The sequence below is a fragment of the Oreochromis aureus genome, linkage group 3, assembly GCF_013358895.1.
Source record: "Oreochromis aureus strain Israel breed Guangdong linkage group 3, ZZ_aureus, whole genome shotgun sequence".
Classification (NCBI taxonomy): Eukaryota; Metazoa; Chordata; class Actinopteri; order Cichliformes; family Cichlidae; genus Oreochromis; species Oreochromis aureus.
In genome coordinates, this window is record NC_052944.1 from 115,750,177 (window position 1) to 115,822,265 (window position 72,089).

Genomic DNA, 72,089 nt, shown 5'->3' on the forward strand with positions numbered 1-72,089 from the left:
GAATTTACAAATGCAGATTTTATTCTACAATTCATTAATTAAGCACAGAGTTTTTTATTTCGATGCGGCTCTTGTGGTCCTCCATACAAATCACCATCAATAAAGACTTCAAGGAGATTGAGTGACATCAGAGTGACATCAGAGCTGTACGTATTGATCTGATCATTGTGAATGTTCATGTTTCTATGATTGGATCAGTTTTAAAATCAGCTATTTTTATAGAATGACAGAAACATGAGAGATGCTGAATGTCTTTAATATTTGATACACTGAGTACTATTGGATGTCCACTTATTCAGCCATGAAGGAAACATACCATTAAGAAAGAGAAATCAAACATTTGGATTCATTTTAATGAGCTCAGACTTCTTGAAAATGCAGAAGAGCTGGTTGTGAACTGAGCTTCAGAGAAACGCAACATACTAATATTCACTGTGAAGCTTTGAGTGGAAAAGGACAGAAAAACAACATGTGGATCCTGGAATAAAGGGTGCTTCCATCTTTGAAGGACTGAAGAGGAAGAAGTTTACAAGGAATCATTTAGAAGAGTTTCAAACATCAACTGATTGAATCCATGAATCTGAAAACGTGTTTGTGAGTGAAAGAGACAGACATGTACAGACTGAACTATCTGTTCAACAGTCAGAGTGTTTCTCTAACAGGAGGACACTCTTTACACTCCACTCAGCACAGGGACACTGAGGAACCATAGTGGATTTTGAATCCCTTTATAGTATCACAGAGTCTAAACCCAGGATAAAGAGTTTCAGTGAATGTGGTGTTGAAGGTGTGGAGGTGGATCAGAGTGTCAGAGGAGACTCTGTAGAAGGACAGAGTGCCAGCAGGACAGTCCACATACACTGCTACTCTGTTAGAGACAGAGGAGGAGGTGGAGGAGGAGGAGGAGGGGGAGGAAGAGGAGGAGATGGATATTTCTGTCATATTGTGTCTGACAGAACGAGGAGCACCATTATAGCACCACAAACTCCAGGAGTGAGCATTGTGTCCAAACCAGCAGTCTTCACTGTCTCCTTTCCTTCTGATTCTTCTGTAACTCACTGATACAAAAACTCTTCCTCTCCACTCGACCTCCCAGTAACAGCGACCAGTCAGACCATTTCTACACAGCAGCTGTTCCCAGTGATCAAATCTGTCTGGATGATCAGGATATGTCTGAACCTCCTCCACATGTGTCACCTTCCTGTTGTTATCAGACAGTTGGAGGTTTGTGTGTACTGTGTTTGTGTCGATTGTGAGTTGACAGGAATCTGATGGAGAGAACAAACACAATCCAGCTGCAGTTATTGATCCATCATCTGTTCATTGATTGACACTTTGATGACTCCTTTTATTTTTTTGCCTGTCCCATTTGGCTCTTTTGCCATTAGAATTATTGTCTAAAGGCGAAGAAAAAGAAAAACAGTGGGAAAGAGGGACAGTGATAAAGGGCAAGAATATAAAAAACAACAAAATAAGCAGACAAAAATACATATATCAATCACCTGGATCACATGTTGAGAAAGAAAAAAGAGAAAACAAGCAGATAAAAAGAGCAATATAATAAACAACATCATTACGACGATCTATAGGAATGTAACAGTAAATACTAAATGTTAAACATTATTGTGCAGCACGTATGATCGACAGCGCACAGTGTGCTTTGAGGTAGGAGCCAAAAAGGGTGTAGTTTGTGTGTGTGAGCACGCTTGTATTTAAAAGGTTCCTTCATGTAATGATCTGCTAGAGGGTGTGGGGGAGCCACAGCCCCGTCCTCCAGGGCATGAAGCAGGTATGGAGGAGATCAAGACTCCAGACATCCAGAGGCCCTCAGAACACAAGAGACCAAGGAAGACCAACAGAGGGGCAGCCGCGCCACTATCCCAGAAAGAGCTGAGGAGAGTCCCAGATGAGGGGTCACTCAGCAGCCGCGGAGCAGCCAGGGGGGGTTGCAGTGACGTGCCCATGAGCTCCGCCGGCAGCCAGCTGTGCCAGAGTGACCGAGCCCCAGGCGAAGAGGCCAAGGGCACCCCACCCCCAAAGTGGCCTGAGCGAGCCCCAGGCTCCATGCCCCGACAAGTTGCTACCAGCCAGTGTGTACCTGGACGCCCATCCCCAAACCCCAAGGCACCACCAACGCACTGATGTCTGAGGGCGTCTGCCACCGGCAGGGGAAGTGGAGGGGGGAGATATGCCTCCATACACTGGAGGGCCTGAGATGTCCCCAGAGAGGTGGCGTCTGATACCCAACCTGACATATGGACACAGACATACAAGCACACACAGATACAGACATCCATTCCCACCCTCATGCTCTCATATGCAATTACTCAACACTCCCCCAACATGGAGACAGACATAAATAAAGACACTGTACACACAATCACACTCCCCAAGCGTACCCTAAGCCCCTGGTCTACGTACCCTTGCCCCTGGAGGGGGAAAGTGCACCAAGACCCAGGTAGTGTTACCCTTTTCTCTGGGGTGGAGAGAAGTAGACTGCCCCGGCTCGGCAGCAGCAGGGAGGCCCCACATTCCAGACCCCAATCGAACAGCCAACTCCTCCTCCTAGCCCCCCCCCCCAACAGGGAACAGGGGTGTGTGAAGATGCCAAACCTCCCTCCGCCCACTCATATGTAGTGTTGGTGCATGTGTGTAGCCCAGAGACGGAGCACCCCCAGAACCCGGCTGCCCCTGGGTGGGTCCAGGACTGGCGTGGGCCCCTCCCCTAGCCCCACTGCACGCAGCCACAAGGAAACCGTCACCTAAGAGCCAACAGAGCCCTTAATAGGCCATTGATGATGACTCCTGACATCAGAGATGTGAATGAGTGATGTGACAGTTTGAAGATGGTTGAATGTGTGCTGCTTTGTTTTCATGAATCACATTAAAAACACACTTACACTTCTTCAGACCTGGTCTCAACCATCGGACTCCAGCAGGCTCCACCCTGAAAGGAGGAGGGGGGTCAGACCAGCACAATCAGCATGCACACATGGACATTACATGACTTTCATACACATACTGTTAGACAGTGATAAAGGAACAATCCAACATTTTCACAAATACATGTCAGTCCATACGTGGATCAAACTGATGATGATTTGGACTGAGCCTGGATCTCTCAGTACACAGTTGTTTTGAAAGAAATATGAGTGATTCAACAGTGACCTTCAATATCTTTATATTTCTCTTCTACTTAGCTGGAAAGGACACCTCTTTGCCTTTGCTGCCAACTGTTTTTCTCATCTTGGTGTCAATGTCGTTACTGTACAAGACCTCTTAGTGAGTGCAGTGTTATTTTCATGTGCCACCGGAAACCTGTTTATGTTCTGATTTAAAAGTGTGTTGGTTTTTGACAGCACATTGTGAAATTTGTCTATGAAAGCACTGAAATATGTAAATGCAATTGTGCAGGGCTGTTTGCCTTTAAATCTACACAAAACATCTCCATGGAGTTGTCAGCTGCTACCACAGCTCTGATTAAGATAAGATAAGATAAGATAAGATATCTCCAAAAGTTGATTCTGTTCATCTGGACGTAGCGTTTTGTGGGAGAAACGTTTCGTCACTCATCCAAGTGACTTCTTCGGTCTCAGCTGACTGCAGGTTTCCCCAACCCTTATAAACAGTACATTTGCATAATGACTGAAACCAGCCCACTGAAGGAACAATGGGCTGTGAGGTCAGTTTCTTAATCATAATTATGCAAATTCCCATGACCATTGATCAACAATCACTGACCAAAACCCACTGATCAAAGGACCACTGATCAATGGCCATGAGTACCATTCACAGAGAGTTGGGGAATGGCTGCAATCACAACATTGTAAGATGGCGAAAGATGTACCCTTAGGCCCCCTCCTCGATTCAAAGATGGTCTTTCCCTCTTCACGTAAATGGCCTCCTTGACTCCGCGCTCAAACCAGCGTTCCTCCCTGTCCAGGATATGAACATCCTCATTCTTGAAAGAGTGTCCACTGGCCTGTAGGTGTAAATAGACTGCAGAGTCCTGGCCTGACGAGGTAGCTCTTCTGTGCTGTGCCATCTGCTTCACCAGAGGTTGTTTGGAACTGTGTCTTCATTCCACCTACCTACTTCACATACAAGGGTCAGTTCTATCATAATAATAATGGATTGCATTTATACTGTATAGCACTTTTCGAGACCCTCAAAGCGCTTTACAATTCCACTATTCATTCACACACTGGTGGAGGCAAACTACAGTTGTAGCCACAGCTGCCCTGGGGCGCACTGACAGAAGTGAGGCTGCCATATCGCGCCATCGGCCCCTCTGGCCAACACCAGTAGGCTGTAGGGTGAAGTATCTTGCCCAAGGACACAACAACCGAGACTGTCCGAGCCGGGGCTCGAACCAGCAACATTCCGATTACAAGACGAACTGCCAACTCCAGCCACGATCGCCCCAGGCAGAAACACGGGTGTGCCATGGGCTCCCCAGTTTCACCCATCGTGGCCAATTTGTACATGGAAGAAGTGGAAAAGAGGGCTTTGCTATCCTACCCTGGAACACCACCAAGCCATTGGTTCAGATATGTCGATGACACCTGGGTGAAAATCAAATCTCAGGATGTACAACACTTCACGGATCACATTAACTCGGTCGACCGACATCAAATTCACCAGGGAGGATATGAAAAGTGGCAGGTTAGCCTTCTTAGACTGTGAAATTTCCATCAGTAATGGGGGACATCTAAAAGCTGACGTGTACCGTAAACCTACATATACGGATCAGTATCTAAGGTTTGACTCTCATCATCCACTGGAGCACAAACTGGGTGTCATCAGGACGCTAGCGAACACCATCCCCACTGACACAACGGCCAGGGAGGCAGAAGAACAGCACATCAAGAAGGCCCTGAGTAAATGTGGTTATCCCAGCTGGACTTTTGTCAAAGCTGGAAGGGCGCTGATAGGTTTGTAGCTTGAACCTATTCGCTGGAACGTTGAAGGCAATGTGATTACACAGCAAGCAAGACGCGAGTAGGCAACATTCTTAATGTTTCACGTGCACGGGAGAGAACTGGACAGGCGCCGTTCCTTCGCTTGACCCCAGTTGCTCTCGTCCGCTCCCCCGTAACACTGCTCTTTTATTGTGGTTACATGAATATGCATAGGTTCATTAACATATGACATACATGTGAACAAAGAATACCTTGTGTGTGTGTGTGTGTGTGTGTGTGTGTGTGTGTGTGTGTGTGCTGCTGACCAAAAGGGTCATAAAGCAGGAACAACATCCTAGGTCATAAAGGGTAACCTCCCACACCCAATCTATGGTTCACCCTAGATAACACAGTGAAGCCATACAAAGGGCAGGAAGTTTTACCACATCAAAAGAAGCAGATCTTCCAGATAGGATGTATCTGCAATAAAACACTATAGCCCCTCACCCAGAACCTCGAGAATCCGAGGAGGGGAGAACAAAAGAATTCCTTTCAACACACAGTTAAAGTACAAATGGTAAGAATAAAAATGACAAACATTTAACAATTCACTCTAACAGCGCCTAAACAAAGCTCCAGCCGATCCAGGAGAGAAGGACAACCGCTGCCCAGGTGAAAACCTGTAGTGATCCCATATGTGTCAGGAGTATCGGAACAGTTGAGACGCATTTTTTCTAAACACCGGGTCTCTGTGGCTTTTAAACCCCAAAATACGCTGCGCCAAAATCTGGTCCACCCCAAGGATCAGATCCCCCGACACAAACAGAGTAACATAGTGTACGCTGTTAAGTGCCAGGAGGATTGCCAGGATTTATACATTGGGGAAACCAAACAACCTCTGGCTAAGAGGATGGCACAGCACAGAAGAGCTACCTCGTCAGGCCAGGACTCTGCAGTCTATTTACACCTACAGGCCAGTGGACACTCTTTCAAGGATGAGGATGTTCACATCCTGGACAGGGAGGAATGCTGGTTTGAGCGCGGAGTCAAGGAGGCCATTTACGTGAAGAGGGAAAGACCATCTCTGAATCGAGGAGGGGGCCTAAGGGTACATCTTTCGCCATCTTACAATGTTGTGATTGCAGCCATTCCCCAACTCTCTGTGAATGGTACTCATGGCCATTGATCAGTGGTCTTTGATCAGTGGGTTTTGGTCAGTGATTGTTGATCAATGGTCATGGTAATTTGCATAATTATGATTAAGGAACTGACCTCACAGCCCATTGTTCCTTCAGTGGGCTGGTTTCAGTCATTATGCAAATGTACTGTTTATAAGATTTGGGGAAACCTGCAGTCAGCTGAGACTGAAGAAGTCACTTGGATGAGTGACGAAATGTTTCTCCCACAAAACGCTATGTCCAGATGAACAGAATCAACTTTTGGAGATTTACTTTCCTGGATGATTGGGAATGCATCAAGATAAGATAAGATAAGATAAGATTGTTCTACAGTCTGACAGCATTGGGAGGAAAGACCTGCAAAATCTCGCCATCCCACACTGTGGGTGCCGCAGCCTGCCACTGAAGGAGCTGCTCAGTGCACTTACAGCAGCAGTTCTGCTCATTATAACACAATGATTTGTTGACTTTTGATAAAGCTAAGGTAATAGTTTTACCTGGTTCCAGTGTTTGTTTTAATCTGGGATAAATATGTTTATGGTCTTCCTATACAAAGATTAATTTATCTACACTGTTAAATACACTGGGATAACTGCAAACTATTCCTGGAGAATTTCTCCTGAAGACCTCATACATTTCCCTGATTGGTCAGTTCACGTCTCATCTGCATGAAACAAACAGAAAGTGAGTATGTCACGGACCCTGGAGCATTCGGGGTCAACGAATGACGAATTTCATCTAACTGTGGAAGACGGCTGAAGGAGACACTGTCTAGTTTCCCCTGGGATTTGGATGCGCTTTACCCGATCTTCGTGGACTTTCTCATTAAAACACTCCACCTCCACTCTCCATCCTGGCCAGCTGGTGGATCCTAAGCCTGACACGCCGGCCCCGGCCTGTACACAGAAACAACGTTTGCGTTGCTGGCGCTCCTTACCGCAGCCGAATTCCTGGACATCTCAAGAGCCAGCTGTGGTGAGTAATAAGGACAATTTTTCATTTCCCTCACCATCCGCTTTTGTGTGTGCAGTGGCCGATGATGCCGCTGATGCTGCTGTGAGCCAACCGTTAGAGCAGGTTGCATCACCTCAGTCGGAGGTCTAGCCACTCACTGCTTCATCATCTGCAGCTGTTGTGCCACCATCGTCTCATCTGTCTGCAGCCACCACTCTGCCATCCTCTCCACCACCTGCTGCTACGACGCCGCCCGGACCTGCTCAGCTCCAGCCGGTGAAGCTCACGCCGCCCAAGCAGAAACTTGCGAGCCGGAGGAGTTCAGCAAGCCGAAAAACTTTAGCGAGCCTGCAGCGGTGAGCAACATGGACCTCATCTGTGTATGCTACCCCAGACGGTGTAAATCCTAACACCGTAGCCATAGCACAGCCCATAGCCGTAGCACACCCCGTAGCCTTAACACAGCCCATAGACGTAGCACAGCCAAGTCTGCTGCCCAGCTTGTAACTCAGTCAGCTGTCCAGCATGTAACTCTGTCAGCTGGTCAGCATGTAACTCTGTCAGCTGCCCCGCATGTAACTCTGTCAGCTGCCCCGCATTTAACTCAGTCACCTGCCCCACATGTAACTCACTACCACTACCTATAGCTCAGTCTTTAGTCCAGTCAGCCACTCATTTACACCCTCAGCCAGAGGCCGATACTCCTGCTGGTCCCACATTAGTCACTGCTGGAGGGTCAGAGGGGCTGCTTTAGTCGTCATCTGTTCCACCTCCGCTACTCGGCCACTACATCCACCTCCTACAGCTGCCGTATCACTTTCATCACCTTCGGCTCGACAATCGGTAGCTGCAGCGCCGCCGGCAAAGGAGCTCGGCGAGCCCGTGCCAGAGCTCAGTGAGCTCGAGCAGGAGCTCAGCAAGCCGGGGGAGGAGACCGCACGGCCTGCTGAGGAGCCAGAGCTGGAGGTCAGTGTGCCGGAGGGACCCGCTCAGCCAGAGCTGGAAGTCAGTGTTCCGGAGGTACCTCTACGTCCAGTGCGCCCTCCACATCCTCCACGCCGTCCATGTCAAGTATGACCAGCACATCATAGATCACGTGCCACACCTCGCTGTTGCTCACCAGAGTAGCGCCACTGCCATCAGACCCGTGGCCGCCCGCCGGAGCTGCCGTTCTACTGCCATTCTACTGCCATTCTACTGCCGCCGGACCAGTGGCAGGCCGCCGGAGCTGCAGCGTCATTGCCGTCGGTCCCGGGGCAGGCTGCCAGAGGAGCAACGTCACCACCACTGGGCGCGTGGCAGGCCGCTGGAGCTGCAGCACATCCACCAAGAGGTTAGAGGTAGGCCACCTAAACTGTTTTGCTGCCACTGCCTATTCCACAGCAGGCCTCTCCTATTTTGCCATCCACTGGGTCGGCCGCTGGAACTGTGTTTGTTGCCACTGGAGCAGGGGCTGGACTTTTGAACTGTTTTTTTTTCTTGTTGTTTTGATGTTTTTCTATTTTTTACTGCAAAAAGAGCATGGAAAGCCAGAGCAGTGATCACGGAGAGTGCAGACACACGGGAGCGGAGAGCAAAAGACGCCGACTAATCTGGGAGAAAGGCATGAAACGGGAGTTAGGGAAATGCACAGGGATTATTTCTGTGAATATTTACTGCACTGTTAATAAACGCACTGTTTACTGCTGTTTAGTCCAGCTTTTGGGTACTCCTTTCCCCATGTCCCCATGGTCTGCCAAGCAGACCGTGACAGAGTGAAGGACACAGGAAATATTTCCAACTCTTCCTCCTCTATCAGACATTCTCTCCATACCTGAGAGTGTCCAGTCTCCAGCCTGGATCATTCAGTCCAGCCAACAGCAGCTTCATTCCTGAGTCTCCTGGATGATTGTAGCTCAGGTCCAGCTCTCTCAGATGGGAGGGGTTGGAGCTCAGAGCTGAGGCCAGAGAAGTACAGCCTTCCTCTGTGATCAGACAGCCAGACAGACTGCAGACACACAAAAGAACAATCTATCTGTCAACAATCATTTTCTGTTTGTCACAATAACATCTATCGCATCTGGACTTCTTTAAGTTGCTTGAAGACGTTTCACCTCTTATCCAAGAAGTTTCTTTAGTTCTAAGGTCAAATGGCTTTTTTTAAAATAACCATTTCAAACTAATTACAGAACAATCAGCTATTCTGCATTGAATAAGATGTCACACAAATTATTTGTGCCTCTCCCAAAAAATAATTTCTGTCCACTATAAAGGAGAACATCACAGCCTGATACCTGCAGGTCTGACAGCAGCAGGCGTATCACTCCTGTTTCTACCTGGAGACAGCAGTCACCTCATTGTTCTGACAACACAAAAATATCCACAACACTACACACTAGCTACACAAGACAACACATTACCTACACAGATTACCAAACATTACCAAACATGCTAAACGTCACAAATCTCTCACATCTCAAAACTCGCTCTCTCTTTTTTTCTGTTCTCTCTCTCTCTCTCTCTCTCTCTCTCTCTCGCTTACACTCCGAAAACATTCTGTTTTTTTGCGGGGTTTTTGGTCATGAGCAGAGAGTGCTTGCTAGCGCTGTCCTTAGACAGTAAATGTGACGAAACTATTGAGGAAAAAGCGCAGCGTATATATTGTTTATCATGACTCTGGTTTTACGTGGCCTATCAACACAATTTATAAACTGGTATATATCACCTTGTTGCTTTGTCTTTAAGTGGTCGTGTGATTGGCTTACCATGACTACTTTATTCTTCTTCAGTCAAACAGCAGCACTGCAATTGTTTTGCCTCCTTAGCTCCAGGTGTTGTGCTAGACAGTGATCGTGATTACCGTCCACGGGAGCACGCGCGTAGTCAGCTACTTCGGTGCAACTGATTTAAGATGCGGTAAGCTGAACACAGCTTCGACCGTCTGTTTAATGAAAAATAGTAACAGACCGCATTTTCTTGTTAGTAACTGTAACGGCGTTGTAACGATAGGAATAGTGATTAATTAGATTACTCGTTACTGAAAAAAGTAACGTCGTTAGTTACTTGTAAAGCCGTTATTCCCATCAGTGCTTATTAGTGGAGCTAACGTGGCTGTAATTAAGGAATTTAATTGAAGATGGCACTACGAGACAAAACGTCAGGCTAAGCTGAAAAGCCTAATTGCAGAGAAGAAACTACAGAAGGTTGAAGAGCTAAAGAAATGCAGATTTTGGCAAATGTGAGCCTGAGCAGAAATAGGAATGCTGATGGGGTTTGTGAGATGGCCACTGAAGAACACAGTGTAGTGAAAGAAGCAAAAACTTTATTCCATACTGTCTTGGAAATATTGGACATTATATCGTTGCAACGACAGGAAAACACATTTTTCAAAACGTTTTTCAAAGTGTAACCGACATGAAACTGCCCTGGGACAAACTTGTTGGTCTTACAACAGATGGAGCCCCAGTGTTGTACGGTGAAAAAAGTGCACAAATGAGCAGGAAGAGAGTAAAGATGCAAGAAGAGCACTTTACCAGTCAGTTAACAACATATCACTCACTGCATCATACACCAGGAAACGCTGTGTGTCAAAGTCCTAAAATTCATCACCGTAACCCAAACCCTATATTTTATCCAAGCAAAAGGTTTAAGTAACCATCAATTTCAGTCTTTTATGTGGGAATTCAGAGTTTGCTATTCATATTTCTAACTTGCATAATTTTCACAGTATATATTTTTATGGAGAGCAAAATAATTAAAGTTAAGGGTTGTTTTTTAAGTTTATTTAATAAACTTTAATTTATAATGGAATAATATTCCTTTCCGTTTTTATTCATATTTATGTTTAAAAAAAACCATTGTTTTAGTGTTTTCAATAAATGTTTATCTTGTTTGGCCCGCAAGGTAAAGTGTGGCTTGAGATTAGGGCCCCTGTGCAATTGAGTTTGACACTCCTACTCTCCAAGCTCAAACAGGCAAAACAATACCATTTTACAATTTGGATCCCCCACCATACAAGTTGATTTTTACAGTGGGAGAAAATAATGGATTGGATTGCATTTGTATATCGCTTTTCAAGGCACCCAAAGCACTTTACATTTCCACTATTCATTCACTCTCACATTCACACACTGGTGGAGGCAAGCTACAGTTGTAGCCACAGACTGAAAGAAGCAAGGCTGCCATATTGCACCATGGGCTCCTCTGGCCATCACCAGTAGGTGGTAGGTGAAGTGTCTCGGCCAAGGACACAATGACCAAGACTTTCTGAGCCAGGGCTCGAACCGGCAACATTCCGGTTACAAGACGAAGTATATTTGTATCATTTAAAAAGAAAATAACTAAATAACTGCAAGTCCAGAGTCCTCTAAAGAGCCTTCCCAGGGCTCTAGACTAACTTTGTGCCATGGTTGCACTGGTGTGCCTAACTGTTTTTTCTTAGGTGAACGAGCACAAAAGTTAGGTGCACCTAAAGATTTTAACCGCATCGCTTAACCACATGTTCACTTTTTTGAGGGAAAATTGCTGTCCATACAAATAATATTGATTTGGAAATGATTAACTACCAATCTTGTGAATAAGATGTCTGTTTGTAAGTTAAAGGAAAGGTTGAAAAGTGAATATAACTATGACTTTTCTGAAAAAGTTTCAGATGAAAAGGGTTTGTCAAGAGGGGACCTCAAGTTCAAGAAGATCATGGAAAAATCAGCAACAATGGATCTGCATCTTGGGTCCTCCTTTATTACACCACACGACTGCTGCTGCAGCTGTGAAACATTCCTCATCAAGCTTTCTACCATCTCATGAAAGGTTCCATAAGAGTTGTATTTCACTGTGGGGCATCGTTCCAGAGCTCTTACAAGGTCCCAGTCTCACAAGAAAACTGCTAGAGGGTTTGCTTTGATTTCGACAGCATCCAGTAGCATTTATGGGTGATATAAAAACTTTATTTTTTTTTATCAAGTTAAAGTTGCCAATGAGTCTTTTGTGGCAACCATGCAGAGATCTACGCAAAGATATTGTTTAATGCTGCATGACAGTTCATCTGTGTGGTGTCGTCTCTTCTCCGAGCTACCCCAGCTTTGTTTTGAGAAAAACATCTGAGGACCACCAAACGGAATTTCTAGACAAGGTATGTGAAACAGTAAAAGGTAACTTCTATGTGGTTGATTGTTTGAAGAGTGTGGCTTCCGCAGCAGATGCTATCCGTTTGGGGATGTTAATAGAAAATTGTACTTAGTAGTCAGTATAATCTTTTAATAATATAAGTCTGCGAATGAAAGAATACTGCATCATCTTTTGATGACTGTTGTTCACTACAAGACCTGTTCTGTTCTGTTCCCTCTTATTACTCTCTTTGGCTCTTTACTCTCTTTGGCTCTCAGCGAAGGCGGTCGCATTTTTCTCCTCTCCTCTCCTTTCCCTTATCTTCCCTGCTTAGCTTCTTATGTCCTTGTCTAGTCTTGTGTTTTTTGTATTACTTTCCCTGGAACACTCTCTCACAGTCTGTGTCTAAAACCTAAAAGAGAATTATGGATTTGATCAACTGGTCTCTGAATGCTATTGACACCCTTTTCTCAACGAGAAGTCTGGGCTCGGGAGAGGCCGAGTGCCCTGGAGGGACTTTCCCTGCCGGATACACGATGGATGGGTGGCAGAAATGGAGGATCGTGTGCCTGGCGGGACTGTTGATCGAGGACGCTGAAGATATCTACCTATTCAGAACCATGATAACAGGGTTCTTGCTGATCGGAGCTGGCCTGGCCCTGGCTTATCGAAGAATTAAGAAAGCGGAACCGGCTGTTCAAACCCCCCACAAGGCTGCCCGCTGGGATTGAATCGATGGGACGAGGTGCAGCTTCTCAGAATGGGCTCACTGAGAGCAGCACAGTTAAGATCCTGGAGGTGCTTGCGGCTGCAGTGAATACTCAGAATAACATCTCTGAGCGGATATTGGGATACATCAGGGAAGAATCTGCTCAGAACAACACCTATGGGCGGAAGCTGGAATACATCACGAATCAGTAGGCTGTGGTTGTGAGGTCTCAGAATCTGCTCTGTGAGCAAAAGAGTGACAAGACCACAGAATTGAAGGTAAATAACATCATGGAGAAACTGGCAGCTATCCAACGGGAGATTGAGAGACCAGTGTCGGAGTGTTAAAAACGGCTCGAAATTCTCATGAGTGGTTTGTAAAAGAAAAATCACCATCGTAATGTGGCTACCCCTTCGGCGCCAGCTGTGGTCTCAAGGCTGGAGCTGAACAAAAACACCCTGATAACGACTGCGTTGAGTCTGTTTCTTCCCATTCCATGCAAGGCCACCTGGGCTGGCTGGAAGACTGTTTACTTAGCCTGGCAGGGCGAAGGACACTGTCTCAGCTGAACTCTGGACATACACACACACACGCACGCAGACATATATACACATGCAGATATACACTCATCCCCTCTCCCCCTCCAAACGCCTTCGACGCTTATTCCCTTCCGATGCTGACGGTGGATCAAGGAGACCAGCGCATAGGCTGCAGGCCCGGATGTACTGTCTACATTGGCTGTCTCTCACTCTTTACCCACCTCTGTTGCTTGTCATGTGTTTCTATGTTGTATTAAGAGTTTTTTCATGTGTTATGTGCAGAGGTGTTTTTTTTTTTTCTGTTCTCAAACTGATCTCCCTGTTGGAGCTCAGTCTGGGGGGAGTTATTTTTTTTTTCTCCTTATCTTTCCTCATGTAGTGCTTTTTCCATGTTATACCCCTCTGACCTGTCTTCCCCATGTGATGTTTGTGTATTGTATGTATGGTCGGATGGGTAAGATGGCGCCGCCATTGCGTGCAATAGGTCGGCAGCCTTAACATGAAATTTCCCCTTGTGGGACTAATAAAGGTATATCATATCATATCATATCATATCATATCATATCATATCATATCGTACAAAGAAGGAGCAGTTTCTTCTTCTAGCGATAATAAGAGCTGAACAAGCAGTTTTACTCCCTACCAGGAAGAGGAGCCGCTTCTCTCACACACACACATACAGACACACACACATACACATCCACATTCTACTGTCATGAACAAACGCACCTACGTTTGTTGACCCTGTCTGTCTGGAGCCACCACTACGTTTGTTGTATGACCCTGATGTAAAAATAAAGACCAGGGCAGAAGCAGAGGGCAAGTCCCAGAGCCCCCACTCTCAGGTGCGAGCGCTCTGTGACTGCCCTTGCTGCAAGTAAAACTGTGTGTTTCTGCTCTCTGACTCTCAGCTGAAGAAGTATCTTTAGAATACATCTCTTGACATGGGAAGACTCTTTTAGCACTTCAGGCAAAAGGGAAGATTTACACTGACCAAGTGGGTCAGTAATAATATCAGTCTTTCTTTGAAGTAACCCAGAAGAGCAAAGGGCTGAAGACTTAAAATAGCTAAATCTTGACAGACATAAACTCCCTGTAGTGGGTAACAGTCGGTCTGACGAGGTGAACCACGGCATTACAACGTGAACCAGCTGTTACTCTCTTTTGAGACTACTGGACGTGGCAGGCTAACTATGGTTACCTGGGAGTTACAGTTACAGTTACAGATGTTAATCAAGAGTGGGAGCTGCGTTCACATGCTCTGACTATAAATAATACAGAGACATTTGACTGAAACATGCAGAACATTTGATTCATGTTGCACAGCAGTGGGACATTTGAAATAAAATCAACACACTCGGTACAGACAGGGCTGGACTGGGACAAAATATCGGCCCGGGCATTTTGACTAGAGACCGGCCCACCAGGATAGAGATTGAAAATGTGACATCATTCAAGGGTAAAACCGCAAAAGTTTCTGGGAACTTGTTGCAAGAGGTACTAGCGCACGCAGGCTTTCAATTGAACTCAGTTACACAGCGAGAAAAAGAAACCCAAAAAATGGCAAGAAGCTGTTGTATTATTAACTGCAATAGCCGGTCGCATGACAGCCACGGGAAGCCGACGGGTAAAGAGATCGTTTTTTTTATCGGATTACATCGTTGAAAAGAAATTTTTTAAGCCATGTTTCCGGAGTAAGCCGACGGATGGTCTGTATATACCAAATATAACGTCTCAGAACACTCCAGCTCACATGTGAGTCTGCTCCAAGCATTCCCACAAAGGTCAGTGTTTTGTAGTAGTTAATACGTCATTTTTCATAACATAATTGGTGATATAGGTTACAAGCAAGTCTGGCGCTGAACAGAAATTGTCGCGCTATGCTCCTTTATTTATTGCGCATAAATAGTGAATTGTCCTGACACAATATTGCGTTTCGCTTCTGTTATTACCATGGTACATTGACAAAAACATATACTTTTATTCACAGGATAAAACAGTTGTTTTGTATCACTAATTGTCCAGTGCGATTACAGCATACAATATTATTGTCACTGCTACATTTCTGTAATACGTACCAGAAATTATTTCCACTACTAATTAATTACCGTTAAGCTCAAAGGTTATATTAATAAACGGTTAACGAATGTGTATTTATGACGATGATTTGTGAGACTGGTAAACTTACCTTTGTTTGTACAATGGTCTTTCGTTCTACACAGTGCATTTCAAGGTCCTGTACCCATCCGTCGGTAAACTGTACCTGGGCTTGTTGCAGTGACCTGAAGTTACTAAACTTCATGAGTGTATGCACTCACTCCAAAAACCGTATAATTATAAATATGAGCGTGGTGAAAGTTGGGCAGCACGCTAACGTCTTTTGTCCACTCTGTGTGCTCGTAAGGGTCTGACCCTTTCACTCCTTTGATTTTTTCCTCGTATCTTTTCTTTGACTTTTCATCAAGTCTGTCTTTGTACGGACCGGCATTGTTCTCCTTCGTTTTGTACATTCCTTTTTTGTGCGGCAAAGAAAAATCAAGAAGGTATTGGAACTGGAGAATGAACGTTTTGCGGTGCTGCAAATGCTTGCATTTGATGCTTTACTTGGATTGTTTTGCAACGAGTTCCCGGCATGCAATGCGCAAAAGTCATGTGATCTGTCGATCGCTATAGGAAAAACCATAAAGCCTTTGCATGAAAACAACTGCTTTGATGTACACTGCCTTGTTGGTATATATGTATCAATCTAATAAACTTAAACCTACACCATCCTCCCTATTCTGGATTTTAAACAGTACATAGCAGAAACAAAAAGACTGTTTGGTCGAGTTACCCTCCTGAACTATCTACAACACATGGTAGGAACCTTAAATTAAGACACTAGAGGTGAGACATGATCATTAATTAATATTAAAATTAATAAATGACAGATTTAGTGATATTTTCATAAACACCTTTCCTTTCTTTGTTTGTTTAGTGCAACAAATATGATGACTGCTGCCAGACGTCTGCGTTTTGAACAGATGTCCTGCATCGCATTGATTCTCCAGTGTTCTGTCACAGTATCTCTGCAGAACAGTGAGTTTGTCCTAGCGAAATACAGAAAGGTTGTTGGACAATTTAACCACAGTCTAGGAAATGCAGAAATAGAACAGCAGTGGGGTCTTCACACACCCCCGTTCTCTACTAGCCATCGGGGCGGGGGGCTGGGAGGAGGTGTTGGCTGTCCGATTGGCCTCCCTGCTGCTGCGGAGCCTGGGGAGGTCTGCTTGCCTCCACCCTGGGGGAAAGGGTCACATCTCTTGGGTCTGGGTGCCGTTTCCCCCTCTGGGGGCGAGGGTACCTGGACCCGGGGTATAGAGTATGTTAGGGGAGTGTGATTGTGTGTACATGTCCATGTATGTCTATTCCTACGTTGGGTGAGTGCTGAGTGTTTGTATATGTGTGCATGAGGGTGGGAATGCATGTTTGTGTCTGTGTGTGCCTGTTTATCTGTGTCTATATGTCAGGTCGGGTCTTACACTCCACCTCCCTGGGAACACCCAGGCCCTCCAAAGTTTGTAGGCCTATCTCCCCTCACCACACTCCCTGCCGGTAACTGATGCCCTCAGGGGTTGGTGCATTGGTGGTTCTTGGTGTCCGGGGCTGGGCGCTCAGGTATGCACCAGCTCACTCCCGGTGGCTACTTGGCGGGGCCTGGTGCCTGTCGCTCGGTCAGGCCTCTATCGGGGCAAAGGGGGCCCTCGAGCCTCCGGCCTCGGGGCCTGCGGCTCGGTTCACTCTGGCACAGCTGGCTGCCGGCAGAGCCGGCAGGCACGCCAGTGCAGCCCCCTCTGGCTTCTGCTCCGTGGCTACTCGGTGACCCCTCGTCTGGGGATCTCCTCAGCCCTTCCCACGAGGGTGGCACGGATGCCCTTCCGGTGGTACTCCTTGGGCTTTCGCAATCTGGGGCCTCTGGATGTCTGGAGCCTGGATCTCCTCCATGCCTGCTTCATGCCCTCGGGGACGGGGCTATGGCCCTCCACACCCTCTAGCAGACCGTTACATGGGGAAACCTTTTGTATACAAGCGCGTTGATCTACACAGGTGTGCACACGGGTGTTCACTGTTCGTAGACATAAACTACACCTTTCTTAGCTGCTACTTCAAAGCACATTGTGCGCTGTCGGTCCTGCGTGCTGCACAACAACATTCAATATTTAGTATTTACTGCTGTTTACACTTACCTAGATTAACGTGATGGTGTTGTGTTTAGTATGTTGCTTTGTTTTTTTGTTTTTTTGCTTGTTTTCTCTTCTTTTTCTCTCAACAGGTGATCCAGGAGATTTTTTTTTCTTTGTCTTTGTAAGTGCCCTTTCTCACTGTCCCTTTTCCCTTCTGTTTTTTCTTTTCCTTCCTCTCTTTCTTTCTCCCTTTCCTATCCCCCACTCATGTCTGTCCCATCTGTAACAACTGAAAATAAAATAAATAATAACAACAAAGGTTGATCAAATGGACCATTGGTCTTCAGACAACAATTCTGACGGCTAAAGAACCAAATGGGACAGACAAAAAAAAAAAAAAAAAAAAAAAAGAAAAGAAATAGAACAGCAACAAACTGAACATGGACAAAACAAAGAGCTGTGTTGTTTTGTTTTTTGTGTGTGTGTTTTTCCAGCAGGAACATTGATTTTCCAAATTCTTGGATAAATCAAACCGAGCCTCTTCAAACAGACAAACTGGGAATTAAATGGGCAAAGGAGTGGTGGACCACCAGAGAAAGTCAGCTGTAGTAAATGGAAAATGGCCTGTATTTGTATAGCACTTTACTAGTCCCTAAGGACCCCAAAGCTCTTTACACATTCAGTCATCCACCCATTCACATACACATTCACACACTGAAACAGTCTTTTTTTAAGGGAGAAATGGTAAATGTGATGCTAGTGAAATCATCCCCAAATTAAATTCATATTTATGAACCAGGAGCTCTGTACCGGCATAGTACAGACAGGTATTTTGAAATCCTGCTGAAGTGATGATTTTTGACTCAGAGAACCAAATCATTAATTTCGAGTTTAACAATCACTCACATGTGAATGACAGTTCACTTGACAGCTCTATAAAGGTGACCTGCTTTTGAAATATTTTAATTCAATTGTAAATGATCATCTCAGGAAAAAAATGACTTCTGACCTGAGAGTTTCCACAGTACACTGTGAATGCTTTAATCCAGCAGAAAGACGCTTCACGCCTGAATCCTGCAGGTGGGAATTACTCAGGTCCAGCTCTCTCAGACTAGGGGACTGAGAGCTAAGAACTGAGGACAGAACTTCACAGCTTTTCTCTGAGAGTTTACAGCCACTCAGTCTGAAAAAAAACAAAACAAACAAAATCAAAAAAACTGACAATCTATATATCTAGTGAACTTTTATGTAACATTTGTTAATATATCTTGTAATAATGAATGTCTTTTTATTTTTTAAAGGAAACCTTAACATACTAAGATACAGCATCATATGGATGAACTTGGCTAAAACAATTAGTGAATTAATTCTGATGAAACAAAATGTCATTTGATCTGACCTCAGAGTATTCAGTTTACAGTTTAAATGTTGTAGTCCATCAGAGAGAAGCTTCACTCCAAAATCCTGCAGGTTTTTAATACTCAGGTCCAGCTTTCTCAGACAAGAGGACTGAGAGCTGAAAACTAAGGGCAAAGCTTCACAGTTTTTCTCTGAGAGTTCACAAATGTTGAGTCTGAAAATTAAAACACAAACAACGCCTGTTGTTTAATTGTAATCAGGGTGCAATAAGTAATCCTACAAATTAAAGAATCCTTATCCTGTATTGAGCAAGTTATAAATGCTCCACCTTAACTCAGAAATTATTTAAAATTAAACAACAATAAATGGGTAAAGTTTATCAGGCCAAATAATTTCATTTGGTAATTTTGTACATAGAATAAAACCAAAATAAACTAACAGATAAATAGATATAACAGCAGAAAATATAAATGAATCCGACCTCACAATATTTAGTTTGGCGTATGGACTCTCCACTGCATCAGACAGAAGCTTTACTGCTGAATCTTTCAGGCTGTTGGTACTCAGGTCCAGCTCACTCAGACGACAAGAGTGGGAGCTGAGAACCGACAACAAATCTTCACAGCCTCTCTCTGACAGGTTACAGCTACTCAATCTGCCCCAAAAAAAAAAAACCCAAACAAAAACAAACAAACAAAACACACACAAACACAATGTTAGAGAGTTATCTCTGGGATGCTCAGATGATAGGATGATAGCTCCATCAGGACTTAAGAGAATGGGGCACAGAGAGCGGTGATATTTAAGTACAGCAGTAGGCATACTTAACAATTGTGGGATGTGCATGTGGTTATTTGCACAGGAACTCACACAGACTCTTAGTACGGCAGGACCTTCGTAAAAGCATGTGACATCATCACCGTAGCAAACAGTGACAACAAAGTGACACTTATCGGCAGAAATTACCACTACACTTAAATATGAGGAGACTTTCTGACACACAAAAAAAGGAAAACAAAAACAAAATATTTGTGATCAAATGAAATCCCTTTACATGTTGAACCTAAATAATCAATTAAATAATCTGTGTACAGTACAATGTGAAGGTTAACTTAAAAAAACTGTAACTGTAAATATATAAAATGTAAGTGTAGGAGAAGAAAAATACAAAACATAAAACCCAAATTTGTATAAAAACAATTGTACCAACATATGAAAATTTCAATGAAGTATAGTACACAAATGAAGTGTACTGTAGTATTCACAGACCTGTGGGTACTATAGTATTGTTGGTCACTTTCTAAATATAAATGGCCTGTAAATATAGTTATAAATAATTTATCACATGCTAGGTCAATGTCCAGACTTATTTCATTTTCTGTCTAAAACAAGCCGCTTTGGCTCATTCTCCTTTATAACCCTGCCCTCCCTAAAGGCCAACTTTCTTACGAAATGTACAATCTAATTAAGCATGCTGAATGGCAGAAGCCAGTCATCATGATCTCCATCTTCTCCAGCTCCTGGTTTAGAAATTCTAAAAACTGTGAACCGCTTAAAAACATGATTGGAGATAATATTTTCTCAGATGGATTTTAGTTCCACAGCAACAAAGTTCACAGCAAGATGTCTCTGTTCAGCAATTATTATGCGCAGTACCAGCATACCTTGATAACACTGGATTTTAAACATTAGCTGTATAAAATTCTTCCGGTTAAAAGGTATGTATAAAGGGGATGAGAAGAAATGCAGACTTCATGGAGAATGTTTGGTGTCAGGAAATATTAAAGGCAAATCAAAGATTCATCCAGTCTCTTCGACTAAGCCCACAGAGAGACAGACAACCACTCTCACTCACAACTAGATGCAGTTTAGATCCCCAGTTATTCTAACTGCATGTCGTAGGAAACTCTAGAGTGCCTAGAAAACCCACTGTAAATCTGTGGGAACCCTGGTTATGGTAGCCTTACAGTTAGATATGGTTACTGAGGAGAAACAGGATCTGTGATGAAGCCCAATTATGGTAGCTGAAGTTTATGGTTTAGAAAAAAAAACACTCCTGGAGTTGGAGACAAATGAACAAACTGAGGGTAATAAACCTGTCACAGGGGCTGAAGGACCAGAGCTCTTGATCTTATAGGCTGAGTCTGGATGGTACGTTTATAAGAGTTACAGACAAAATAAGTCAGAAAAGCTGGAGTGAAACATTAAAACTACCATATATTTGACTGAGTGACTGATGATCATTTCATTCCCTTTTAAGCCTTTTTAAAGACTAGGTTCTTTGTAAAATCACCATTTTAACAATGAAGCTATGAGCTCATATTTACTTACAGAGCTTTTCTGGAGGTTTTGACCACTGGCAGCATTCTCAGAAGAGCCTCCTCTGAAGCAGAGTATTCCTGCAGGTCAAACTCATCCAGATCTTTTTCTGATGACAGTAAGATGAAGACCAGAGCTGACCACTGAGCAGGAGACAGTTTATCTGTGGAGAGACTTCCTGATCTCAGGGACTGTTGGATCTCCTCCACTAGAGAATGATCATTCATTTCATTCAGACAGTGGAACAGATTGATGCTTTTCTCTGCAGATAGATTCCAACTGAGCTTCTCCTTGATGTACTGGACTGTTTCCTGATTGGTCTGTGAGCTACTCCCTGTCTGTGTCAGCAGACCTCGTAGCAGCGTTTGATTGGTCTGCAGGGAAAGACCCAGAAGAAAGCGGAGGAACAAGTCCAGGTGTCCATTTGGACTCTGTAAGGCACTTTTCACAGCACTCTGGTGGAAAGATTTTAAATTGTTTTTCTTTTCAAATATTTCAGATTTGTTGGAGGTTGTTTGTTCTTCCAGCAGATTGAGTCCGGAGTTGATGAAGGTCAGGTGGACATGAAGAGCAGCCAGAAACTCCTGAACACTCAGATGGATGAAGCAGAACACCTTGTCCTGGTACAGTCCTCTCTCCTCTTTAAAGATCTGTGTGAACACTCCTGAGTACACTGAGGCTGCTCTGATATCGATGCCACACTCTGTCAGGTCTGATTCATAGAAAATCAGGTTTCCTTTCTGTAGCTGATCAAAAGCCAGTTTTCCCAGAGACTCCATCATCTTCCTGCTCTCTGGACTCCAGTGTGGATCTGTCTCAGCTCCTCCGTCATACTTAACCTTCTTCACTTTGGCCTGAACCACCAGGAAGTGGATGTACATCTCAGTCAGGGTCTTGGGCAGCTGTCCTCCCTCTCTGGTTTCCAGCACATCCTCCAGAACTGTAGCAGTGATCCAGCAGAAGACTGGGATGTGGCACATGATGTGGAGGCTTCGTGATGTCTTGATGTGGGAGATGATCCTGCTGGCCTGCTCCTCATCTCTGAATCTCTTCCTGAAGTACTCCTCCTTCTGTGGGTCAGTGAACCCTCTGACCTCTGTCACCATGCCAACACAGTCAGGAGGGATCTGATTGGCTGCTGCAGGTCGTGTGGTTATCCAGAGACGAGCAGAGGGAAGCAGTTTCCCCCTGATGAGGTTTATCAGCAGCACATCCACTGAGGTGGACTTTCTAGGGTCAGTCAGGATTGTAGTTTTGTGGAAGTCCAGAGGAAGTCGACACTCATCCAGACCATCAAAGATGAACACAACCTGAAGTCTTCAAAGCTGCAGATTCCTGCTTCTTTGGTTTCAGTAAAGAAGTGATGAATAAGTTCCACCAAGCTGAACTTTTCCTCTTTCAGCACATTCAGCTCTCTGAAAGTGAATGGAAATATGAACTGGATGTCCTGGTTGGCTTTGTCTTCAGCCCAGTCCAGGGTGTATTTCTGTGTTAAGACTGTTTTCCCAATGCCAGCCACTCCCTTTGTCAGCACTGTTCTGATTGGTTCATCTCTTCCTGGTGAGGCTTTAAAGATGTCTTCTTGTCTGATGGTTGTTTCTGGTCTGTCTGGTTTCCTGGATGCTGTTTCAATCTGCCTGACCTCATGTTCATCATTGACCTCTGCAGTCCCTCCCTCTGTGATGTAGAGCTCTGTGTAGATCTGATTCAGAAGGGTTGGGTTTCCTGCTTTAGCGATCCCCTCAAACACACACTGGAACTTCTTCTTCAGTGAAGATTTAAATTCATGCTGATGCCACTGGAGGTTCATGGTGCAGGTTTCTGAGTAACACACAAAGAGAATTAAGTATTTGTTAGCTGCACATATTTTAAATGCATTTTTTTTAATTCTGGAGACATTGTTTTAGAAGTGTAAATATTTAGAGAATAATTCCCACTTCTCAGCAAACACTCAGCGAACTTATTCTGCTGCATTTTCTTCAGGAAGTCCACTGCAATCATCACAAATGCTTCTCTGCTTCTTTTATTTTGTTCTTCATTCACACTCTGTAATACATCCTCATTCTCAAATTGACCCTTAAAACATTGTAGGTCATCTGGACTCAGGTCTCTCTGGATCTTCTTTAGTTCGTTCTTTACGAAAGTGATGATTTTTTCCTGTAGTATCTGGAACAGAGTATGAATTATGAATTACCCAAAAGTTTTTCTCGCACCAGAAAGAAAAGAAAAAAATTGGTATGTGTCTGGGAGTCATCTTATTTAGGCACATAATGCACAATCCTTAAATGAAATTTAAACTCTGTAGTATTCGCTACAATACTACCTAATGTTCTCTTTCAATTAGTATTTGTCATACTGTGATTTTGTTATTCCATTGCTTTAAGGTGTACTAAAATGTTTGTGTTGTTATTTCATATATTTATTATTTTGGCCTGGCAAGGTGTCAAAGTGTTTTTTTTTTTTTTTTGTTAAAATACTGAGACCTGCTTGATATTTGCTCATGTATTTATAGTTTAGTGGAGGCACCAAACTGATCAAAAAATTATTTTCAAAGGAAAACTCACTCTACATTCTGATACAGAACCCAGCATGGAGATGACTGTGAACAGAATAGATGTAAAAGTAGTTTCCGTACATGTACAGACCATAAATATGGAGTCCAGCTGTGTTTGATGCTGCTGGGCAGACTGACCACTGGTAACCTCCGAGCTCTGCTGTTCCACTCTGTGGAGGAACCATAAAGAGTCAGCATAATACAACAAAACATTACAACCTAAATTGCAATCTGCTGGTCCACTCCACTAAAAAGTACATACATATATAGAGAGATAGATAGATAGATAGATAGATAGATAGATATACATATATATATATATAGGCTAGTGGAAGAAGAAACAGCAAGAAAGTATCGGTGGGCAGGAGACGAAAACAGTTTTTGGAATGCTACTACACAAGTAACACTGGAAGGGTTACATGAATAGGATTAGGGACCTATGGATTCTTTGATACCCGACATCCACAATGACGCCGAAACAATTAGTAGCTCACTGTTCCAACATGAGAAAGAAGAGCTCGAGAGGATGTCGAGGGTGAAAGTGACGGTGGTCCCAGTGGTAGTCGGAGCATTAGGTGCGGTGACTCTCAAGCGAGTGGCTCCAGCAGATCCCGGGAACAACATCAGAGATCTCTTTCCAGAAGAGCGCAGTTCTCCTCCAGTTTCATGTGCAAAATGAATTATTCCGCTAGCTTATGTGTTTGCGGTTTTACAGGGATGTAAATATAGTTGTGCAAAACGGAGCGTTCGTTCAACCGATTTTAAAGGATTAATCCCCTTAGGGATTCTTCAGTTCTACGGTCAAATGGTGGACAAGACTGTCCATCTGCATCTAAAGGACAAAGGTCACTCTTTCGAAGCTGCCAGTGTTCACATTCAATGGTTCAATGGTAACTTCATTGTCCCCAATGGGAAATTGATTTGCAGTATGTCCATACAGATACATAAAAACAAACACAACACATACACACAAAGATAAGCCCACAGAAAACAACCTAAATTTTATCATCCAAAAAATAGCAGTGTGCAATCCCAACAACTCTCATGATTTAGTGTTATTAACCATGATAATAGCAGTAGGTACAAAAGACAATCTTTATCTCGTTGTCTTCACTGCAGGCACTTTATACCGATGACCTGATGGAGGCAATTGAAAATCTTTAAAGAGAGGGTGATCTGAACACAACATGACAGAGGTTGCCTTCCTCCTCCACCTGCCTGTTATAAAAGTCCACAAGCTGGACCTGAGATCTCCCTGAAATCTGACCAGCCACTTTAACCAGGTTACTAAGTCTGGTCTTATTATTCAAGGATATATTACCGTACCAGACAATGATATAGAAGGTTAAAATAGATTCAATAAAACTTTTGTAAAAAAAAAAAAAAGAAAAAGAAAAAGAAAAAGAAAAAAAAGAGTAGACAAAAACATTAAAATGTCATGGTCCCCACGCCTCGCCAGCTGACATCATGTCTGGCGCTATGTTTTCTTTTGTTTATTCTCCTCTCTCGCCTCTGCTCTCTCTTTCTCTCTCATCCTCTCCCACTCTCTCTTTCTCCTGCCGGGGCGGAGCTCAGTATGGGCTCCCGCCCCTGGCCCACACACCTGGGGATAATCAGCACACCTGCCGCTGATTACGAGTCATACTTAAGATGGCGGATCTGCTCTACCCGTCGCTGGATCGTTGAGCGATCAGCATTTCCCCCGGACCCGTTCCCTGTGCACTGTGACTGAGCGTGAGCAAGAGTGGTAGTGGGAAGAAGAGGAGCTGTTTGTGTTTGCGAGAGATGTGTGGAAATCTTCCCTCCCTGGACTCCTGCCCCTTTCACTCCCCGACCCTGGAACCCCGACACCTTTTCCCCAGACACCGTTGTGTATATACATTTCACTGTGGAGAACACTGTAAATAAATTCACTTTTGGTTTGAAGGAACTTGTGGTCTGCGCCTGAGTCTGCTTCGCTAGCCGTGACATAAAAAGTACAGTCTTTTTCACTGTAGCAGCAAGCTGTGACTCTAAGGACAGAGCTTTATCAAGAACAAGCCCCAAATACTTATAACTATTGTTGGGAACGAAGTGTTGTTTTTGTCATTTTTACTATTTCCATTTATTATTTTATTTTTATTAATTCTATTTTTATTATTTTGTTATTACTGTCATTACTGTTGCATCATAATCATATAGCAAGCATATGTATACAAGAAGTATTGATACAAGAGGTATTGATATTGCATTCAGATGTTCAAATATATTGGTATTATATTAGTCTTTATTACAAGTCCAGTAAGAACCACTTCAAATTGTTGAGTTGAATCTATAATTGTAAAGGCTTTTGAATGTTTTTATATTCTTACACATAGTCTTCAGTGGGGGAGAAACGGAGCTGCAGCGACAGGAAGTTACATGCTTTTGAAGTTGCAGGCTTTTGCAGAAGTGAAACTGAAAGCAGAGTGAGTGCAAGTTAAGAGCAGGGTGGTTTATTATGCATTTATCGCGGATTAAGCTTTAAGTAGTTGTGTTAGATTGAAACAGTTGTGTTATATATTTTACATGTAAGTCAAGATCATTACACACAGGATGGCCTTAGCCTGGTGGCCTAAGTTGAGGTCAACTAAGGTTCAGAGAACACATGCAGCGTGCACGCACAGACAGATGAGACATACACACACAGAGTTTCAGTTGTGCTGGCCTTCTGTCTAGTGGAAAGATGAAGGGTGAAACAGAGGGCAGCAGAAGCTGACATATACATACACACCATAGTAGATTCACTTTAGTAGGTAAGAAGTCGGGGTGCGTACGTGTTAGTCTGTTCCAGGAAGTACACCAGATGTCCCAGAGATAAGCAACAGCGGAGGCGAGCGACCGAGGATGGAGACAGGAAGCACCTGGCTTCGACGCGAAGATGATGTTCTGTTTTAAACTATGTTAAAAGTCATTGTGGTTTTGACTTGACGTATGCTATATTAACTCTGCCTGGCAACAGAAAAGGGGGCTGTACTATCTTAACCCTATAAAACCGTGGTCTGACGATTGTAAAGCAGTTCAATACTGAATCTGAGCAGTGTTGGCTCCGCATATGTGTATTCATTAAAATGCCGTCTAATTTGCACCCGGCTGGATCTGTGGTTATTTTTGGATTTCCCCTCAATATTCTGAACCTTAACACTATCCACCAGCTCAATGACTGCACCATTTACCATGGTTAGCGCAGGATGGGTGGATGTCTTCCTGAAGTCAATAAGCATGTCCATGGTTTTCAATATGTTGGTCTTTAAGAAATACTGATCACAGCACGAAACAAACTCATCCACAACAGGCCCATGGGAATCTTCTTCACAATGAAGGAGGCTTCCAATGACTGTGTCATGTGCATATTTAATGAAATGTCTATTAGCCTGTGTACTGCGACAGTCATTAGTGTAAAAAAAGGCCTTCTAGTAGGCCTTCTAGTAGCATTAATCTAGTAGCATTAATCTAGTAGCAGGCCTTCGCTCAGGCCTGCTACTAGATTAATATGTGTATTGTAAGCATGCATGTAATTAACCTGCTATGTTCTCATCTTCCCTCAACATGTATCACCTGGACACTCTCACCAGTGAAGCTTAAAACCCTCTTGGATGGAACATCAACTCTAAACAAGCACAGTTATCCATTGTGTATAGAATGAACTCAACCTGTGAATAGAAAGGTCAATGTGATGACAAACATATTCAACGCAATATGAACCCTATAAGAAATATTACTGATAAAATAATACTGTAAAACATGTTATTAATGCATTTATCATAAGGCAGATTATATGGCAGCAATAAAAGAATCTCTGAATCCCAACATCGCCTTCCTCAGCACCAGCCTGTTATAAAAGTCCACAAGCTGGACCTGAGACCTCCCTGAAATCTTACCAGCCACTTTAACCAAGTCTGGTCTTATTATTCAAGGACATATTACCGTACCAAGCAATGATAAAGAAAGTTAAAACAGATTCAATAAAACTTTTTTAAAAAAGAGTCATCACTTCAGATGAAACATTAAAACCTCTCAACCTCCTTAAAAAGTACAGTCTTTGTTGAACCTTTTTCACTGTAGCAGCAAGATGTGACTCAAAGCACAGAGTCTTATCAAGAACAAGCCCCAAATACTTATAACTGTCCACCAGTTCAATGGCTGCACCATTTACCACTGTTAGTGCAGGATTGGGGGATGTCTTCCTGAAGTCAATAACCATGTCCTTGGTTTTCAAGGTGTTAATCATTAAGAATGACTGATCACACCACAAAACAAACTCATCCACAACAGGCCCATGGGAATCCTCTTCTCCATGAAGGAGGCTTACAATGACTGTGTCATCTGCATATTTAATGAAATGCCTGTTGGCCTGTATACTGCGACAGTCATTAGTGTAAAAAATATAAATTCGAGGAGAGAGACAACAACCCTGTGGTGAGTCAATAGAAGAATTCAGCTGTTTGGAAAAACAGACGTTAACTCTCACATACTGAGATCTGTTAGTTTAAAAATCTTAAATCCAACCAATAAGATTAAAATCAAGTTTAAAGTGGTTATGAAGATTATAAGCTAAAAGATGTGCCTGAATATTATGAAAAGCTGAAGAAAAATCAAAAAATAAGAGCCGAGCATGAGCTTTGGCACCATCAAGATGGCGATATAGGAAATTTAACAGAGTTACCATTGCATCATGAAAACCTCTACGAGGCCTGTATGCAAATTGTAGTAGGTTGATAAGCTTTTCTACTTGCTGAAGCATCTCCTTCCTAAAGAGTTTTTCAAAGGACTTCATAAGTACAGATGTCAACCTTCAGGCCTAAAATCATTTAATGACGTAGGTTTTGTGGTTTTGTGGTCTTTGTGGTCTCGGCAACTGGAGAAATAATTGATTTTTTTTTTCCACGCCTCTGGAACCTTCTGTTGCTGAAGTGATAAAAGAAAGATATAAGAAAAGATGCTGCATGATTGCTGTTAAAGTGAAAGTACCTGAAGTGCCTAAATGCTATGCTTTATATTAACAAAAGTGTCATATAACCATTTAGTCTAGTATTAAATTGACATGGCCCCTCAGAATAGAGGCCTTGGACCACATGTCTTTAGTGATTGAAATGTAGGAGACTCTCACCCACCATTGTCTGCAGATGTTGATAACAGGGGACCATCTGCCAGTGGAAATTTACTAGAGGGAGTAAGGCAAGGTCGCAGCCTTGCTGAAGTTGAGAAAAGATGTTTTTCAGCTAGTAGATAATAACCTCTGAGTACGCTATGCAATGTGACTGCCGAATGCTTGTGTAACATTGTTTTTTAGACTAGAGTGGGACAGCCGGTAATAAAACTGTTAAGTGCATATAGTCTTTTTGAGATTCACAATAGTGTGCCATGCAGTGCATATCTCCCATCCGGAAGTGTTAAAAACTGAGCAGTGTGTTGTCTTCCATCAGATGCCTATGAGGAATCAAAAAAGCAACTCGGTGAAGCGTTGATACGTAAGATTGCTCAGCACATGTTCTAAGCACCTGTCCACATACCATCAGGGCCTGGACTTTTATTATTCTTAGTGAGTTTAAAAAGATTTCCCACCCTTCGTTCATCAAAGAACAAAGCTGGGGGGCTCTGGTGCTCTCTTTTAACAAATCCAATTTTTTTCCAAAATTATAGTAATCATTAAATCTCAAATAAAATCTTTTTAGCTCATTGGCTATTGAGAGTCTGAACTAAAACCAGGGTGACTTGTCTTATTAAAGTGACTGTAACAGTGACCAGTCATGTGTTTCACACACACACTCACACACTTTATCCTTGTACTTTATTTTGGCTTTTTTTTAATTTCTGTTCTGATCTCCTTCGAATTTCTCTAACTTTTGAGATAGTCCCTTCAATGAAAGCTTTTTTTCTTTCATGAATCAGCCTCATAAGAGCTTTTGAAGACAATGGTTTGTTATTAGGGCAATAAATGCAAAACATTTGAAGGAATAATCACATCTCTGCAAAAGGAGATATAGCTGCAGACAGTGTCAGTCAGTTCATTAATGTCTCTGCAGGATTCTGTAAACACCGACCAGTCTGTACAGTCAAAGCAGCCCTGCAGAGCTAACAAGGCGTTGTCATGGCAAACGTTTATGTGGTGTTTCCTCACCTTCTCTTTTCTCAGCACAGCCTTATAAATTACCAGGAGATGTTGTGGTCTGAGGATCTGAGGGCAGGGCCTGCCACAGATGTATACGTGCCTTTTATGGAACCATAACATACATCCTGAGTCTTGTTGAAGCATGTGGGACATTTCACATACTGATAAAAACTGCTCAGTGTGTTCTTCAAGTCACAGTGATTAAACTCCCCCAGAACAATATTAGGGGTCTCAGGAGAGGGAGGTTGTAGTGATTGGATAACATTGGAGATGGTGTCAGTTGCATTCTTTGGGTTTCGTTTAGGATGGATTTGAAGGACGGTGACGTTGATCTGTGGGAATTCCCTCGGCAGATAAAACGGTATCAAAGACACAGAGAGGAGCTCAATGTCAGGCAGACACACTTGTTTATAGACAGTAACATTTTTACACCACATCTGGTTAATATACAAATACTAATGTCTCTACTGTGAGATTTCTGGGTAGCTCCAGGGTCTTGATCCAAGCATATGGGAAACCCGAAGCCATTTAGCTCCAGAGAAGAATCAGGGTCAGACTCCCTGAGCCACATCTCTGTGAATGCCATTAGACATGTATCCCCTTAGTCATGTAAATGTGCCACATTCATCCAATTTACTCCTCAGAGACTGCACATTAGCCAGGATTATTGATGGTAAAGGAATACAATTGTATCATATTTGCTTCCTCAGTCGCTGACGTAGACCTCCCTTCTTACCCCGCTTAAAGCTGATGCTTTAGGATTTCCTCAGGCTCAAAAACCCCCCAAAAAACCCCCCATAAAGTAAAAAATAAGTAACATAAAGTTAAATAAAGTCAGTTAAAACACTGACAGACAGAGTCAACCTGCTATCATTACTCCTATTTTGGACAGAGAAGACAGACGGTTTGAAAAAAGAGTGACAGCAGCCATCTATGTTCATTGTGAATGACTATCTTTGAACATAGGCAGTGGCTTACCACACCAACTGTCTGTCATCTATAATCAAGTTTTGAGATCCCGTCCCAGACACCTTACCACCGACTCACTTCCTGGGCCTTCTAACCTTAGGAAATCACATGATAGGGTGGGGCTAGGTTTCACAATGAGCTCACCCGAAACATTGGCTGATTGTGACCTACACCCATTATTACACATTGGCTCCTGTGATTAGGTAGAGCGTCATTAGGGAGGTTATTCTCCCTTTTGGAGGGATCTCCCATTGGGTTTAAATCTGGGACTCTCCACCAATTTGACCCTAGAACTGAAGAAGCTTCTCGGATGAGAGGTGAAACATCTTCAAGCAACTTAAAAAGATGCTTTTTCCTTCCAAGCTCCGTAGACTACAATTACCCGGATGACTGAGAACCTTCACAGACAAGAATAGAATAACTTCATCATCCCAAAAAGGAACTGGATTGCTGGCTGAGCAGCAGAAGGAAAGTCCAAACCATTGTTCGCAGTGGGCATGCTTGCTTTGCTCAGTTTAGCTGCTAAGCTAAAGTCAAACTACCCACTGCTAGTGCATATGTTTCTATGATAGTTTAGGAGTTTTGAGACACTGCTCTTCTACATAGATGCATTTTAGAAACCAGGAAACGTGACAATCATTTAATAAGACACTAAACTGACATCAGTTCCTGTTACTAACAGCTCACCTTTCTGCAACAGACACCTGATGAACTGTAAAAGCAACAGGTTCAAGTTTAGACGCATCACTCTGTAAGGACGCAGAGCTGGGTGGAGGTCCAGGTGGGTTCCTGTGAATAATGATGGAGCAGTGATGTGAGTGCTGAGCTGTGACATGGAGAAGAGTCATGGACAGTTAGAGATGGTCATCTCACCTCTGAGCTTTGGTCTGGCTCTCATGTTCCCCACACAGAGTGCTTTTAGAGGGAGGGACTCCCTCCTCTCTGTCCTCACACTGATCCATGCTGCTCAATTCAGCTCACACACACTTTCTACCTTCACCTGCAGAGGAAACACAAATCATTCATGTGCACATCAACTGAGTAACAGTGACTCTGACAGCAGTTAGTGTGAAATAGTGGCTGAGCACAGGACACATTCAGTGTGTTTTTATTCTAATTCCTCCACTCTGATTAAATGGATTAAATTCAGAGCAGAGTACTAACAGAAAAATAACAGAAGTATGATTCTGAATCCAGGACTGTAATGGAGTATAAATGGAGTATGAATAAAGACTTTACTTGAAAGAAACATTTAGAGCATTTTAAAATGTTTTGAATCATATTCATTTCACTTTAGATATTTGTAAACAGTAAAGTAGTTTTTAATATTGCAGCTGTTTCCTTCACCTGTGTGTGTGTATGAGCCACACCTTTATGTGCTGATTTAGAAATATGTGGTCCGACTGCTCAGACTGAGTCTAAGAGGAAAGTTCACACACTGAAAAAAGTTTTGTTCCTAACTTTGTCAGAGTTTGTCTCCAAAGACAAAGAAGACAGAGCACACAGTCTGTAGACTGTGCTCACTGAAGTGTCTGAGGTAGTGTGTGAATGTAACCAAACACTAAAACCAACAAGTATCTGAGTGAGTCAGCTAGGAGATGTTTTCATGGCCCCATCATTGAATTCAAGAGAATTCAATGATGGGGTCTTGATCATTGAATTCAAGAGAATTCAATGATCAACTCAACTTAATAACTAGACTGCAATCAAGCACATTCCAGCTAACATTATTGTTATTTGGTTTTGAAAAGACCAAGAGGAAACAGAAGCTGTCTGTGACAATGATTTTATTCCCAGAAATAAAAACACACACACTGTTTGTAGTGAGAAGAAATCCAACATGAGCTAAACAAACAGTAAAGTTCCTATAGACAAGCTGTTAAAGGAGGAAACAAAGGAAACTTACTGTTTCTTCAAACACACATGCCAACAACAAGCTCCACTCCACACTGGGACACTAAACATGGACACACAGGTGAGCTGCTTCCTGGAAGGAGGCGGGACTCCACCTAAAGAGGGTGAGAAAGCCACACCTTCACGTGCTTTAAAAAAAATGCCATCTGACTGCTCAGACTGAGTCTAAGGTCCCAATTCAGCGACCGCATGCTCCGAAGTAGGCGCAGTTCGCGTGCTACGGATGGTGTGTACTATAAATACGAGAAGTGCAGAAGTGAGAGGGTTGTGAAATGGGACGGTCTAGCCTTCGTCGTGCTGCTCAGGTTGCCTAGTAACCATGATACTAAACGGGAGAAACGCTTCATACAGCATTATTTCACAGAAATGAAGGAGAAAACATATATTTTTTTGTTCATTAATTTTTTATGACAACACTTTGGTTAGTTGAGTATCTGAGGCTGAGACCACGGGACTGTAAAACATGATTGTTGGGCTTCATTTCTGTACTGAACAGTCATTTCAAGATTAGCTAGTAAATAACAATTAGCTCATGTTGTTCATGAGACTCAAGTCATCTCACTTTAGTAATGTAAATGTAGCCAATATTATATTCATTGTCAGATTATTATGATATTTAAAAAAAATCCCCGCTCGCCCGTGTGGGCAATTAATCCTTTAAGTTCAGGTTCTCTACCAGAGGCCTGGGAGCTTGAGGGTTCTGCGCAGTATCTCAGCTGTTCCTAGGACTGCGCTCTTCTGGACAGAGATCTCCGATGTTGACTAGCTTGGGAGTCACTGCACTGGCGACATGTACATCTGTGCACAGAGGAGCATGAAAAGAGCACTACACACCAGACCTGTGCTGAAGCTTTTTTCTTAAGGTGCGCAAAAGGCAACATCAGGAGGATGTTTGTTGGCAGTCAGTTGGCAGCTCACAGACCACAAGTGAAAAAGAGACGGCAAGTTTTAGAGCGTATAGTGGATGTGATCAAAGTACTTGGGAAGAGGGGACTCAGCTATAGGCATGTGGAGAATGAGGCTGCATACACTTTGGGCGATAACACCATCGATCATGGTAACCTTCTGGAACTGATGGTGTTATTAGGCAAGTATGATATGTGCCTTAAAGAACATTTGAATAACTGCATTGAAAAAAGCAAGAAGTTGCATCAGATCAGTGGATCTGTTAGGTTTTGGCTGTGTGTTGGCAGGAAAAGGACCCAAAGTGCAGACTCCGGAAACAGATGTGAACTCAAAACAGCTTTAATGCTGAACTCAAAAGGTAACAAAACTGAGACTTCCAGATAAACTTATACACACAGAACACACAGCTAGATAAGGGTAGATCGCGACAATGACAAACTGAAACACAGGGCTTAAATACATAGAGGGAGCAATCAGGGAATGGGCAACAGGAGGGAAACACAGCTGGGGCAAATCAGGACTAACGAGACAAGGAAGCAAAACCAGATATATTAACATAAGACATGGACCTTCAAAATAAAACAGGAAACATAACAGACACAGACTCACAGGCAGGCACTACAACAGAGGGAACAGAGACATGGGACCAGGGCAGACACAGACACTGACTGGACACGGGGATATAGCAACTAAGGATACACAGAAACGCGAACTAGACAAGGGGATACAGCTGACAGGGGAGACAGAGCAACTAGAGAAGACAGAGACATAAACCATAAGACAGAACTCAAAGAAACCAAAGACTAGAAATTATAAATAATATAATAAACCCAAAAACCCAGGGTCAACAACCCAGGCATCCTAACAGGATCAAGACGTAAAAGCACGTAAAAACTCTAAAACACGTACAAAAGACAACAGAAGTGCTCCAGGATGCTCGGCGCAGTGTTGAGCTTTTGTTACCTAGAGGCTACACAAGCCAGCAAGTACCAACGACCGGATTTGGTGTGTGGTAGTAACAGGTAAATGAACATTTCTTTTCAATTATTTGAATATATATGAGTGCTTGTGTATAAATACACAAACAATACACATATGCTTTCAGTTGTGTAATTTAAGTGATCTAGGTAGCTCTGTTTTGGAAGTTCAGTTAACGCTAGAAATGTTTTTTGGAGTTTGTACGTGCTTTGTCTCTAGGGGCCACTGTATATATTTATATAATAAACATATATAAATAAAACCACTTTTTTACATTAGTAAATGCTTTTTAATTTCATATTATTGTTAATAAAAAATGAATTAAAGCAACAAAACAACCTGAAGAGCCGGTGTAGGAGCCATATGAGTTGTTCCTTTTTTGGGTTGGTTTAAATCAGGGGTGGGCACTGTAATATTTAAAGAAATTAGTTTACTGCTGAACTGTATATAACCACCATCCTTAACATTGTATTAATTATCATTCATCAAAGCGTTTATTGAAGCTGCTGGCATTATGTTACAATTTATATTATAGGGGTTATCATAATCAAATATTAACATGTTTATTACAGGTGCAGTTATAACTACTTTAAAAGGATTGAGTTAAATATATATATCAAAACTCATATGCTGAGTATATTGTTACAGTACAATAGTAGCTGAGCAAAGGCCTGAATGTATTCAGCTTCTTGTGGTATTTGAGTTTGCCTAGTTACAGGTGACGGAAGGATGTCCAGTCCATGGTGACCTCAAAGGCCTTAGATCATCACCATATTCGGAAAAGGATGCCAGAAAGAGGAACCTCTGTGTTTGCATTCAATTCTTAAAATACATGAATGTTCTGTACATGCAAATTATGTGCTTGTAAACGCAAGAAGGGGCGTTACAATACCCTGATGTTATAAAAGCAATCTAGAGTGTATTTTGGGTAGAGATGTACAACTGTTCTGCAGTTTGCACCTCTCCACGCTGCGTGCATTAAAATCAATTGTTTGAACGACCGCTTCTGGACTATCATTGTTTTACTCTCATCCTCAATTTCGAACCCGTAACATTTGGTGCATTGGCCGAGGTTGAGGGAGAGAAGTTGGAGAATGAGACTGAGAGGGTCCAAGGTGCTCAAACAGGCAGACACGAGTCAGTGGTCGAAGTGAGTGGACATAAGCCGGCTTATTCAAAGGTAAGGCACTACCTGTTGAATTATTTCCAAACAGTGCTGAATTGGTTCTGACAAAATTGAAAGTCTACTCACTGAAAATTACTGGTAAACGTCTGTTTTGATTTTGGTGAAAATCTCATGAGAAGTTGAAGTTGAAGTAATGATAAGAAAAAGAGTAAAAGTGAGTTAGAGTCTCACTAAAGGTATCGGGTTAAAGTCCCAAAGGAATAAGAATAAAGAGGATTTAGAATAAAGAGGATTTAGAATAATAGGTAATTGGTGAAGTTTCTGACATTAAAGTCTCAATTGAATATAAAGCCGGGCTTGGACACCGACATGGTGGGTTTGTGATTTTCGAGGTGTCTTCAAAAAGTAATTAAATTATATAGAACGGAACTGTGGAAAGTTCTAAGAAGTGCATTTGTCGGAAGGTGACGCTTCCAATTTGTCGGTGACGATCGACATCTTCCTCTGGGAGGGATAGTTCACTTGGCAAGTGTGGAGAACAACGACGCTCCAAAATAGCTACTGACTGGGTCAGTTTACCGTCCGGGACAGTGGTTTGCATTTTTTTGGTCAGTAGAAACCGGGTTTCGGGCGTGTAACTTTAACTTAAAACTTCGGGAAGCCTGGGATGTGAAATGTCCCCAAAACAGAGCTTTTCGGCAGGGGTTGAGTTGGTTGACGCTTTTAAATTGTGTAGGGTCTTAGATATTTGACCACACGCCGGGGCCGAGACTGGTTAAATTGATGACAAAAACTCAGGGAGTTTATCGGTCGGACTGTTAATTTAAAATTGTCTAAATTGTGTAGGTTTTGAAATGAGAGGCCTAAAATCTGTGCAGTTGTAATCATAGGACGTCTGTGTAAATATATTAAGAGACTTGTCTGAGTCTGTGAGTCAGGCTGGTATTATTTTTAGATTGGGTGTGTGTGAGAATGCAAATAAAGCAGCTGAGGGGTCAATAGAGTATGAGGAAGTTTATAGAGACTGCTAGACATTGCTGAGGGCTGTATTTAAGACGCTGGATTTGTTTATTACAATATTGTAAGTAAAGTTTTATTTCTTGCCATGACTGTATGACTTTTTATGGGTTTTGAGATAGGATACATAAACTGTTGATACTTAAGACCGTTACCTGGGTTCTGAGAACTGAAATTGAATTTGAGATAATTTAATTAATAAAGATGTCTGTGCGATGTGTGTTTTGGGGTGTCAAGTAAGATGTTTTAGGATTTTAGATGGGTTTTGTTTCAGTTTGAGATAATATATACAGTTACATTTTCTGTGTGTGTGTTGTTGAGTGACAACATGCGCAGTTTAAATTGGGCGCTGTTCCTTCCTCTTTTTAGTTTCAAAACACAAAGCCTGTGAGATTAAAATTACTGTGAGTAACGGTTTGACTTTTGACTAGGGAAATAATATGCTTACTTTTGGGTCTATGAAGATATTTGACTTTGAGTGATGTTATGAGAGGTTGAGTTTATTTTTCTGTTTAAAAACACATAAGTATATGCACTTAGTACACCCACTCAAGAAATGATTGTGTGACTGATGCTACAAAACTGACCTAAAGAATGGTGATGTGTGTGGAGAAGTGTTGGTTGTCCTGATGTGTGAAAGAGCGCTATTAAAATGTGTGTGAGTGAAATGAAGGCATATTGCTTTTAGATAAAGATTTAGTAGAATTACTGATTATTTGTAGACTGTGAAATTAAAAGGAAGTCTCTGCAGAAGCTGTAGAAACAGGAAACCGTGTGTGTGTCTGGGACAGGAAATGCATGCCCATAAAAGGGAAGCTCATGGTGACAAGTGTGCACCCAGAGTAGGGAGAGAGATTTAACTCTGGGCAGATGAAGCAAAAGGGAGGTTTTAAGATAAAATGAATATGACACTAATTATATGCTTTAGTGTGCCAATACAGGTGGACTCTCTCAACTTTGCAACCTTGAGTTCAGCAGCAGAAGAGTAGATTAACAGAATTGGGAGAAAATAAGCCAGTCTTTGGCTCGAAATTGTGCAGCTTGAGCTCTCACTTTGTCCTTGACCCCGAGAAGACACGCAAAGGACAGTCAATTTCCTGATGAAGACCGATAGAACATCGTGGACGTGAAGAAGTAACGGAGGCTAAAAGACAGTGCAGGCGAAAGCAGTAACACTGACAACGACTGATGAGTCCAGCAGCATAAAAGAAAGCACGAGATGCAACATGCATGCTGGTGAAGAACAGCGTGATATGTCTGCTTGAAGGCACTGACTGTCATATTTGCCAAGCTTGGAGCAATCTTGGAAGAAAAGACTGAAAAGATGAATGGAGAAGAAAACAGAGCAAATGAAAATAAGACTGAAGGAAGAGGAAATACTGAAAGATCAAAACAGAGAAGAAACAGACTGTGTTTGCTGGAGCTCTGAAGCCCGAACAGGACACTGTGAATGGAAAAGGACCAGTGAGAGATGAAGTTGGACGAGTTTGACTGCGAGAAGATAGGAGATGATTGGATTGAAATTGAACCCTGAACTCGGGATAGTTTAGGGATGTCCACCACATCACAACAAAGAGGTAAACAATACAAAAGGTAAAGATAATCAAAATAACTGACAATTATATTAATGAATAGAAAACACACATATACAAATTGTTACATGTGAGATTATTTTTGAAACGAATCAGAAGTGAGATAGTTTGAATGTAGAGCTCAGTGAAAAGATGCATAAATTAAATATGAATACGTGAAAATGCAATGAAGAAACTGCTTACACTGCATTTACATGACCACATAACCCAAGGAAGAACACGCTCACATACATGACATAATTGGTATTTTTGACTAGAAAAAGAGAAATGGGTCGTTTAGGCGTCCGTGATAATAATGAAAATGTTTTAGTTTGTTATTTTCAGGAGTAAAGCAGACCCAGACCAATTCTCCAGATCCAGGAGTCGGACGAAACTACAGGTTAACATGAATGGATAAGTTAAGGCAAGTTTCTGGTTGAATTGTCTACAGTGTCCAGGAACCTGACAGCAAGCCCTAACTGGTGGTGGAAGACCAGCAGGGCTGTGATTTAAGGTGGGGAAGTAAAGTTTGGGTTAGTGATTGGGGGACGGAGAAAACTGACTCTTTAACTGGAGAATGGGAAAGTGTCTGTGAGACTGTGAAGCCATATATGCAAAATAGCACACACAAACATACGCAATGAAGATCGGCTTGCTACTTGTATGAGTGAAAGAATGGTGTGAATGTTGAATAAACTGATTAAACTAGTTTAAAAATGTGACTTAGGAGTGCTTTGCACTGATTGATGAAAACAAGTGATTAGTATAGGAAGAAAATGAAAATAATTGAATAAGGTGATAAAGTTTAAACATGTATTTCTTTTGCCAAGTTAAGTTGTTGAGATGTGACTCAGTATGCAAATTAGTTAGGGAGTGTTAAGGTTCAAAAATATAGGGAAGGAAACACAGGAGGAATGCAAGTAACCACACTGGTCCAAAGGGTAAAGACGATGATTTTAATGAAATGACACGCGTGGGAGAATGAGCGGACTCCGTAAGCAGACAGCCCCACAATCTCATCCTCCTAACATCAAAATACAGTTTTATATGCATCAGAGTATATTTAGTGACGCCCCCTCATTGCGTCATCACATACATCAGCTTCAAAACCACAAATGTTCTATTTGACAACTTAAGGCACAATTAAAAGTACACTGGCTTCCATCTTCTCCCGGTGGTTTCCCGTAAGCCAGCTCAGCTCTCGCATCGTGCATCTACTGCTTCATCAGTCAACTTTCACCTACACCCCTAACAGTGTGTGTGTGTATGTGTGTCTGTGCGTACACGCACGTGAGGGCGCGTGCATGCTGTGTACTGCATGACCTCTCACTATTTGTCTGTCTGTGCGTGCAGAGTTTGCATCTGCTTTTCTGAACCTTAGTTGACCTTAAACTGAACTTTCCCTATCAGTGATTCCTCTAACTAAGTGTGCGTGTGGTTACGTGTATGTCCCGAACCAAGACTATATATGTGTACTCTACTGAATTAATGTTTTGATCAAAAGCTCTACTAAAAGCTTAAATCAAAGATAAATGCATACTAACTCTTTGGCTCTTTGGCTTTCACTCGCTCTGCTTTCGGTTTCGCTTCTGCAAAAGCACACCGTTTCCTGTCAGCCTGCAACTCAGCTTCTCCCCCACTGAAGACTATGTGTAAGAATATAAAACATTCAGAAACCTTTAACTTATAGATTCAACTGATCATAACTGAACCTGTAATAAACCTGTTAATATTTGATTATGATAACCCCTGTAATACAAATTATAACCTAATGCCAGCACTTCAATAAATGCTTGGATGAAATGATAATTAATGCAATGATAAAGATGATGGTTATGAACAGTAACCCTAAAATAATTCCTATAATTCTATAGGAGCTTATGTGACTGATGACAGAGGAGGTTGCTGTGTGTGTGCTTGAGGCCTTAGAGGAGAAGTAGACTGTTACGAGGTGAAAATTTGATTAAGAGGTTTATAAATTAGTGTTGACATATTGTGAGAACGTGCTTATATGTTAGGTTGAATGTGAGTTTGGTAAAGTGCTTAAAGGGGGATATTGTGTACGAAACGGTGTAGCTTTTTACGTTTTGGGTGTGTTCTATGGGTGAAATATAAGATTGTTGAAGATTTTTGAGGTTGTTGTTTTATTTTTAAAGAGGGAGTTTTAATAAACATGGACATGTTTAAGGGGTTTTGTAACAGTGCACTTATAAAGAAAAAACCTGTCAGGTGATTTTGTTTGGTACTTTGATGAGGTAATACTCAGCTCTCTTTTTTTTTTCTCATTTTTGTTCTAAGCAGGCCTGCAAAAGAGTGGATAACAGCGCTGAAAATTCTCGGTGACCTTCTCCAGATTACAATAGGCAGAGGAGAAGGCTAACTCTCTGTCTAAAAGGATTGCCGCGAGCCAATCCAGTCTAAAAGCAGAAAGAACTATTTTCTTAAAAACAAAGTAAAACAAATAAATGAGTTGATGTTGCTGAGAGTGAAGACTGAATATTTGCGAGATAGTCTCCACTGTCAGCAATACCTGATGGTAATGCGTGTGAGTGAATGTGTGGGAATGGACAGGTGAATGGACGGACCAGGCAGACCATAGGTTGGACCGACTGGACACTGACAAAAGACTGGACTAAGGTTGGACACATGACTGAGAATTGTTCTGTTTTAACTTTTCTTTTTTGAAACACAGGTTGGATGATAAGTGGAGAAAGTGAGTATAAAAGGTGATGTTCTGGTTAACACACAGGCTTTTGTTTCTAGGACGTTTCAAGGATGCAGGCTGTGGATGGAGCCAAGAAGGGATTTTGACATGATGATTAAGTTGATTTCATTCCTTAAACACAGGTTTGAAGTTATGGAGCATTTATACATAATATGATAGGACTAAACTTTTCTTTTAATTCCCTAACCTGAGTGAAGGATTTTGAGTTTGTAACACATGAGATGTGTCACAAAAGGGGGGTGTTAATATATGCGATTAGCTACATGAAATGTGCTGTTTTAGGGTTACTAAGCAAATGTCTACGTGACCTTTACCTAATAACCTTTGTGATGATAAACTTGTTTACCGACTTGCTCTCTTGTAGAACATACAGACTTAGAAAAGGGGAACTTCAGCTCTGAGTTTTGAGAATAACTCTGTTAAGTTGACAGGAAACACGTCGGAACAGCCATATAGGGCAAATGTGTTGGAGCTTGTAATTAAATGTGGGACTTGAAAAGAGGAAGCAAATTTGGTACAGGACGTACTTGAGATGATCAGATGAGAGAAGGAGAAGGTCAGGAATAGTTTAAAGTAAGATTGAGAAATTAAATTGGGTGAAAGGGGGTGTAGCTTCAGGGCAGTTCACAGCCCGGCGTAAACGCAAGGTGCTGTCACACAGCTTAAGTTATTTGGTTGATTTATTTTATGACAAAATAATAAGGAAATATTAAAAATATACAACACGTTGAGAAGATCTCTTTTGTTATATTTTAGTGTTTAACATGGAAGATGCCTCTCTGGAGCTTCTCTCCTGATGCTACTCCACCAAAAGAAGTTCATTTATAGAGACTATGTCAGCTCCCAAACAGACAACAACAAACCAAGACTAGCAAAAACAATCTGAATATAAATAATAACAAATAAAGAACAATACAGAATCCAAATCTGAACCAAAGAACAAAATAGTGAAATGTGGATTATTGGGTTTTTCTCTGTATATATGAAGTATTTGTAATGTGTATCTGCTAATGAAGGCTTGTAGAGGTCAGTTTTTACTCACAAACAAGTGCTCAGCCAGACTGAAAAACAGGAAGCTTTAGTGCACAAGGCATATTAATAAATATAGACACAAAAAGAGGAATTCCCCATATAAACAACGTTCAAAAATGTGTGAAGTATAAAGTACCGAAATAACACTATATAAGACACAGCTGATGATTCTAATGTTAGAGAGCTCTTGCAACTGGCGTCTGAGCTGTGCAGAGGTCGATGTTGGTCATAACAGTGATGTCTCTATTTACAGGTTGAGTTCATTTTATACACAATGCATAACTGTGCTTGTTTAGAGTTGATGTTCCGTCCAAAAGGGTTTTAAGCTTCACTGGTGAGAGTGTCCAGGTGATACATGTTGAGGGAAGATGAGAACATAGCAGGTTAATTGCACGCACGCTTACAAACACACATGATTTATATATAGGCCAGGCCAAAGGCCTGGACTTGATGCAGCTTTCAATTTTACAGCTCCTAATTTGCAGGAATGGCGTGGAGTGTAATGAATGAATGCAAAACATGCTTACAGACACAAACATGACAGGGGTTTATTTTACAGGGTAAAGGTGGACCACAGGTTGCTTTGTTTCTGCTTAGCAACTACTGAGGTAGAAGGTGTTAAAGATAAATATGCAATAAGTGAACAGGAAATGTGTAAGGGTGAGCCGGGTGAAACAAAATGTTGTAGATAATGGAAACTTGTCTAACGGGCATTAACAGTAACTTTTGCATGTTATGTATATGCTTGAGGCCAAAAGAGGCGTAAATCCAGATAGAAAACTTTGAAGTGTGCTTTTTAGTGGAGATTTAGGCTGACATGGGGATGGTGTGTATTTTACTGGGGTTGTGTTTAATAAAACTACAAGCGTTGCTCACACACATAAAGAGTATTGAGATTGAAGAAAGTTAATATAATGGATAGAGCCCAGAACATGATAATATAAGTGAAATCAAATGCAATGTGTGATTTCACTTTTATTGGGAAAATAATTAGCCAAGAAATGTGTATTGAACTCTCCACATACATTGACACTGCGCAACTATGAGTGGGCCATGGAATCAAGAAACTGTTACATATCTGTATTAAACTAGCCAACATAGACTCACCACCACATGATGTTGCCCTGCAGCGGGGGCAGAAAATCATTTGCAAACCAGGGATCTTATGTTGATTATCATATTTTTACTTATGTACACACACACACAGAAGGGGAAATTTCAAAACAAAACAAAAAACAACTTCGCTTAACCTGTCAAGCACAGGAGCAAAATAAAAATCTCTTTGGGCTCTGTTAAAATTTCTTTAGTAAAAGTGTAAAAGGCCAAACCTAAGAGGTTGGGCAACCCGGAAAGTCCCTCCAGTATCAGGAGTTAATAGTCAGGAAACATTCTTCACTTTAACGCCTTTTTTCTGAAAAACCACTGACTCATAGATGCAGATAGACATACAAGTGCACATACATCCAGATGTGCATTTAGACATTAAAAGTGTAGAGGCATGTACACACAGATTGGCAAACCGGTACAGAGTCTAACTGAAGAGCTTAACAAAGCAGACGTGGCAGTAGGGTTTGTGATTTTGCCTGATATGATATTGTGAACCAACTTTGAATAATGACAGGAACCTGAGATGAACACAGTAGGTTAGTAAGGTGTAGCAGAGAGAGGGTCAGAGCGAAGGTAGTGGACCTGGGAATGGTGTAGTGATGTCTTTGGAAGACGTCAAAAGAGGGAATTGTAGAATTATAGGGACTATTTTACATAACCATCATCTTATCATTGCATTAATTATAATTTCATCAAAGCGTTTATTGAAGCTGCTGGCATTATGTTATAATTTATATTATAGGGGTTATCATAATCAAATATTAACATGTTTATTACAGGTGCAGTTATAACTACTTTAAAATGATTGAGTTAAATATATATGTATCATAACTCATATGCTGAGTATATTGTTACAGTAAAATAGTAGCTGAGCAAAGGCCTGAATGTATTCAGCTTCTTGTGGTATTTGAGTTTGCTTAGTTACAGGTGACGGAAGGATGTCCAGCCCATGGTGACCTCAAAGGCCTTAGATCATCACCATATTCTTAAGAGGATGCCAGAAAGAGGAACCTCTATGTTGCAGTTAATTCTTAAAATACATGAATGTTCTGGACATGCAAATTATGTGTTTGTAAGCGCAAGAAGGGGCGTTACAATACCCTGATGTTATAAAAGCAATCTAGAGTGTATTTTGGATAGAGATGTACAACTGTTTTGCAGTTTACACCTCTCCACGCTGCGTGCATTAAAATCAATTGTTTGAACGACCTCCTCTGGACTATCATTGTTTTACTCTCATCCTCAATTTCGAACCCGTAACAGCTACCGCCTGGAACAGAACAGCTGTCAAACAAACCCAAACAATCCTGACCCGCGACAATATGAAACAGGGAAGTACCGCCGTGTAATCCATTTATTTCAACAAAGTAACTGTATTCTGAATACCACCTTTTTAAACGGTAACTGTAACGGAATACAGTTACTCATATTTTGTATTCTAAATACGTAACGGCGGTACATGTATTCCGTTACTCCCCAACACTGCTGGTAACCTACAGTGCTGTGCAAAAGTCTGGAGCCAGCCCTCAGTTCTTACTACTCTGCTGGGAAATGCATGTAGCGAGTCACTGAGATGTGCAAATACATGCGGAAACACAGAAAATCCAAAGGCAGAAACAGTCAGTGTTTAGTTTGTTCACAGCCTGAACACTTACTGCCTGAACTCTCTAACAAGGACTCACCTTTGTTTCTGTCACATTTTAATGCATGGCTGCTGTTATCTTTGGCATTTTTGTGGATCCAAGCAGACAAATGGGAGCAAATGATGCGTTTCTATGACAGGCTGGTAGTACTGAAGTAGCTCCAGATGCAGTTTAAACATCTGCCTCTGAGATGTGGACATGAAGTCAAAGCAAAGTCACATTTTATTTATAGAGCACCTTTCAAGACAACTATCACAAAGTGCTTCAGCACAGAAAAGCAGAGAATAAAAAAGAGTGAAGTCAATGCAAGTGTACAAAGATGAGCATCAGACTGGTTCATCCTCGAGTTAGGAGCCTTTCATGCTTCAAAGGTCAGAGGCTTTACACAGAAACTGAAACTGGAGCTTCTCAGTCATCCAGGTCATGCTAGTCATGGATGAATACGAACACGTAGCCATCCAGGAAAAAAATATATAAATGTTTTCATCTTTCATAGAAAGTGGGACTGGATCTATAGAGTGGACACAGAAACTCACTGTGAATGTTTGTAGTATAAATATTTATGCTCCACACAAAGTCAGCAGTCAGGGTATGTCAGTGAACTTTAGTCTGAACCAAAATGAAATGTCAAACAAACTGATGAAAGTCAGAAACTGCAGTCATATTAGCAATACTCTCACACTTTACCAGTTTTCTACACAAAACCAGAATGAAGAACAGTGTAGGAGTTTCATCACAGCTGGACTCTGATTATATTAGCCTGCATCACTCACTCTTCACTAAAGAGAAAAACTGTGCACAACAATTAAACTCAGGGAGCATCAAAAAGCAGATCGTACAGGCTTTGAATGGAAAAGAAGGAAACTTATATGAATCTCTTACTGTTCACTGTGTTCTTTCTGGACAAAAGAAATATGAATTAACTTTAGAGGAATTTGGGCATTTTAACAATTTGTCATATCTGGTAGAAAAACGAAAAGATTGACCCTCAAACTGGAAGTTCATGTTTTAGTGTTTACAGTCGGATGTTGGAGCTGTAACAGAAACAAACTGACAAACTCACTTTAGTTTGTTTATGGTTACACAGCTAAAGGACATCAGGGTGAGGACAGTCACATGACTTCTGATTATTCACAGTGTGCAACATAGTTTGCCATAGTGATGTGATGTGCCCCAGTGAAAAGTAACCCCCGCTTCAAAAACCTGAAAAAAGCACCACACAAATTTAAACCTGAAGTCAGTTTGATAACCAGAAATTCTGCTTCTGGGTTCTCATCCCCCTCCACTGAAATCAAAGCTCAGTGTACAGTGTGAGTGGAGCTTTCTCTGACTGCTGACACTCACACTGATACCAACAATAATGTGTTCACTCCAAATAAGTGCTTTCTATTTATCTATATATACAGACTGAAAGAAAAACTCTGACTGGATTTCTTTATGCGATCATGCGTGTACAAAAGGTCAGAGGAGGCTTTGTGAAGTGAAGCTTTGTCGTTTTCCTGAACTTGTTGGTTTCTTAGAAGTCGAATGACAAATTTAAAGGAAATAAATCAAGAAAGTAAAGAGAAAAATGATCCTTTGTCCCATGTGTAACCCACTCATAGATGACATATTGTTATAATTACACAAAATGTGTTCTTTATACCTGACTGTTAGGACCTTCACGCCTGTAGTTATATTACTTTTTAGTTGGAGCCCCTCATTGTTCTTCTTCTTTGGTGCAACTGTATAAATACAGTGTCGCAAGTTGGCTTCTCCCCTTTTCTACAATTCCCCTGTGGGAGAGGTCGGTGTCATTTCTTTCCAACACTGTAAAACACACATATAATTCATATTTAGCTACCCGGATGTTTCTGATTGTGTTTTTAGTTCAATTGTTGTCATTATTATGCCTGGTTTTTGTTAGATGCTATAAATGTGTAGTACGTGTGTGCCACAAATGTGTTCTAGGGAACGTGAACGCGAGCATGAATAGATAATTCCTTCTAGCTTGGAAGTTGTGGTGGGTTGAGTTAACCCTCTTCCCCACTGTTTGTATTTGGTCGTAGGAGCTGGAGTGGGCAAGCTATTTACTTGGAGGTCTTTATGTCTTTTACCTTTTATTGTCAGACACAACGCAGGAACACACCGGTTATACATGGAAGGGTGGGATTCAGACGAAATAGGAAGAAACAGGGGAAGAATACCAGAAGGAAGCTTCACTTTTCACATCAGAGTCTGTTTGTCAGGAACTTGAAGGATGTTATTAAATGAACTTGGCTGCTGCTCCTTCCTCCCCCGTCCCACCTGTCCTGCTTCAGGTGGACTCCCACCTCCTTCCAGGAAGCAGCTCACCTGTGTGTCTGTGTTTAGTGTCCAGGTGTATCAGAGTGGTCCTTTCATAGTTTATCAGAGGACAAAGAAACTTGATAACTTGATTTAGTTTGGACAATCCACCAATCACAGAGCTCCATCAGAGACCTTACAGTAACTACATTCACCAGCAGAGCTTTGATGGCGCTACTCTCCACGACCACTAGATGTCTCCACACTCTGTGCTGACTCCAATGAATGATCAGAGCTGCTGAGCCTGTTTGCAGACCGAGGAGGAGCTCCTGGTGATCCGTGTGGGACTAAAAAGCTCTGATAACGTCCATCCAGCAGCTGGTAACAGGGACATTTGGTGCCATGTCAGAGCTGCACAGTCAATCATCAGTTTGGCTCTTTAGTTTGAAGAGTTCAAAGCAGCAGCAGAGAATCTAAAGTGTGTCACACAGCACCAAGTTTCCTTTGGTCACATATGAAATGTGAGTCAGAGCTTCAGCTACACAACAACAACACACACAGCAGCTGATTGTAACATGAGCTCATCTGAAAGCCACCAAGAAGAATCCAGAGATTTGAAAGTTGCTGCTTTGGATTGTTAGTTTGATCTGAATCAGAATCCAGTGTTAGATGGAAATCTGCTCCTGAAACAATGAACCAGGTTAAAATACTTTAAATCAGTGCAGATGTATAATGTAATTTAACATGTTGATAACGGTTGTAGTGGGCTTGTAATGTAAATGTGATTAAATGTGACATTAATGGTGACGCTGCATAAACCTGATCAAACAGTTCTATTAGTGGGTCTGTGTGATCAGCATCAGTGGGTGAAGGTGAGGCCTTGACTAGTAGAACGTCATGTTGGTGTCTGACAACACATGAGCCAACATCAGACTCCGAGCGCTACGATGCTAAAGATCAGAAGATCCAGTGTGACATCATCATTACCTGGCAACAGCAGCCCTCATCTGACTTTACTGGAGGATATTTACAGCAGCAACACTGTTTAGTTTGATATGACGGATTAACAACATGCTGTGATATCCAGTTCATCTGTAATAGATACTGGATCTAATCAGTCAGCAGATATTTGATCAGCTTATTTATAACTATACTAGAAACAAACACAACTGTGTTGGTGATTCATGCAAACTTGCATATCAGCCTTTGAAGGTTTTGTAGTATTGAGAACAAAGAGGTTGTGTTAGGGCTGAAAAGCCCGACTTGTTCTCCTCTGCAGGTCATCAAATGCACCACAGAAGTTTGTATTTGCACAGCCTGTATATGTTTGATGGCTTTATTATTCTCTGTTCAAAGACAATAAATGTGGAAAATGTCTCATGTAGTATCAGCTTCATTTAAAATGACTGCAAACATTTAGAGAACATGTGCTGCTGTTTGTCCTACATTTCAACACTGAATGAACCCTGAAAACGTGATGGCAGGTGGCAGATTGGAGTCCACATGAAATATCGGCTGTATGAAGACTGGAAAATATAGATGATACAAACATGCAGCCAAACATTTGTGGACATGGATAAACTCTCTGATCCAAAAAGCAGGAAGTGACACAGCTAGAAAATGAAAGTGTGTAACAGCTGAAGTCAAATGTAATGCAGAGTTGAATCTGCACTTGGATCCATGTGTGAAAGGTCCACATGTAGGGATCACATGAGTCCTGATGTTTGTCAGTGCAGCTTGATAACTCCATCTACTGTGGGCTACATATACTGGGCTGGTAGCTCCATAGTGTTGCAAAGAAACTATTCAATGTGCAAATTTAAAATCAGAGGCTCTTCTAACACAGGAGCCATGTTGAGTTTAGATCACTAGCGACCACCGGCAGTCTGAAATGGAATGAAGCCCATTGACAGCCAGCAGGTCTAAACAGGAACGCAGCCATTTGTATGCGTGGCAATGATGTGGCTGCAGCTGACACAGGATTGGTTCAAACTAAACATCATTTCACAGAGTTCACAAATAAACTCACGTTTTTATCTTTGAAGATCATCATAAAGTAGAATTGATGGTCCAGCAGACAACAGCAGGAGGTTTGAGCCCTTCTGATGCAGCAGAAACAGGATTTGGAGGAAGATGTTAATAAATTAGAAAGAATTGTACACTGTGAATCAATGCAAGTCTTTCTAGATAGACAGATCTTTAATAATCCCTCAGGTAGGTTCCTCTGGGACAGTCACAGATAGAGACACCAATTCTGACGTCCTTTGAAAGTTTTCATCACTCGTGATGTACACAGATGTTAATTCTACATATTCCTAGTACTGAACTCTAAATCAATATGAAGAAAATGCTCCTACTAATCTGCATATATGTTGATATCAAATCCTTTTCCAGCACATGGATAAATCTCTATAAATCTTTCATTCTGATCAGAATGGGCACAGTGTTGTTATTGCAGCACTCCCTGATGTTTGAAAAGCTAAATGTCCATTTTAAAGTGGTCGTGTGTAGGATTGTGTTTCCTTCCTTTGTGCAGTTCTTACAGTAAACATGTTTGAATGTTTCCTGTTCCCCTGATGCTTCTTCCTGTTGGATAAAGTTGGTTTGAATAACATGTTCTTATAGGTTTCAATGAACTTCAAACTGGGATCCACTTACAAAACTGTCTCATTTTATTGGAACGATCCACATTTGCATCCATTCACGGTACATTTGACATCTGAACACGTTTGTACACATGATGAAAGGACAGATGGTGTTTGTGTGTCCTTCTTAAACTTAGTGTGAATGTTTCATCATGTAGAACTACTTAGAACAAAGTCTTTGGGAACATTTGGAGAACACGTTTAGGAAAGTAACATCCTGGTAGAACATTTTCTTAAAGCAAAGCAGAGCTGCAACATGACTGTGAGGATTCACAATAATAAAGTCACAATACTTTATTATTATGAAGACTAAAGTGCACCTTAATGCTGCCAATGAATACACATTTTCTTTGTGAAAGCATGAGCACAGCTGACTTGCACCACACTGACCCCACTCGCCCCATTTCTTCATCCACTTCTTGCTCTTGTGCTTGAAATGAGACGCAGACGCAGCAAAAGTCAGAGGCTCTAAAATCCACAAAAAGGGGTCTTGTTAGATCAGGATATTGATGTGATCCATAGAAAACATGGATAATACACCACTTTATTTGAAGACATCTGTAGCACTGCCTCAGGATGTTTCCACAGACTCCTCTGTGCACCTAAAGAAAAGGTCAAAGGTCAGCAGCACATGTAGTTGGGACAATTCTTCATTTACAAACAACAGTCGCACAAACTACACAATTATTTTCCTCCAATTAGGACTTTTCACTTGCAGAAATGGTCCTGTGTGATTTCTAGGCTGTGATATAAAAACTAGTTCCTAATGGCAGCGATTCACTCAGTAAACATGTGTTTCCTTCACCAACCTCACACACAGATCCAATAAGATCAGGAAGTGGGCAGTATAGTACAATATGTGTTATTTTTTGTACTGTGCTGCCCAAACTAAAGATCTGCTGAAGTGTTGGAAATGATTCAGATGTTTATTTTGGACGATACAGCAGAAGATCAGACATGAAAGTGGAGATAACACAGAAGACCTGCAGCAAAGGGTCAGAGGTCAGACTGGGCCACTGGATTCAACAATGAGCCAATGATCATCAAGTAGTGACTAAAGCAGAGCCCTGACGTTCTGACATTTATCACACAGTTAGAACAAATGTCTGCTGATGACTTCATCTCATGAAATGACTGATAGATGTCAATTCATTGATCAGCTGAGCTGCTGATCTTCATCGTGCACAGAAACATTCAGCTTGTTTCAATCAGTAAATAACTCCCACTACTCCCAGTTTGAACTGTTCCCACTCAAAATGCTGTCAGAACAATGATCATTGTAGAACTTCACAAACATCACGTGTTGTTTTCCACATGTAAGATCAGCAAACATACAGAAACTTCCTGTTGCCACACACGGCCTCTAAAATCTCTTCCACGCTTTCTGTCTGAAGTCCACTCTCTGTGTCGGATCCACAGGAAACAACAAGATCTTATTAACATGGTTTTCAATGTGTCTCCTTCCAAAAGTCCAACCAATGAACAAATGTGTATATTTGTGGAGGCCGAACAAAAGCATGACACATTTCTGTGTTTCTATAAACTGGTGTCAAACACAAATATGAAGAGTTTCATTGACAGACTCCAAAATGCCCCGCAGTGAATCACAGGAAATCCTACAGTGTGCAGAGAATCTTAATGGCTCCAACATCAACACATCCACAATGTTGGATCCAGTTCTACCTCACAGAGTTACTAAGACACACCCTCTGCCAGCATTACAACAGCTCCACCTGCTTCACCTGCCTCCTCAGCCTCTGTACACCTGAAGAGAAAAGAAAGGCTCCAAAAGCTCAAATCTACAAAGGATTCATGAAGTTTCATCCAACAAGAACATGTTTGCCTTCCACAGTGTGCTGTTAGACACCACTGTACCTCTGCCATTCAAAAAGAGCAGCTTGGGAACATTTTGGCTCCAAACACTTTGTGTTTAAGTTCCTAATCTTTGTTTTCTTTGTGAACAACATCTGGAGCTTTTTGACTCATAGAAACATCATTTTGTTCTTTAGATGACAGCAGATTGGGACTGAATAATCAATCACTATCAAACCAATAAAGATGCTGATTTTACAGGAACTTTGTTGGAGAAGCTGTAAAGACATGAAACTGGTGGAGACCCCAAACCAGTTGATGGTGCTGATTATTCCAAATAAAGCTGTTTTCCATTTGAGATGAAATGACTTTCTGTCCTGATATATAATAAAGATGTTAGTTGTTTTTGAGCCCCTGTATTAAAAGTAGATCCAGTTTAAAGTCAGCTTGAGTTTGATGTCTTTATGTCAAAGCGGACAACCAACATTCTACCAGTTCTATCGACCGGAGTGTTTCGGGGTGCGCTCCCTAACCGGGAGATACCTAGCAAGTTTACGGTAGCATTAGCTACCAGCAGCTGCTAGCTCGCCAGTTAAATAAAAGAAGAAAGGACCCCTGGACTGGAAAGGCTGGTTAAGACAAATATTTTATTGGAGTTCCACGAATAACACAAACTAAAAACAGTATGCCACCCAAGAAAGGCCCAACACCAGAGGAGGTCGAGGACATAAAAACCTCCCTCGGAGCGCTGTGCGGAGACGTGGCCGCAGTCAGGGCGCAGCAGAAGCTGCTTCTGGGGCTTCTGGAGGAGGTAAAACAGCTACGCCTCCAAAATGCCGAGAAGGACAGACGAATCATGGATCTCGAGCGGCGGGTGGATGAGCTGGAGCAGTACACCCGTACGAACGACGTGGTCATCAGCGGTATTAAAATCAAGCCGCGCTCGTACGCGCGCGCGGTGGCCGGGAACGTCGGGGAGCCCAGCGACGAGGAGATCCGCTCGGTGGAGCAACAGGTGGCGTCCTTCCTTCAAAGCAAGGGGATAGAGATGGACCTGGAGCACGTAGAAGCATGTCACCCACTGCCCAGGAGGAGCGACAGACCGCCGGCCGTCATTATGAGATTCGTCAATCGGAAGAACAAGGTCGCACTGCTGAAACAAGGACGCAAACTGAAAGGCACGAACGTTTTCATTAATGAGCATCTGACACGAAAAAACGCAGACATCGCGAGGAAGGCAAGGCAACTGAAGAAGAACGGTAAAATACAACATACATGGGTAACAAACTGCAAGATTTTCATTAAGCTAAACGGGACACCAGAAGAGGCAAAAGTACTGATAGTGAGGAACATGGAGGACCTGGACAAGTACAACTGACACTAATGTATCGAGGTAATATACAACTCTAATGACAATCAAAGATGATAAATACACCAACATCTCTAATTACACCAGGAAATGACATGGACACGTTGAAATCAATTCTCCAACAGAAAGTAATTGATCTAGATTGTGAATATAAGGAGCATAATATAATAGACCCAGAAATAGATTCTGAAAGTAATTTTCTCTCTTCTTTTGTTAAAAATTGTAATTATTTCACACAGGAACAATATGAAAAAAAAAAATCAACCTAGACGGGAAGCTCTCATTAATTCACTTTAACACTAGAAGTATGTACTCTAATTTTGATTTCATTAAGGACTACTTGCAACAATTTTCTCGCCCCTTTAGTGTTATAGCCATCACTGAAACTTGGTTCAATGTCGATAAAGGAATAGATTTCTGTTTGAATGGATATGATTTAAAATACATGAATAGATTAAATAAGGCGGGTGGCGGGGTTGTTATATATGTATATATAACTCTATAAAATATAATGTTGTAACAACTATGTCTATGGCTATTGATGGAATTTTGGAATGTTTGACCATTGAGATCATGAATGAAAAAAAGAGAAATGTTATAATAAGTTGCATATATCGGACACCCAGTTCAAGTATCGACACTTTTAATGAATGGATAGAAAAAATGTTTGCTTCGGTGAACCAAAAATTATTATTCATCTGTGGTGATTTTAATATTGATTTGCTAAACCCAACAAGGTTAAAAGCCATTGATGACTTCACTGACACGATGTACAGCTTATCACTATATCCAACAATAACAAAGCCAAGCAGAATAACATCACATAGCGCCGCTATTATTGACAACATTTTTACTAATGTCATGGATTTCCAAATTAATAGTGACCTGCTTGTCTGTGATATAACTGACCACTTACCAGTTTTTACTTTGTGTGACTGTGATTTAAAAAAAATAATAGATACCAAGATTACGATAGCAAAGCAAACAATAAATGAAGAAGCAATTCATGCCTTCAATTTCAATTTAGCACAACAAGATTGGAGTTCGGTGTATGAAGAGTCAGATGTGGACAAGGCTTATGACAATTTCCTAGATATTTTTACTATGTTGTACAATAAACATTGTCCTGTAAACGAACACAAGATAAAGAAAAAAAAGATAAAAAGTCCTTGGCTCACAAAAGGAATTATCAATGCTTGCAAAAAGAAAAACAATCTGTATAAACAGTTCATCAAAGTAAAAACAAAAGAAGTGGAACAAAGATATAAAGCATATAGAAATAAATTGACTGATATTATAAGAACGAGTAAACAACTTTATTATAGAAGAAGATTATATGAAAATAAAAACAATATAAAAGGAACTTGGGATGTGTTAAATAACTTAATTAAACAAGGATCTTCTGGAACATCATATCCTGAATATTTCATTGATGCAAATGGTGAAAATCACAACATGAGTAACATTGTTGATGGGTTCAATAAATTTTTATAAATGTTGGCCCTGAACTAGCAGCGGACATCCCGTGTCAAAAAATGAAAATATCAGTAATATAAAATCAAATCCCTTTTCACTGTTCCTTTCAGCTACAAATGAGCAAGAAGTAATAAATATCACATTAAAATGTAAAAGTAAGTCTTCAATGGATTATCATGACATAAATATGTCTGTAGTTAAACAGGTTATTCTGAATATTGCTAGTCCCTTAACATATGTCTGTAATTTATCATTTCAGTCCGGTTGTTTTCCCAAAAAATGAAAATTATGAAAGTAATACCACTATACAAAAGTAATGACAAACACAGTTTTACCAATTATAGGCCTATTTCTCTACTGCCTCAATTCTCAAAAATTTTAGAAAAACTTTTTAATTCAAGATTAGAAAAATTCCTTGAAAAACATCAAATAATAAATGTTGGTCAGTATGGTTTCAGAACGCAAAGAACCACTTCAATGGTGACAATTGAGGCAGTAGAAGAAATTACTAATGCACTGGATAAAAATAAATATGCAGTTGGTATTTTTGTTGATCTCAAAAAGGCCTTCGACACAATCAATCACTCAATTTTATTGGATAAATTGGAAAGATATGGTATTCGAGGGAAAGCTGGAAACTGGTTAAAAAGTTACCTAACGGGTCGGGAACAATATGTTAGCATAGGGCATTACCATTCAGAAAAACTTGATATTACATGTGGTGTTCCCCAAGGGTCAGTGTTGGGACCAAAACTTTTCAATGTTTACATAAATGATATTTTTGATGTTTCTCAGGTACTTAAACTCATACTGTTCGCAGATGATACCAACATATTTTTCAGTAGCGATGATTATACTGATCTTGTAATGACTGTAAACATGGAGTTAAAATTAATAAAAAAATGGATGGATATAAATAAATTATCATTAAATATAAATAAAACTAAAGCAATGTGTTTTGGTAATTTAAAATATAATATAGAATTACCAATCATTATAGAAGGTGTACCAATTGATAATGTGAGTGAAAACAAATTTTTGGGAGTCGTAATTGATAACAAAATTTCATGGAAACCCCACGTCAGACACATAAAACCAAAATTTCCAGAAGCCTCATGAGTTTTGAACAAAGTGAAACCATACCTTGATAGAGATGCACTTCGTACTCTGTACTGTACCCTGGTCCTTCCATATTTTACATATTGTGTGGAAGTGTGGGGAAACACATATAAAAATACAACCAATCCATTAGTCACAGTACAGAAACGAGCACTGCGTATTATTCACAAGGCTGGTTATCTAGATCATACTCACAAACTCTTTCTTCAGGCAAAGTTACTTAAATTCCAGGATCTGGTTAATTACAATACATCCATAATCTTATACAAAGCCTTTAATAAACTTCTACCTGCAAATTTACAAACTATATTTGAAATTCGAGAAAGAGGTTATAATGTGAGAGGCTTCGGAGAATTTAAATTACCCAGAACTCGAACAACTCGTAAAGGTTTTTGTGTGTCTGTATGTGGTGTGAAAATCTGGAACAGTCTGAGTTTACAACTGAAACAATGCAAAAATATTCATAAATTTAAATTCCTCTACAAACAGTTGGTCTGGTCACAGTATACTCAATAATGGTGTTAGTGTGCTCTGTAATGTCTGTTCTCTTACCATTGCTGGTATAGATTCCAAAAAAAAAAAAGTGTATGTATGTACATATATGTACATGTGTGTGTAGATGTGTGCTTGTTACTATGTAATTATTATTGCCTGTTACCTGTGGTAACGCAATTTATAATTAATATATTTTGTATTCAGTTTGCGAGCTGCCGTTGAGATGCCCGGGGCTGTTGATGTGTTGTTTGGTTTTGCAATGATGGGCGTAGCTGTGGGAAGCTATTGTTTTTGTTGATGAGTGAGTATAGGGGTGGGATTTAATAAGTTTTCTTCGTCCCACTCCTTTTCAGGTAAATTTTGTTTTTTTGTTTTTGTGCACTTTATGTTTAATATATGTATTTGTTGTGCCTGAAATGAACAAATAAAAAAAAAATAATAAAAAAAAAAACAGTATATAAAATCAAATATCAAAACAGTAGATAAAATCAGAACAGTAGATAAAATCAGAACAGTAGATAAAATCAGAACAGTAGATAAAATCAGTAGTTAAAAAGTAGGTTTTGAAATTTAAACTTAAGTGTGGATTTGGTGCTTTATTCAAAAGCAGCTGAGAATAGGTGAGTCTTCAACCTGGATTTAAATAAACTGAGTGTTTCAGCTGATCTGAGGCTTTCTGGGAGTTTGTTCCAGATATAAGGAGCATAAAAGCTGAATGCAGCTTCTCCGTGTCTGGTTCTGACTCTGGGGACTGATAACAGACCGGATCCAGATGACCTGAGGGATCTGGAAGGTTCATACTGGGTCAGGAGGTCACTGATGTATTTCGGTCCTAAACCATTTAGAGCTTTATAGACCAGCATCAGAACTTTAAAGTCTATCCTCTGACGGACAGGCAGCCAGTGTAAAGACCTCAGAGCTGGACTGATGTGGTCCACTTAGATACTCAGGTTTACACCTTTAGTGTCTCACAAAGGGTTAAACAGTGAAGTACACAGAGAGGTTGGTGGTGAGATGGGCACTTCCAGCACTGTAGATGTGTTCCAGCTCAGTGTTCATGGAAATAATCCAGAGAGCAGGATTCCTTGATGAATGTCACATCTTCTTAAAGTTATAATCCACAGGGAAAACTGGGAAACTGTCGATCTGATATCTACTCAACCATCTGAATAATCTTCACTTCACATTTCAGTCAGTTCAGATTTCATTAGCACGTTCACTTTAGCGTAATCCATTTTAATCCAAACACCTTTCTCTTTAAACTCTGTTTGTCAGTCACAGTATACTCAGTACAATCCTCTTTTTCACTGAGTCACACACATTCAGAGATCAGAGTGTCCTGTGTGTGCTCTCATTCACTCACACTCACTCTCATATGGCTGAAGTCGGTTTGTACAGAGGCTGTCAGCTGGCCTGAGTTAGGCCTGTCTCTAAAATCATTACTTTATTACTTTTATTCTGATTCATCAAAGCCAAACTCAAACATCTTTATGTTTACTGATTATGTTCTCATCAATAATTAACAGTCAGTACATTCAGATATGAATCATAATTCAGTGTTTAACATATTATCACAGATGGACTCCACAGGAGATCTCCTTTATGAAGAAACTGTGACAGTTTGTCCAACAGTGGGAAACATCTCAGAGAACATCTCAGAGAATATCTGTGAAGCAGAAACTAAACATAATAATAGAAGAAAAGCCAAATAATGATCCAAATCCTGCTCTGAGACTATCAGACAGGCTTCCAAAGACTGCTCACCTCTCAGACTTACTTAAAGATGCTGGTGCTGTCCACAGATCAGCTGACCTGCTGGGTCTCCATGATCAGCTTTGTTTCTTGGAGATAAAGGCTGAGCCCTTTAGAGCTTCAGTTCTCCAGAGCAGCAGGATGTCTGAGGTCTGCAGAAACACAAAAACACAGCAGCTAAAAATAGTTGTTGAAAGAAAACGAGGTGGGAGCTGCTGATTCCTGAGCTTTGATACTGGATTAGCTTCAGTAGTTATTCCCATCACTGCTGTAGGAGCTACATTTAGTCACAGCTGATTGTCTTCTTTGAACAATCACAATCACTACTGTTGTAAAAACAAGCAGACAAAGAACCAATGAGAGTGAAGATCAGGATAAAGAGCTCCTGTGATGGTGGCAGAGAAATGAGCAGCAGACGGCCGTCTACATGTTGTAGTGGTTTACAGTCACCAGGGGGCGCCGTCACAGCCATGCAGTCAGTGGGCTGCTCTGCTTGTGCTGTTGTTGGTGAAGCTGAAGTGAAAGCGAGTGTTAAAACAATGAAAAGTGTCCACTGCAGCCTCCATCTGAGCTTCTCATGTTCTTCTTCTTTGATCCTCCATGTTTGTGCAGAACGCTGCTGTCGCTCTCTTCCTGTTCCCGCCCACTTTCTAACCAATCAGCATTGGAGCGTGCACAGCGTCGTCCACACTGAGCTTTGTTGTGAGCGCGTGGACTCGTCTGCAGAACATTTCCAGTACAATAACCAGCTGTGCATCCGCCCCAAGCAGCAGCTTCAAGCTCACCTCAAAGAAGTTTAACAGGAAGGACGACTCGTCCATCATGCGTCCAGCTGTGACCGTGTCCACAGCAGAGTGTCACCGAGGCTTAATGCGAACACGCACACATGAAGCTAATACCACCACGAGCAGCTGCTCAGTGGATTTGGAGGAGAAATGTCTGCAGCTTCTCACAGGCAGTATGCAGAATGTGGATCTCCACAAAGACTGTGGAGAGCTCGTCTCAGACTCAAAATCAACACTTGTCTGCACAAAACTTCTCACACGTTCCCGTCACAAGTGTCTTCTAAGTGAAGCTACCAGGTTCAGGTCGTGCTCTGTTTATCTGGGGCTGCAGCAGATGAGTGATCCATCCTCACGAAGCAACACAGACACCAGATATGCAAACACAGCATCATACAACACAACCAAGAGATCCAAAGAATTTTCTCTGCATTTCTATGGCTGATGCTGCTGGAACGAAGCTGTTTGAAATCTTGTTGTTCTGCACTTTGGGACCTGAAGAGGAAACTGAACCTCTGTGCAGACGGTTCAACTCTGAGGATTCCTGTTCAGTTTTTTTTATTTCACACGGCAAAACTTGACAACTTTATGATAAATGTACAACTTCAATGTGAAGAATTCGTTTTTTTCTCTTGTTTGTTTGAAGCTGCCTCCTGTTGGCTTCAGCTGTTTGGAGTTTCCATTTTCTAAACTTCTACATTCTGAACCTTCTTCAGCTCTGAACAGATGATGAAACACTGAATGATTTAAAGCACTTTGTCTAATAAACTTACGTCTTTCATTCTTTATACAGATTGATGAGCTGTGGTTTGTCAGAGATCAGCTGTGATTATCTGGCAGCAGCTCTGAAGTCCAACCCCTCGTAGTTATTACCATCACTGCTGTAGGATCTACATTTAGTCACAGCTGATTGTCTTCTTTGAACAATCACAATGACTACTGTTGTAAAAAACAAGCACACAAAGAACCAATGAGTGCCATTTAGACCTGGCCTGTGGTTGTTATCTAAGTGATAATCATCAATTCTACTAAAACAAATACACAATAAAGAAATTTGATACATTTTGTTGATATTTAAAGCACACTGAACAATTCAGTGTTGTTTTACTGCTGTTCTCTCTTCACTTCTTCTCCTCTGATTCTCTCCACATGTTGCTCTGCATCAGTGCTCAGTTTCCTGACAAAAACAAGATTAAATATTGCTAAATATAATAGTATCTCATTACACTTCAACATAAGTGTTTTATTTTTGTAATTGTTTATCTGTTATTTTTCAGACTGAGTCACTGTGACCTGTCGGAGAGAAGCTGTGAAGCTCTGGCCTCAGCTCTCAGCTCTCAGACCTCTAATCTGAGACAGCTGGACCTGAGTAACATTGACCTGCAGGATTCAGGCGTGAAGCTTCTGTCTGAAGGACTGAAGAGTCCACACTGTACACTGGAAACTCTCAGGTGAGATCAAGCATTTTTCTTTCATCAACTGACAGAATTAGCAGATTAATAATAAGGCAGTCCTCTAATAAGAGGAGAAGTGGAGGTGTTTTGAAGGGCAACATACTCTTATGTTAACAAGACAGGAAGTAGTTCCTGGGAACTGCTTCCTTTGTTATTGTTTAACTAGAAACATGATGGTAAAACACTGATGAGTTTGCAGAGTTGAATCCACAGCACACAACACAACAATGCTGTTGCGTGCTGAAAGCAGACTTCTCACAGATTCTGAGACTGCAGGTTTCATCACTGTCCAACCAAAATTCACTGAACCAGCAGTAAATGAAAGTCCAAAACTACGCTTCATGTTTAAAAAACAGATGATCAGGGGGATTTGTGTTTACATCTTTTTTGTGGAGTTTGTTCACCTGCTGTTTTAGCTGTTTAGTGGTTGTTGAGATGGTTTTGTGACCGTTTAGCTGAGATTCTGACATTTCTGTAGATACCACACATGTCTAATTACTTTGTATAGCATGAATGGCCATAACGAGGTTTTTAACAGTAAGAAAAGTTGTAAAACTTGAGAAAATACAGTTAAAAGTTTAAAACCTACGTCTGGTCGCTTGTGGTAAGGAGCACATCAAACGAGTAAAGAATTACGTTATAATTATAAATGGCTTCAACAGCACATTCAGGTCTGTGAGACTCATTCAGACACTGAGCCGTGGCTCTGTGCTATATGCACATATTTCTGCATCTCTGCCATTCAGACACACTTTATATGTAGTTTATTTTATGTAGTATTCAATACTGAACTGTACATTTAGTCTTTTTAAAGGCAGCCATTTTTATTCAGTGTTTTCATAAAAGCCTAATTTTCATCCGTTTACTGCTATTAGGAAGAACACGTGAGGTTTAAGACCTGGATGAGTTTGAAACCATTTGTCCTCCACAATGGAAAATGGGTGGAAATAAAAATGAGTATCACTTTAGCCAGCTCCTAATTTTATCAGTTCTACTCTCAGCGTCTCCTGTAAATCTCCTATATAAATGTTGCACTCAGCTTTGTGGTCTCCAATATCACTGAAATGCAGCCAGATGCTGCTCGTTTTGCCTTTTCACTCTTTCCTGACACGCTTGCATTTCAATACAGCTCCCATTTCTCTGTGTACCTGGTCTATACCACTACACTTGCTGTCTATGGGACATGTCTTCTTTCACATAATGGTATGATCCCAGTCGGTCTCTTAAAGTGTTTGGCCACATGATTTGCTCATCAGAATAAAATCTCAGCCGTGCTCACATTGATTATCAGCAAGCCTGAAAATTCATCAACATTTGACATATGAAATTATCTCAAGGGCTGGATTTGGCCCACGGGCCATACGTTTGACACCCCTGGTTTACACAGTTTGCTATTCAATGTAAAAGTGAGTTAGCTCTCAGCTAACTAGCAGACAAGCTAACTGCTGCGACTGCGTCTTTCTAACAAGAGCGTCAGACACTCAGACTGGTTTTCTTTGTGGATGATGATGTGTTCTCACACTGATCCTCCATGCTGATGCTGCCATCCACCCACTGCTCCTGGATTCCTCATCATCATCATCTCCATCAGCCCTCATAATACTCCACCTTCATCAGCTTCATGTTCAGGAGCCTGGATGGACAGTAATTCTTTCCATGGGTTATGGTGGGACATTGAGAGCTGACGTCAAACAGCAGTGAGAAATGAAAGACTGATTCATTTCTATTTAGTCTTGTGATGTGCAGCTTTGTTCAGAGCATTAAGGCCCAGCAAAGATTACTGAGGTCACAGAGTCACTGATGAAACCTGTGTGCTTATAGAAACTGAAACCAGATGAACCAGAATAGAACGACATTAAAATGAAGTGTCAGCTGCACAAAGGCAAAGGTATTCAGTTGTTGGTGTGAGTTATTTAAATGGAGGATGGAGTCAGACTTTAAACTGCTGGACTCAGTCACTATATCCTGTTCTCCTCATAGAACCTGGATACACAGACTCACCTGTGACACAGTGACACACAGTGTGGCTACACACACATTAGAAAGTGGATCAGTCACACTTGTGCAATCATTTGTTGTGCTGGGAAACCATGAACACTTTGAATCACCATTAATGGCTTTGTTACAGCAACATTCAATCATGAGTTCAAAAGTAGTGTATTGTGTACTTATTTTAATAGTACTGCAGTATGAGAAGTGCAACATTCAGTGTGCAGAAACAAATCAGGTGCTTTTTAACAGCAATATTCCCTTTAACACAGTAGCAGTTCAAATATTTTTGTCAGTCTGAGCTGAAACATTAATCAAATCAAATATCAAATCAAAGTTCTTTGCCTCTGCCAGGACGTCAACATTTGATCTAGTTTGTTCCAAACAAAGTTCCCCTCAGAGTCCAGAGCCACCATCATAACATTATAACAGGCACCTTTGATCAACAGCAAGTGAACATTTATAAATGTGTGTTTTCAGAGCAGGAACCAGCAGAACTATTGTTCTGTTATCAGGGACAAGGGCGTAGATTTGGTTTTGGCATTGGTGGGGACGGATGATTCAACCACCGAACCCTGCCCTGTTTCTTTTTTTTTCTTTTTGTCTTTGCTTCTTAATAAAACGAGGAGAAATATACTTGCCTACATATGCTATTCTACATGCTTTTAAACCATTTAAAATCACAATTCATAAAATCACAATTATCATTCAGCATTGTTTAATCTCCTTTGAGTCATTGTTGACTTTAGACATCTTTTTAGTCTTCTGAGAGCACTGAAGCTTCTTTCAGCCTCAGTACCTGCGTTTTATCCTGAGATTAAAATTGTTATTCTGTGCTTGATGTGCCTCACCTTTGGCCCTGGCTCCTCCCCTCTGACTGCACTAGGACATATTGCCACCTGATAAAATAACACATGGATTCGTGCCATATAAAAAGTGAGACGTCAATTCAGATTCTTTGTCAAATATACACTAATGAATCAATTTACATCAGCAGCCTAACAATTGTCATGATAATAAATACTAGTTAATCTACAGCACCACCTGTGGCCTCTTCACCTCTGTCCGAGATACAACATGGCAGAGCTGCCTCTGTCACCTGATAAATAACAGTGAGACAAATGCATGCAGCCACACATGTGCTTCAAATACAGTCATGAACCAACAGGTCATCATCCAGTTTCACCTGTGATCTTGTGTCACCATTACTCTCTGAGCTTTGTGTTGGTTCTTCTGTCACGTGACAAATAGGACATACATGACAATAAGAATAAAATGTGTAGCTGCTTCAGTGTTTCTGTCAGTTTGTGCAGATCTTTACTCATCAGTAATGTTTGTAGGGTGAGTGCATTTTTAAACTGTGCAAACTGCACTACAAGGTGGAATATTTGCAAAATCATGACTACCTCATGACATTTTGTCTCAAAAATGAACCCTATGAATATGTCAGTGCCATTAGGATGAAATTATTGTGACACCAACATTTTAATGTTAGACATATAATTTTAACAGCCTCTGTAAACTAATATCCTGGCTTGCTTGAGGCTCCGTTTTCTCTGAGAGTTTCAATCAAAATTAGAAATGTTGCTCTGAGACTGAGATAACTAATAGTGCTGCCTGCTGTGCAGTTAGTTTCCAAAACACGTTATTCATGGTTACATACAATTTTAGACTGATGTGGGCCAAAGCCTAGCATAGCCTGTAACGTTATTATGACGAACACATGTTATGAGTTAATTTGGCTTTAAGTGACTTGCAGGTTTCTTTGAAAAATACTTTCTTATATCCAGGTTCTTCCTCTTTGCTACCGTCCTCCTCGCAGCGCAGGCTTGCCGCTGCTAAAACTAAACAGAGCTCCTTGAAAGGCTCAGCCAATCACATTGGCCATATTTGTCACATGAGGTAGGACTCCAGTAGAGAACGTAATTTAACTCTTTCTGCACCGCTGGTTGAATGAGACGTTTTTTTCTTTCTTTCGGGTTTGTTTTTCTTTACTCGAAGAGATCAAATTTTTGGTAGGGACAATTCAATAATCGCTGGATATTGGTGGGGACATGTCCCTTCCATCCATGCCAAATCTACGCCCTTGATCAGGGAGCAGCACAAACGCTCATCAGCTCATTTACTGTGCAGGACTTTGAGTGTGTGAAGTGTGTGTTTGTATTGGATTTCCTTTGGAGAATCTCAGTCAGAAACAAGACAAAGAAAAACTCTTTCAGTCGTCCAGGTTGAGTTGACAACATGAACTGCATTTATCTTCCTCTGACTTGACATGTTCTTCCTCCTCTGCACCGAGCCAACTGCTAAGACACAAGGTCACTGACATTTTCTGATGATAAAGAAACTCTCTGCTTCTGTACAATATAAGCAGCAACAGAGAACAACCTTTCACAGGTACAGATGTTGCAGCTGTGGCCAAGTACATGTGCTGCATATTTGGAGCAGCACTCTAATGGACAGGCCTCTGTACTGATGGTGGGCTCTGCTCTGTATCCACAACACTGTTCTCAGCTGAGTCTTCCTCCTGTTCACACTCTGATGAAGCACCAATAGGGCCAACTTTTTCTCTGGTGGCTCGGATGTTGCTGCTTCCACAGGTTTCCCTCCAACAACCCTCTGTTCCTTCAGTAAGTTCAGTAAGATCTGGGTAAACACTTGAGCTCCTTGAATCTGGCTCCAGTGCAGCAGCAGCTTTCACATATACAATGTTGGCATTTTGCTTGCGTGTCTCCAGGTCTGTTCTGAATGTAGACTTGAATTTGACCACGTAGGCGGGGTCATCATCTGAGCTCTCCATCACCTGAGAGAGATGACAAAACACAGAATCACAGAGCATGAAGCCAACTTTTCTCCTCCCAGAAGTTCAGTCACAGACCTGCAACAGAAACAAGAATCAAAGATTCAAATGACGTAGAGCATTCATTTACTTATATACACAAACATGTCCTCTACATATTCATGCTGTATTTACACACACATACAGAGGCTGTTTGTCTCTCACACACAGACAGGACACTGAGAAATACATCATGTTAAATATACCTGCAGGGTTCCAGCTGTGCACGTTGTCCCTGTTAGCTGTGATTGCCATGGCAACCTTGGTGTTGTGCGGGATGCAGGGACGTGTTCAAAGGCAGATGTCTGGCAGCATCATCATATTTGATGCACTATCTGTACTGAGTGTGCTGACTTTATTTCAAATGTCCCACTGCTGTGCAACATGAATCACATGTTTTGCACATTTCTGTAACTCCCAGGTAACCATGGTTACCCAGCTACGTTGAGTAGTCTCCAGAGAGACCAACAGCAGGTTCATGTTGTAACACCGTGGCTTTCGTAGTCTCTCCTTTTTCTACAGCTCATGTATTCTTCTTGTGATGGTGCGTCTTGAGGCTCATACATGCCGTCATTTGTTGATCCTAAGAACGTTCCTCAGACCGACTTCTTCAGTCAACAGCGTGTAATGAAATTAAGTGATACTTCAGATATGAAGTACTCCGACGATAAAAAACTCAACTTTGCTTCCAGATAACTTTAGTTCTATCAACACTGCCCTCTGGAACAGTTTAAAATGAACATGTCCGTGTCAAAGATCTGTACCTGTCTCCATCTTTCTGTCCCCGCCCCTTTCTTCCTGTCCTGGGTCATGTGAGCACTGCAGTAGTATTAGGCCCACCTTCAATGCTCTCATTGGTTGAGACGCATAATGACGCCCATTTCAAGCCAGCACTGATCAACATACCTGCTGTGACCCATGGCTTTATCTTCAGAGCCAGTGAGCACTTTCACAATAATCATGATTTTAAAAACTGTGATTAAAATAATTGCTGACATTAATCAATTAATGAGTTAACGAGATAATAACAGGTTAACTTGCCCCAATAATTAGACTTTGGTGACAAACTGATGTGATCTCCATGTTTCCTTTGTTGGACTGTGGGCGAGTGTCAGAACTGAATGTACTGAGTAACATGTAGAGTTTAAATATGTGTCAGTTCCAGTTTTAGAGCTCTAAAGTGCAGCTATCATGTTAGGAATATGTTAGGAATAGACAGAAACACTGAGGTCAAATCTTTATTTTACCACTCGCTGCATTCTTGATGTTCATGAATTCAGCAGGTTCATGATTGTCTGCAGCATTAATCTCATATTTCCATCTAAAGTGTTGAATTTGACTGTTTGATGTTCTTTATGATCTCTGGCACCAGTTCATCTGTAGGCTGAGCTCAGTCCATCCATTTAGTGAAATGATGTTTAAAGGTCTCCTTGTTCTGTGAGCGTGCACAGATCCTGAAGCAGAAAGCCTGGGTTAACAGAGAAATGATCATCACTGTGATGATGCTCATCATCTCTGACTGGGATTTGAGGTTTTGTCAAAGCAGCAAAGAAAGCCTGGCTATGTTGGACTGGGTGTGGAAGCAGCTCCCAGTTTGAGTTCAGGAGACAGACACCCTCTCTACTTTGAAGATCAGCTTCAAACTTTCCTTTTTGATAAAGCTTATAGTTCGAGCTGGATCAGGTGACCCTGAACCATCCCTTAGTTATGCTGCCATAGAGATGGATAACAGACGGATTGTTGTTTTGTGTGTCTGCAGTCTGTCAGTCTGTCTGATCACAGAGGAAGGCTGTACTTCTCTGGCCTCAGCTCTGAGCTCCAACCCCTCCCATCTGAGAGAGCTGGACCTGAGCTACAATCATCCAGGAGACTCAGGAATGAAGCTGCTGTCGGCTGGACTGAAGGATCCAGGCTGGAGACTGGACACTCTCAGGTATAGAGAGAAGGTCTGATAGAGGAGGAAGAGCTGGAAACATTTCCTGTGTCCTTCAATCACTTCCTGTTTGTTTCCTGCAGATGACACATGAACAATCACACATGCAGGAATATTTTCAGGGACAGACACACTAGTCTAGCTGGATAGTACATGGATATTTATGTAGGGGGTCTCCAAGGAGTCTGTTTGCAGGAACATCTAGGTCACAGGTGTACCTGAGATAGATGCCACTGTGTACCTAATAAAGTGTCAGCCATGTGTATGTTTCCCATGCTGTATGTCCACAGTGATAGTGACAGAAGGATGAAACAAGGCTGTGAATCATTTCAGTCTGTCTGTGTGACAAAGAGGCAGACAGGAGCAGCTAACATTTGGAAATGGAAGCTTAAATACTGGAAACTCTACATTCACAGCTGAATTCACAATAAATTTAGAATAGAATAGAATGCCTTTATTGTCACTATACAGTTGTACAATGAGATACAGAGCATCTCCTACTCAGTGCAAACATGCTGGGGGGGGGGGCACAGTTCTGCAGTACTATATACATATGAACAGTATTAACAGGAATTTGTTTGTGTTATCGGTGCATGTGTGAGTTCAGGGTGGTTATGGCTTTGGGGAAGAAACTGTATTTGAGTCTGTGGGTTTTTGTGCTGATGCACCTGTAGCGCTTCCCCGAGGGAAGCAGGCTGAGCATGTTGAAGCCAGGGTGGGAACTGTCCTTGATGATGTTTGCTGCTCTGCTGAGGCAGCGGGAGGAATAAATGTCCATCAGGGAGGGGAGAGGGCAGCCGATGATCTTTTGTGCTGTCTTGACCACACTCTGAAGCCTCACTCTATCCGCCTTGGTGCAGCTGCCGTACCATACCGTGATGCAGTAGGTTAGCAGGCTCTCAATGGACGAGCGGTAGAAGGCAGCAGGTTGGAGTTCAGCTTGTACTTCCTGAGGACTCTCAGGAAGTGCAGCCGCTGTTGGGCCTTCTTGACGACCGCTGAGATGTTGTCTGTCCAGGAGATGTCAGCAGAGATGAGGACACCAAGGAACCGGAAGGTGTGGACCCTCTCCACACACTCCCCGTTGATGTAGAGGGGGGCCAAGTCGGTGCTGTGTCTCCTGAAGTCGACAATGAGCTCTTTGGTTTTCTTAGTGTTCAGTGCCAGGTTGTTTTCTGAACACCATGCTGCCAGCTTCAGGACTTCCTCTCTGTACTCTGCCTCGTCTCCCTTTGAGATGAGTCCGACTACCGTGGTGTCATCAGCAAACTTGATGATGAGAGTGTTGTTGTGGGTCGAACTGCAGTCGTGGGTGTAGAGAGAATACAGGAGGGGGCTCAGCACACAGCCCTGTGGGGAGCCGGTGCTCAGTGTGTGAGTGGAGGAGAGATGAGGGCCGAGTCTTACAGTCTGGGGCCGGTTTGTGAGAAAGTCCTTTATCCAGGCACAAGTGAGAGGAGGGAGGCCAAGAGTGACCAGTTTGGTGATGAGGATGTCCGGGATGATAGTATTAAAGGCTGAGCTGTAGTCCACAAAGAGCATTTGGACATAGCTCTGCCGCTGCTCTAGGTGACTCAGCACAGCGTGGAGGGCTGTGGCGATGGCATCTTCTGTAGATCTGTTTGAGTGGGAGGCAAACTGGTGGGGGTCGAGTTCTGGGGGGAGGTAATCCTTGGTGTGCTGAAGGACTAGTCTCTCAAAGCATTTCATGATTACCGGTGTGAGGGCCACAGGGCGGTAATCATTCAGGCTGGTGATGGGAGACTTCTTCGGCACTGGGATGATTGTGGCTGATTTTAGACAGGATGGGATGGCTGCCTGATCCAGTGAGAGGTTGAAGAGTCTGGTGAAGATGAGGGTGAGCTGGTGTGCGCATGCTCTTAGTACCTTGCCAGGTACTCTGTCTGGACCAGCCGCCTTCCTGCGGTTCACTGCTAGGAGCACACGTCTGACATCGTGCTCCGTTACAGTGAGTGGAGCGGTGCAGGAACCAGGTGAGGATGAGGATGGGAGCAGGGCTGAGGCAGATGAGTGCTGCTGTTGTGGTGTTTCAAAGCGGGCGAAGAAGCTGTTTATTTCCTCTGCCAGCTGCACACTCAGGTTTTCTGTTTTTGCAGTGCTGCCTCTGTGGTTGATGATGTCTTGCATTCCCTGCCACACCTCCCGTGTGTTGTTGCTGGACAGGTGGGACTCGATGTTTCTTTTTTAATCCCCCTGTTCAGGTCAGCTTGAGCAGCCTTTTACAGAGCTCTGTCACCTGACCTGAAGGCAGCATCGCGGGCTTTGAGGAGTGAGCGGACCTCGCTGGTCATCCAGGATTTTTGGTTTGGGAAAACCCGAATGCTTTTGTCCACAGTCACATTTGCAGTACAGAACTTGATGTAGTCCAGTACTGATCCTGTGAAAGTTTCTAGGTCCTGCTGTTCAAATATGTCCCAGTCTGTCTCTGTGAAGCAGTCCTGTAGTTTGGAGAGAGCATTTTCAGGCCAGGTTGTAACAGTCTTTGTGGTGGGCCTGGCACTGCGTCTGAGGGGGGTGTAGGCTGGGGAGAGCAGGAGGGAGAGGTGGTCGGACTGACCAAGGTGGGGGAGGGGTATGGCTCTATATGCATGCTTGATGTTGGAGTAAACATGGTCTAGAGTGTTTTCTCCTCTGGTGGGACATTTGACATGCTGATAGAATTTTGGGAGTACAGTCTTTATGTTGGCCTTATTAAAGTCACCTGCAATTATGTGAACACTGTCCGGGTGGGCCTGCTGCTGTTCGTTAATGGTGTTCAGCAGGATAGAGAGCGCCGTGTTTACGTTGGCATCGGGTGGAATGTACACAGCCGTGATGATCACTACTGTTAGCTCTCACTGTAGAAAAAAAGGCCGGCATCTTACCGACATGTACTCGAGGTTCGGGGAGTAGTGACTGTTTATAATTGTCCCGTTGTTGCACCAGCTTTCATGCACGTAAATACAGAGCCCTCCCCCCCTGCTCTTACCGGAGTCCTTTGTCCTGTACCAGCGTAGCAGAGTGCGGCCTGCTAGCTGCACGCAAGCATCGGGTATTCCCGGGTGAAGCCAGGTTTCGGTGATGATCAAGGCACAGCAGTCACGAACATAGCGATTTCCCACTAGGTGTAATTTCAGGTCATCCGTTTTTTGCACGAGGGATCTGGCGTTGGAGAGAGAGAGGCTCGGCAGAGGTGGCTTGTGTGGTTTGTTTTTTATCCTCAGCATAATGCCGGACCTACGGCCCCGCTTTTGCTTCCTCTCCCTCCGTCTGCGCCGCCGCCTAGTCCAGATAACAATCCACGGGGAGCCCGGTGGTCTCGCTATGTGATCTGGGATGTTGTGCGTGCGAAGAAAGTCCAGTGAAACAGATGTTTGATGCTGGTCACCGATGTCTATGAGGCTCTGGCGGGTGTAGCAAACTTTGAAAGCAGAGCCGATAGTGCAAAAAGAAATAAGAAGGACATACAAACTAAACAAACTAAATCTCCAAAAGTTGATTCTGTTCATCTGGACGTAGCGTTTTGTGGGAGAAACATTTCGTCACTCATCCAAGTGACTTCTTCAGTCTCAGCTGACTGCAGGTTTCCCCAAATCTTATAAACAGTACATTTGCATAATGACTGAAACCAGCCCACTGAAGGAACAATGGGCTGTGAGGTCATGATCATAATTATGCAAATTACCATGACCATTGATCAACAATCACTGACCAAACCCACTGATCAAAGACCACTGATCAATGGCCATGAGTACCATTCACAGAGAGTTGGGGAATGGCTGCAATCACAGCATTGTAAGATGGCGAAAGATGTACCCTTAGGCCCCCTCCTCGATTCAGAGATGGTCTTTCCCTCTTCTCTAAACAAACTAAACAAAAGAAAGGAGTACTGAGATGGAGAGCCGTAAGCCGCTGCAACAGTGTGCGCCGCCATCTTTGTTCTCAAGTGCATATTTAGCAGCTAATGCTAATACTGTTTTCCCTTGCTTTCTACAACTTGAGCAGCTGTTGCTAAGTAGGCCACTTTGCTCTCCTAAAGATTTGTGTGACCATGATAGAAACTCTGATAAGCTAATGCTGCTAAGCTAATGCTGTTTATGGGCCCTGTTAGAATCAATATTTCATTCTCATTCCGTTGTTTGAGAACAATATTAACGTCTCACATCATTATAACACATGAGAAAAGGGTATTAGAGTTAGGTACTAATGCTTATTCACCTCAAATTAGCTTTAGCTGCTAAAGGGGGGCTACTTAGCATAAACCCTTTACATCATTATAATGCAAGGGAAAAGAGTCACTCATGGCAGCCTATTTAGCATTAAGGTCACATCATTATAACACAAGAGAAAAGGGTCTTAGCATTAGCTACTAGTGCTTATTCACCTCAAATTACCTTTAGCTGCTAATGGCAGCCTACTTAGCATTAACTCCTGACATCGTTATAATGCAGGGGAAAAGAGTTACCATTATTGGATAATGCTAAATCACATCAAATTAGCATTAGTTAATAACGGTAGACTTCATATCATTACCTGCTGTCATTCTTACAAAGCAAACAGTATGAACATTAGCTGTTAATGCTTTTTCATCTCAAATTAGAATTAGCCACTAATGGCGTGTTGTTAAAAAGTAAGAAAAAACATTGTTAGCATAAGCGGATAATGCTAATTCACCTAAAATTAGTATTAGCTAATAACGGCAACCTGCTTTGCATTAGCTGGTCACATTGTTATAAGCCAATAGAATATGTTATTAGCATTAGCTGCCAATTCCTATTCAGCTCAAATTAGCATTAGCCACTAATGGCAGTCTGCTTAACATTAACTCCTCACTAATACAGTGCTAATTCACATCAAATTAGCATTAGCTGCTAGCATCAGCTTACCTAGCACTAGCTGCTCACATTATTAAAAGGGAAGGGAAAAGTTTAAGCATTATTGGGTAATGCTAACTCGCATCAATTAACATTAGCTAATAATAGCAGTAATAATATTCTCAACATTAGCTGCTCACATTGTTATAATGCAAGGGAAAAGAGTTAGCATTACATTAGAGTTAGTAACGGGTGATTAATTCACGTCAAATTAGCATTAGCTAGTAATGGCAGTCTACTTAGCATTAACTCCTCACATCGTTATAATGGAAAGGAAAATAGTTAGCATTATTTGATAATGGTAAACACATCACATTGTTAAAATGTAAGGAAAAATAGTATAAACATTAGCTACTCATATTGTTAAAATGTAAGAAAAAACATTGTTAGCATTAGCGGATGACTTAGT

General features: G+C 41.8%; 1 pseudogene; it reads right to left on the reverse strand.

Annotated features, from left to right (window-relative positions):
- Positions 1-235: 235 nt before the first annotated feature.
- LOC120437910 lies at positions 236-31,762 on the reverse strand (annotated as a pseudogene).
- Positions 31,763-72,089: the final 40,327 nt, after the last annotated feature.